Genomic DNA, 72089 nt, shown 5'->3' with positions numbered 1-72089 from the left:
ATATATGTACTGTATAACTTTACAGTGTTTGTTTAAGCCAAATTGTCCAGTACTCTATTTTCTTGTTTTGGGTTGTACTCAGCGTTTAAGGTTAGTTGGAGATAAAAAATTCTAAACTAGAATAAGCTACAAGTTATATTGATCTCTTAAAAATTTAATTATAACAGAATATGCTGAGAAACTCTTAAGATACTGACTACCTGATATAAAACTTCGATATGAATGCAATGTAATATGAAGAGCAGAGCTTTGCAAGTGTGTCACAATGTTCACGGGGATTGCGTGGCTACGCAGGCAAATAAGTAAACGCAATGTAGGGTTACTGTTCAGATTCATCATAATCATCTTAACTCATTTTCTATCATGCCAAAAATAAAGAAATGAAAATCCAATCTACATTCGTTGTAGATGAGCGTTGCTGTTGATTTACCAGTTGGAAGAGTGACAGATTTAATTCGGCAGAAATCTATTTATGAAACGCGGTACAAGATTTGAAATAATGGTACTCTACTCTGAGTTCTTCATTATTTCCAAGATGTTATTGAAATTTGTCACATTTGAACGATGCGTTTTCACCATCTCTCTCTCTTATTTTGAACGACTGCTTTGCATTATTGTTCCATGCACCCTCACCTGTGCACATGAAAAGGAACCCCAAAAACGCTTGATTCAAACCGTTCGACCAAGGGAAGAATCGACAAATAGAAGCACAAGATAAAAGATACCAGATAGTGTCAATCAGGCAAGTTGGTTAATATTATATTAGCAAGTCATTCAATCAATTATAAGCGATTTTTAACATATTTTCAACTCGAGACCTGTACTTCAAAACGCAGTACAATTGTGGCCATCCTTTTCGGGACAGCCAAAGAAGGCGAACAGTTTTTCAGAATACCAATGGCACGATTTGGTGACCGTGGGGTAAGCAACAAAGTGGCAATACAAACGATACATTTCTTATGGATTAATGGAATTGTGATGCTTGTAGATTTACGCAGTGAATTTGATAAATGTATATAACTTGGTCACAGAGGGAGATCCTTACTAAAGATATGCAAAGTTTAACCAATTCAATGGGATTTTGAAAGCACCATTACGGCGGTGAATGTGGGTAATATGTGGGAATAGAGCTGTATTACTTTTTGGTGCCGTTTAATTAGTGTTCCATAACTTTCGTTCCTGAGTTTGTACAATTAGTTTAGTCTCAACTGACAAGCAAATTGTGTCGTAATGGAGCTCATTTTACTTCATGGCTCTAATTTATTACGAAACCACAGAGCAGCGGTGCATTCTGCCATGATGAAGTTTTTCCTTCTGTGGTAGCTGCAGTTGGGTAGCCACTATTTCCGGATATTCCCTCATGAAGAAGTCTATATTTTCATTTAGAACTGCAAGCAAGATACATTAGCACGCTTTCCTCTGTTGTGCTTACTTATTATTAACTTTCTCGCTAGTTGAACCTTGCGATAAAGTAGAGTCAACCAACAACAACCTGAACGATTCTTTATTTCAATAACATTTATTTTGGGTTCAGCTAAAATAATCAATTTAAAAATGTGTGCTAATAAAAGAGTTAAACGCCACCAACTAAAGTACAAAACAAGTGAGGATTAAAAAGTTGTTTTTGCCTCATCGGTGTTGCCCCGGTCGCTTGCTGTTCGGATTAAGGCAGCAGTTTTCCCAAGTCTCAACTGAAGTCGAGGGAACCGAGATGCGCTTTGGGCACCTAGCCGTCGGTTTGTTTCTCTAACCTGGTCCCTACATACCATCAACTACCGACCACAAAGCCGTCGCCATATTCGTCGCAATCGTCGTCACCACCTTCTTCGCTACTGGCGGGCGCGGGACGAAAAGTTGAGTTTGCCTTGGCGCGTAGTTTGTTTTCCGTTTCCGGTTGGCGTCGAGGTGCGGGTTGGCTTTATGGGTTGATTTTATTTAATTTTAATTAGTTCTTGAATTTAACTTTCCAATTTCGAAGTTGCTGGAAATTAAAATTAACAGCGAAACTATGGAATTATGTTTTAATCAGAGAAGGAAGACCCAGCAAGCACGTTTCTAGCATTTAATGGCAAATATGCTTCCCATATACTTCAAAAAGATATCTTTAAGAACACAATATTTGTAAATCTAGTAGAATTGCAAACCAAAATCCACTCTCGATTATTTTTAAAAGTTAAAAAAACAGTATCACTGTAGACATACATTTTTTTTCAAATATTGCCTAAAAAATGGGATAATAATACAGGGCAAAAGATACAATGAAGGCGGATCTAAGCACTTTTCAACAATGATTCATATATAACAGTTGATAACTTTTAAGTTTCGCTTACCGTGAGAGTGAATTAGACTTAGTGACTGTATTTTACTGTAAACAAGTTTCTATACAGCTAGTAGCAAACACCTTCCTGCATAACTGCAGTATCGAATAGTTTTTCGTGAAATGTTTCTACTTTTGAGAAACCTGCTTTAGATCTCTTTTGCCATACAGTTTTTTGGCGGTTAATTTATGCTACCTATTTGCGCTTATACGTTAACGCCGGGATGCTAACAGCGCCAGCGGCGGGAAGGCAACCAGCCAGACTACCTCAAAATTTCTTAAGGGACTTTCTCCAGATGATGCTTATGAACTACCCTTAGAAATCGCAACGAAAATTCGAAACTCCTCCAGGAGTTCCACGGAAACTCCTCATGAAATTGCTTCGAAAATTAATTTCGAAATTCATCACAGAATTCTTCCCGACATTCATTCAAAAATTCCTCCCAAAATTCATTCGAAAATTTCTCCAGATGTTGCTTATGAACTTTCCTCAGGAATTGCCTATTCCTACAACGGTTCCTTCGGAAATTGCGTCAAAAATCCTTCCAGAAATTCCATATAAAATTCTTCCCGAAATTCGTTTGAAAATTCCCCCAAAAATTTCATTGAAATTTCGTCCCGAAATTTCTTCGGAAATTTCTCCAAAAATTCGTTTTGAAATTCTTAAAGGAATCCTTTCAGGAATTGTTTTCGTTAGTAAAGGAAAAAAGGAAATTCCTTTCAAAATGTCTAATAGAATTCCTCACGAAATTCCTCCATGCTGTCTTTTCTAAATTCTTCCTGGAATATCCTTTGGACATTCCGGTAGGCATTTCTTCGGAAATAGATACATAAGTTATCAGAGCAAATGCGACACCGCCAGCACAGTGGGAATGGCATCGTAAAAACCAACATGGAACATCTATGCTTGGCGTGACAGTCCAGCCACTCCATGGGAAATTCCTTCAGGAATTTTTAGAGAATTCCCCTAGATCAGCGTTTCTCAACCTGGGGTACCTATAACAGAAATGCGTAATGGCGGATGTTTTGTTGCCCGTTGACTGGTTGGGTGCAATGAATTATTCTGTTCAATAGATCAGATCTGGTTTATTCACTTTAATGGTCTATATTTTTCAACATTTTTTATGGAGGACATCAAAACCAAGGATTATTTTACCATAAGAATCAAGGAGGCTTCCGAGCCTCTTGGAAGGAGGCTTCCGAGCCTCTTGCAAGGAGGCTTCCGAGCCTCTTGCAAGGAGGCTTCCGAGCCTCTTGCAAGGAGGCTTCCGAGCCTCTTGCAAGGAGGCTTCCGAGCCTCTTGGAAGGAGGCTTCCGAGCCTCTTGGAAGGAGGCTTCCGAGCCTCTTGGAAGGAGGCTTCCGAGCCTCTTGGAAGGAGGCTTCCGAGCCTCTTGGAAGGAGGCTTCCGAGCCTCTTGGAAGGAAGCTTCCGAGCCTCTTGAAAGGAGGCTTCCGAGCCTCTTGAAAGGAGGCTTCCGAGCCTCTTGGAAGGAGGCTTCCGAGCCTCTTGAAAGGAGGCTTCCGAGCCTCTTGAAAGGAGGCTTTCGAGCCTCTTGAAAGGAGGCTTCCGAGCCTCTTGAAAGGAGGCTTCCGAGCCTCTTGAAAGGAGGCTTCCGAGCCTCTTGAAAGGAGGCTTCCTTATCTCTTGAAAGGAGGCTTCCAGCTCTTGAAAGGAGGCTTGAGCCTCTTGAAAGGAGGCTTCTGGCCTCTTGAAAGGAGGCTTCCAGGCCTCTTGAAAGGAGGCTTGGGCCTCTTGAAAGGAGGCTTCCAGGCCTCTTGAAAGGAGGCTTCTGAGCCTCTTGAAAGGAGGCTTCCTGAGCCTCTTGGAAGGAGGCTTCCGAGCCTCTTGGAGGAGGCTCTGAGCCTCTTGGAAGGAGGCTTCTGAGCCTCTTGGAAGGAGGCTTCCGGCTCTTGGAAGGAGGCTCTGAGCCTCTTGGAAGGAGGCTTCCGAGCCTCTTGGAAGGAGGCTTCCAGGCCTCTTGGAAGGAGGCTCTGAGCCTCTTGGAAGGAGGCTTCGAGCCTCTTGGAAGGAGGCCTGAGCCTCTTGAAGGAGTCTTCCGAGCCTCTTGGAAGGAGGCTTCCGGGCCTCTTGGAGGAGGCTTCCAGGCCTCTTGAAAGGAGGCTTCCGAGCCTCTTGAAAGGAGGCCTGAGCCTCTTGGAAGGAGGCTTCCGAGCCTCTTGAAGGAGGCTTCCAAGCCTCTTGGAAGGAGGCTTCCAGGCCCTCTTGGAGGAGGCTTCCTGAGCCTCTTGAAGGAGGCTGAGGCCTCTTGGAAGGAGGCTCTGAGCCTCTTGGAAGGAGGCTTGCCTCTTGGAAGGAGGCTTCCAGCCTCTTGGAAGGAGGCTCTGAGCCTCTTGGAGGAGGCTTCCGAGGCCTCTTGGAAGGAGGCTTCCCTGGAGCCTCTTGGAAGGAGGCCTGAGCCTCTTGGAGGAGGCTTCTGAGCCTCTTGGAAGGAGGCTTCCAGGCCTCTTGGAGGAGGCTTCCGGGCCTCTTGGAAGGAGGCTCTGAGCCTCTTGGAAGGAGGCTTCCAGGCCTCTTGGAAGGAGGCTTCCTGAGCCTCTTGGAAGGAGGCTTCCAGGCCTCTTGAAGGAGGCTTCCGAGCCTCTTGGAAGGAGGCTTCCGAGCCTCTTGGAAGGAGGCCTGAGCCTCTTGGAAGGAGGCTTGAGCCTCTTGGAAGGAGGCCTGAGCCTCTTGGAAGGGAGGCTTCTGAGCCTCTTGGAAGGAGGCTTCTGAGCCTCTTGGAAGGAGGCTTCCGGGCCTCTTGGAAGGAGGCTTCTGAGCCTCTTGGAAGGAGGCTTCTGAGCCTCTTGGAAGGAGGCCTGAGCCTCTTGGAAGGAGGCCTGAGCTCTTGGAAGGAGGCTTCCAGGCCTCTTGGAAGGAGGCTTCCAGGCCTCTTGGAGGAGGCTGAGCCTCTTGGAAGGAGGCTTCCTGAGCCTCTTGGAAGGAGGCCTTCCGAGCCTCTTGGAAGGAGGCTTCCTGAGCCTCTTGGAAGGAGGCTTCCGAGCTCTTGGAGGAGGCTTCCAGCCTCTTGGAGGAGGCTTGAGCCTCTTGGAAGGAGGCTTCCGGGCCTCTTGGAAGGAGGCTTCCAGAGCCTCTTGGAGGAGGCTTCCTGAGCCTCTTGGAAGGAGGCTTCCTGGCCTCTTGGAGGAGGCTTCCAGGCCTCTTGGAAGGAGGCTTCCGAGGCCTCTTGGAAGGAGGCCTGAGCCTCTTGGAGGAGGCTTCCGAGCCTCTTGGAGGAGGCTTCGAGCTTCTTGGAAGGAGGCTTCCGAGCCTCTTGGAAGGAGGCTTCCAGCTCTTGGAGGAGGCTCCTGAGCCTCTGCAAGGAGGCCTGAGCCTCTTGGAAGGAGGTTTCCAGGCGTCTTGCAAGGAGGCTTCCGAGCCTCTTGGAAGGAGGCTTCCAGGCCTCTTGGAAGGAGGCTTCCTGAGGCCTCCTGGAAGGAGGCTTGAGCCTCTTGGAAGGAGGCTTCTGAGCATCTTGGAAGGAGGCTTGAGCCTCTTGGAAGGAAGCTTCCAGGCCTCTTGAAAGGAGGGCTTCCAGGCCTCTTGAAAGGAGGCTTCGAGCCTCTTGGAAGGAGGCTTCCGAGCCTCTTGAAGGGAGGCTTGGAGCCTCTTGAAAGGAGGCTTCCGAGGCCTCTTGAAAGGAGGCTCTGAGCCTCTTGAAAGGAGGCTCTGAGCCTCTTGGAAGGAGGCTTCCTGGCCTCTTGAAAGGAGGCTTCCGAGCCTCTTGAAAGGAGGCTTCCAGAGCCTCTTGAAGGAGGCTCTGAGCTCTTGAAAGGAGGAGGCTTCCGAGCCTCTTGAAAGGAGGCTTCCTGAGCCTCTTGAAAGGAGGCTTCCGAGCCTCTTGGAAGGAGGCTCTGAGCTCTCTTGGAAGGAGGCTTCCAGGCCTCTTGGAAGGAGGCTCTGAGCCTCTTGGAAGGAGGCTTCCAGGCCTCTTGGAGGAGGCTTCCTGAGCCTCTTGGAAGGCTTCCTGAGCCTCTTGGAAGGAGGCTTCCTGGCCTCTTGGAAGGAGGCTCTGAGCCTCTTGAAAGGAGGCTTCCTGAGCCTCTTGGAAGGAGGCTTCTGAGCTCTTGAAGGAGGCTCTGAGCCTCTTGGAAGGAGGCTTCTGAGCCTCTTGGAAGGAGGCTTCCAGCCCTCTTGGAAGGAGGCTTCTGAGCCTCTTGAAGGAGGCTTCCGAGCCTCTTGAAGGAGGCTTCCTGAGCCTCTTGGAAGGGAGGCTGAGCCTCTTGGAAGGAGGCTTCCGGGCCTCTTGGAAGGAGGCTCTGAGGCCTCTTGGAAGGAGGCTTCTGAGCCTCTTGGAAGGAGGCTTCCAGAGCCTCTTGGAAGGAGGCCTGAGCCTCTTGGAAGGAGGCTTGAGCCTCTTGGAGGAGGCTTCCTGAGCCTCTTGGAAGGAGGCTTCCGAGCCTCTTGGAAGGAGGCTTCCTGAGCCTCTTGGAAGGAGGCTTCCTGAGCCTCTTGGAAGGGGCTTCCGAGGCCTCTTGGAAGGAGGCTTCCTGAGCCTCTTGGAAGGAGGCTTCCTGAGCCTCTTGGAGGAGGCTTCCAGCCTCTTGGAAGGAGGCCTGAGCCTCTTGGAAGGAGGCTTCCGAGCCTCTTGGAAGGAGGCCTGGGCCCTCTGGAAGGCGGCCTCCGGGCCTCTTGGAAGGAGGCTTCCGAGCCTCTTGGAAGGAGGCTTCCTGAGGCCTCTTGGAGGAGGCTTCCGAGCTCTTGGAAGGAGGCTTCCAGCCTCTTGGAGGAGGCTGAGCCTCTTGGAAGGAGGCTTCCTGAGCCTCTTGGAAGGAGGCTTCCGAGCCTCTTGGAAGGAGGCTTCCGAGGCCTCTTGGAAGGAGGCCTGAGGCCTCTTGGAAGGAGGCTTGAGCCTCTTGGAGGAGGCTTCTGAGGCCTCTTGGAAGGAGGCTCTGAGCCTCTTGGAAGGAGGGCTGAGCCTCTTGGAGGAGGCTCTGAGCCTCTTGGAAGGAGGCTTCTGGGCCTCTTGGAAGGAGGCCTGAGCCTCTTGGAAGGGAGGCTTCCAGGCCTCTTGGAGGAGGCTTCCTGAGCCTCTTGGAAGGGGAGGCTTCCAGAGCCTCTTGGAAGAGGCTTGAGCCTCTTGAAGGAGGCTTCCGAGCCTCTTGGATGAGGCTTCCGAGCCTCTTGGAGGAGGCTTCCTGAGCCTCTTGGAAGGAGGCTTCTGAGCCTCTTGGAGGAGGCTTTGAGCCTCTTGGAAGGAGGCTTCCAGAGCCTCTTGGAGGAGGCTCCGAGCCTCTTGGAAGGAGGCTTCCGAGCCCTCTTGGAAGGAGGCTTCTGAGCCTCTTGAAGGAGGCCTGAGCCTCTTGGAAGGAGGCTTCCGAGCCTCTTGGAAGGAGGCTTCCGAGCCTCTTGGAAGGAGGCTTGAGCCTCTTGAAGGAGGCTCTGAGCCTCTTGGAAGGAGGCTCTGAGCCTCTTGAAGGAGGCTTCTGAGCCTCTTGGAGGAGGCTTCCGAGCCTCTTGGAAGGAGGCTTGAGGCCTCTTGGAGGAGGCTCTGAGCCTCTTGGAAGGAGGCCTGAGCCTCTTGGAAGGAGGCCTGAGCCTCTTGGAAGGAGGCCTGAGCCTCTTGGAAGGAGGCTTCCGGGCCTCTTGGAGGCTTCAGCCTCTTGGAAGGAGGCTTCCTGAGCCTCTTGGAAGGAGGCTCTGAGCCTCTTGGAAGGAGGGCTTCCAGGAGCTCTTGGAAGGAGGCTTCCAGGCCTCTTGGAGGAGGCCTGAGCCTCTTGGAAGGAGGCTTCCGAGCCTCTTGGAAGGAGGCTTCCTGAGCCTCTTGGAAGGAGGCTTCCTGAGCTCTTGGAAGGAGGCTTCCGGAGCCTCTTGGAAGGAGGCTCTGAGCCTCTTGGAAGGAGGCTTCCAGAGCCTCTTGGAAGGAGGCTTCCTGAGCCTCTTGGAAGGAGGCTTCTGAGCCTCTTGAAGGAGGCTTCTGAGCCTCTTGGAAGGAGGCTTCTGAGCCTCTTGGAAGGAGGCTTCTGAGCCTCTTGAAGGAGGCTTCCAGGCCTCTTGGAAGGAGGCTTCCAGGCCTCTTGGAAGGAGGCTTCCGAGGCCTCTTGAAGGAGGCTTCCGAGCCTCTTGGAAGGGAGGCTTCCGGGCCTCTTGGAAGGAGGCTCTGAGGCCTCTTGGAAGGAGGCTTCCGAGCCTCTTGAAGGAGGCCTGAGCCTCTTGGAAGGGAGGCCTGAGCCTCTTGGAAGGAGGCTTCCCGGGCCTCTTGGAAGGAGGCTTCCGAGCCTCTTGGAAGGAGGCTTCCAGGCCTCTTGGAGGAGGCTTGGCCTGAGCCTCTTGGAAGGAGGCTTCCAGCTCTTGGAAGGAGGCTTGAGCCTCTTGGAGGAGGCTTCTGAGCCTCTTGGAAGGAGGCTTCCAGGCCTCTTGGAAGGGAGGCTTCCGAGCCTCTTGGAAGGGAGCTTCCGAGGCCTCTTGGAAGGAGGCTTCCTGAGGCCTCTTGGAAGGAGGCTTCTGAGCCTCTTGGAGGAGGCTGAGCCTCTTGGAAGGAGGCTGAGCCTCTTGGAGGAGGCTTCCGGGCCTCTTGGAAGGAGGCTTCCTGAGCCTCTTGGAAGGAGGCTTCTGAGCCTCTTGGAAGGAGGCTTCCAGGCCTCTTGGAAGGAGGCTTCCTGAGCCTTGGAAGGAGGCTGAGGCCTCTTGGAAGGAGGCTTCTGAGCTCTTGGAGGAGGCTTCCAGAGCCTCTTGGAGGAGGCTTCCAGCCTCTTGGAGGAGGCTTCTGAGCCTCTTGGAAGGAGGCTCTGAGCCTCTTGGAAGGAGGCTTCTGAGCCTCTTGGAGGAGGCTTCTGAGCCTCTTGGAAGGAGGCCTGAGCCTCTTGGAAGGAGGCTTGAGCCTCTTGAAGGAGGCTTCTGAGCCTCTGGAAGGAGGCTGAGCCTCTTGGAAGGAGGCTTCCTGAGCCTCTTGGAAGGAGGCTGAGCCTCTTGGAAGGAGGCTTGAGCCTCTTGGAAGGAGGCTCTGAGCCCTCTTGGAAGGAGGCTTCCTGAGCCTCTTGGAAGGAGGCTCTGAGCCTCTTGGAAGGAGGCTTCTGAGCCTCTTGGAAGGAGGCTTGAGCCTCTTGGAAGGAGGCTTCTGAGCCTCTTGGAAGGAGGCTTCCGAGGCCTCTTGGAAGGAGGCCTGAGCCTCTTGGAAGGAGGCTTCGAGGCCTCTTGGAAGGAGGCTTCCAGGCCTCTTGGAAGGAGGCTTCCGAGCCTCTTGGAGGAGGCTGGGCCTCTTGGAGGGCTTCCTGAGCCTCTTGGAAGGAGGCTCTGAGCCTCTTGGAAGGAGGCTTCTGAGCCTCTTGGAAGGAGGCTTCCAGGCCTCTTGGAAGGAGGCTTCCTGAGCCTCTTGGAAGGAGGCCTGAGCCTCTTGGAAGGAGGCTTCCTGAGCCTCTTGGAAGGAGGCTCTGAGCCTCTTGGAAGGAGGCTTCTGAGCCTCTTGGAGGAGGCCTGAGCCTCTTGGAAGGAGGCTTCCGAGCCTCTTGGAAGGAGGCTTCCTGAGCCTCTTGGAAGGAGGCTTCCAGGCCTCTTGGAAGGAGGCTTCTGAGCCTCTTGGAAGGGAGGCTTCCGAGCCTCTTGGAAGGAGGCCTGAGCCTCTTGGAAGGAGGCCTGAGCCTCTTGGAAGGAGGCTTCCTGAGCCTCTTGGAAGGAGGCTTCCGAGGCCTGAGCCTCTCAAAGGAGGCCTGAGCCTCTTGCAAGGCCTGGAGGCTTCCGAGCCCTTTGGAAGGAGGCTTGAGGCCTCTTGCAAGGAGGCTTCCGAGCCTCTTGCAAGGAGGCTTCGAGCCTCTTGCAAGGAGGCTTCCTGAGCCTCTTGCAAGGAGGCTTCCGAGCCTCTTGCAAGGAGGCCTGAGCCTCTTGCAAGGAGGCTTCCGGGCCTCTTGCAAGGAGGCTCTGAGCCTCTCCTGCAAGGAGGCTTCCAGGCCTCTTGCAAGGAGGCTTCCGGGCCTCTTGCAAGGAGGCTTTGAGCCTCTTGCAAGGAGGCTTCCTGAGCCTCTTGCAAGGAGGCTTCCGGGCCTCTTGCAAGGAGGCTTCCGAGCCTCTTGCAAGGAGGCCTTCCGAGCCTCTTGCAAGGAGGCTTCCTGAGCCTCTTGCAAGGAGGCTTCCGGGCCTCTTGCAAGGAGGCTTGAGCCTCTTGCAAGGAGGCTTCCAGAGCCTCTTGCAGGAGGCCTGAGCCTCTTGCAAGGAGGCTTCCTGAGCCTCTGCAAGGAGGCTTCCGAGCCTCTTGGAGGAGGCTTCCAGGCCTCTTGGCAAGGAGGCTTCCGAGCCCTCTTGGAGGAGGGAGGCCTCTGAGCCTCTTGGAGGAGGCCTGAGCCTCTTGCAAGGAGGCTCTGAGCCTCTTGGAAGGAGGCCTGAGCCTCTTGGAAGGAGGCTTCAGGCCTCTTGGAAGGAGGCTTCTGAGCCTCTTGGAAGGAGGCTTCTGAGCCTCTTGGAAGGAGGCTTGAGGCCTCTTGGAGGAGGCTTCCTGAGCCTCTTGGAGGAGGCCTGAGCCTCTTGGAAGGAGGCTTCCTGAGCCTCTTGGAAGGAGGCTTCTGAGCCTCTTGGAGGAGGCTTCCTGAGCCTCTTGGAAGGAGGCTTCTGAGCCTCTTGGAAGGAGGCTTCTGAGCCTCTTGGAAGGAGGCCTGAGCCTCTTGGAAGGAGGCTTCCGAGCCTCTTGGAAGGAGGCTTCCAGCCTCTTGGAAGGAGGCCTGAGCCTCTTGGAGGAGGCTTCTGAGCCTCTTGGAAGGAGGCTTCCTGGCCTCTTGGAAGGAGGCTTCCGAGCCTCTTGGAAGGAGGCTTCCTGAGCCTCTTGGAAGGAGGCTCTGAGCCTCTTGGAAGGAGGCCTGAGCCCTCTTGGAAGGAGGCTTCCTGAGCCTCTTGGAAGGAGGCTTCCGAGCCTCTTGGAAGGAGGCTTCCAGGCCTCTTGGAAGGAGGCTTCCAGGCCTCTTGGAAGGAGGCTTCCAGAGCCTCTTGGAAGGAGGCTTCTGAGCCTCTTGGAAGGAGGCTGAGCCTCTTGGAAGGAGGCTTCCTGAGCCTCTTGGAAGGAGGCTTCCGGGCCTCTTGGAAGGAGGCTTCCAGGCCTCTTGGAAGGAGGCTTCCGAGCCTCTTGGAAGGAGGCTTCCGAGCCTCTTGGAAGGAGGCTGAGGCCTCTTGGAAGGAGGCTTCCGAGCATCTTGGAAGGAGGCTTCCAGGCCTCTTGGAAGGAGGCTTCCGAGCCTCTTGGAAGGAGGCTTCCGAGCCTCTTGGAAGGAGGCTTGGGGCCTCTTGGGAGGAGGCTTCCGAGCCTCTTGGAAGGAGGCTTCCGAGCCTCTTGGAAGGAGGCTTCCGAGCCTCTTGGAAGGAGGCTTCCGAGCCTCTTGGAAGGAGGCTTCCGAGCCTCTTGGAAGGAGGCTTCCGAGCCTCTTGGAAGGAGGCTTCCGGGCCTCTTGGAAGGAGGCCTCCGAGCCTCTTGGAAGGAGGCTTCCGAGCCTCTTGGAAGGAGGCTTCCGAGCCTCTTGGAAGGACGCCTGAGCCTCTTGGAAGGAAGCTTCCTGAGCCTCTTGGAAGGAGGCTTCCAGGCCTCTTGGAAGGAGGCTTCCAGGCCTCTTGGAAGGAGGCTTTCCTGAGCCTCTTGGAAGGAGGCTCTGAGCCTCTTGGAAGGAGGCTCTGAGCCTCTTGGAAGGAGGCTTCTGAGCCTCTTGGAAGGAGGCTTCCAGGCCTCTTGGAAGGAGGCTTCCGAGCCTCTTGGAAGGAGGCTTCCGAGCTCTTGGAAGGAGGCTTCCAGGCCTCTTGGAAGGAGGCTTCCGAGCCTCTTGGAAGGAGGCCTGAGCCTCTTGGAAGGAGGCTTCCTGAGCCTCTTGGAAGGAGGCTTCCTGAGCCTCTTGGAAGGAGGCTTCCTGAGCCTCTTGGAAGGAGGCTTCCTGAGCCTCTTGGAAGGAGGCTTCTGAGCCTCTTGGAAGGAGGCCTGAGCCTCTTGGAAGGAGGCTTCCTGAGCCTCTCGGAAGGAGGCTTCCAGCCTCTTGGAAGGAGGCTTCCAGCCCTCTTGGAAGGAGGCTTCTGAGCCTCTTGGAAGGAGGCTTCCGGGCCTCTTGAAGGAGGCTTCCGAGGCCTCTTGGAAGGAGGCTCTGAGCCTCTTGGAGGAGGCTTCCAGATTTCTTGGAAGGAGGCTTCCAGGCCTCTTGGAAGGAGGCTTCCTGAGGCCTCTTGGAAGGAGGCTTCTGAGCCTCTTGGAAGGAGGCTTCCAGGCCTCTTAGAAGGAGGCTTCCAGGCCTCTTGGAAGGAGGCTTCTGAGCCTCTTGGAAGGAGGCTTCCAGCCTCTTGGAAGGAGGCTTCCAGGCCTCTTGGAAGGAGGCTTCCTGAGCCTCTTGGAAGGAGGCTTCCGAGCCTCTTGGAAGGAGGCTTGAGCCTCTTGGAAGGAGGCTTCTGAGCCTCTTGGAAGGAGGCTTGAGCCTCTTAGAAGGAGGCTTGAGCCTCTTGGAAGGAGGCTTGAGCCTCTTGGAAGGAGGCTTCCGAGCCTCTTAGAAGGAGGCTTCCAGCCTCTTGAAGGAGGCTTCCTGAGTCTCTTGAAAGGAGGCTTCCTGAGCCTCTTGAAGGAGGCTTCGAGCCTCTTGAATGAGGCTTGAGCCTCTTGGAAGGAGGCTTGAGCTCTTAGAAGGAGGCTTCTGAGCCTCTTAGAAGGAGGCTTCCAGGCCTCTTAGAAGGAGGCTTCTGAGCCTCTTGGAAGGAGGCTTTGAGGCCTCTTGAGAAGGAGGCTTGAGCCTCTTGGAAGGAGGCTTCCAGGCCTCTTGAAGGAGGCTTTGAGCCTCTTGAAAGGAGGCTTCCGAGGCCTCTTGAAAGGAGGCTTCCGAGCCTCTTGAAAGGAGGCTTCCAGGCCTCTTGAAAGGAGGCTCTGAGCTCTCTTGAAAGGAGGCTTCCGAGCCTCTTGAAAGGAGGCTTCCGAGCCTCTTGAAAGGAGGCTTCCGAGCCTCTTGAAAGGAGGCTTCCGAGCCTCTTGAAAGGAGGCGTCCGAGCCTCTTGAAAGGCGGCTCCCGAGCCCCCTGAAAGGAGGCTTCCGAGCCTCATGAAGGAGGCCTGAGCTCTTGAAAGGAGGCTTCCTGAGCCTCTTGAAAGGAGGCTTCCTGAGCCTCTTGAAAGGAGGCTTCCAGGCCTCTTGAAAGGAGGCTTCCGAGCCTCTTGAAAGGAGGCTTCCGAGCCTCTTGAAAGGAGGCTTCCGAGCCTCTTGAAAGGAGGCTTCCGAGCCTCTTGAAAGGAGGCTTCCGAGCCTCTTGAAAGCAGGCTTCTGAACCTCTTGAAAGGAGCAGCCTATAACCATAGAGCACCTAAACGACTTCGAATTGGCTGATGACGTTGCACTCCTCGCGCAACGGCGCACTGATATGCAGAGTAAGCTCAACGACCTTGCCGAGCGCTCCTCCTCGGTAGGTTTAGTCATCAACGTCAACAAAACCAAATCGTTGGATGTAAACACGGTGACTACTTCTAAGTTCACAGTAGCTGGGCAACCAGTGGAGAACGTTGAAAGCTTCAAATATCTTGGTAGCCAAATGGCGTCAGACGGCGGTACCAAGATCGACATAGGCGCACAGATCAAGAAAGCAAGCGCTGCCTTTGCGAGTTTAAGAAATATCTGGAAAAACAGGCAGATAAGTGAACGCACCAAAATACGAATTTTCAACTCTAACGTGAAATCTGTGCTGTTATACGCTAACGAAACATGGTGTGTATCATTGGAGAACACTTAACGGCTGCAGGTGTTCATTAGCAGATGCCTGCGGTATATAATTCGGGCCTGGTGGCCTCACAACTGGATCTCAAACAACGAGCTCCATCGTCGTTGTCACCAGAGGCCGATAGCAACAGAAATTCGGGATCGGAAGTGGGGCAGGGTCGGCCACACTCTACGTAGGGGCGGAAACGAAATCTGTAAACAAGCATTAGACTGGAACCCAGCGGGACATCGCAGCAGAGGCAGACCCAGAGGCTCATGGCGGCGAAGCCTCAATAAAGAAATAAAATAAGTCGAACGAAATCTAACCCGGCAACCGGTTAAAGCGATAGCCGGGAAACGCTCAGGATGGAGATCTTTCAAGTCGGCCCTTTGCACCACAGGAGGTGTATAGGATCCATAAGTAAGTAGGGTTACCACATATACAGATTATTCTGTATTTTACAGATATTTGGGGTAGAGCGGTGACCAAGAATCTGTATATACAGATATACATATTTTTAAGAAAATTACAGATTTTACAGATTTCTTGAAGAGTACAGTACTGAAAATTACAATGAAAATAATATAAATAGTTTAATAAGTAAATACATGTTTTCAATAAGATTTGAGGCTTATAAAATTATATTCTTCACCAAACTAATCTTACTAAAGGACATTTTCAAATTAGCAAAATCTTAATTTGAAAAGACAGAACATGTTGGCTCTGGCAAATTTTACTTTTTATAAAAGTTTATGCAAATCAACGATTTTGAAACCTGATTATGTTAAGTTCAGACTCTATTTAAATACAGGGGTCTCAGAAAAATCTCAAGTAATAATAGAAGAGAATCAGATCTATCCTTTTTTCCAGAAACAAATAATCAATAGTTCTGTTTAGTGGGTTTAGTGTGACTGAGCAATGTGGTTGGTTCACTGAAGTTGTTGAGTACATGGCTACAATAGAGCTAAATCAAATCAAAGTTTGTTCAAAAACCATTTTGATTGGGTTTAGATGGATACAGATTTTCAATACAGATTCTTTGACTTGAGTTATAGATATGAAGATTTCCTGAAGAAAAAATACAGATTTAAATGTGGCAACCCTGTAAGTAAGTAAATAAATTGGATAGGGGAATTTCCGAAACATTTTTTATCGAAATTTTTCTATCGAAATTCATCCAAAAGTTTTTTCACAAATTCCTACTTCTTCTTATTCAATGACTCTACATTCCAAATGAAACTTGGCCTGCTATCCAACTTAGTATTCTATTAGCTTTTCCTCAGTTATTAATTAAAAGCTTTTCCAAGCTCGTCATTGCATGAGTACGGATCTTGTGTGCAGTGTTAATAAAAACTCAAATTCTCAAATCTCATCCATGTTTCAAGCGTGAGGCAAACCTCACCCGACTCATGGGCCAGATAATTCGACTCGCGATTGGCATCATTGCGTGATTTTTGCATTAAATTTAATTCATTAAATTCATCGGAATAATTTTCTTTGCTCGAAACAATGGATAACAAATCCATACTTAAACCTAAATTGACACTTTTGGGAGCGAAATCAATTTTCGGCTAATAAGCTAAACGATGCGATTCTACGTGAAAAACTCATGCGCGATGTTCTCCATTCAGAATCGCAAGCGAGTCAGCTCGTTCATGAGGCTTCGGTGAGTGAGATTTGAGCATGATTTTACCAACACTGCTTGTGTGGCAAGTACAATGGATACACTATGCCCGCCCAGGGAGTCGAGAATGTTTCCCATCCGAAAACATCCTAGTCTGGACCAAGAAGCAAACTCGCCATCTTCGGATTGGAAATCTGACGCTTTTGTTCGCAAGGCTTTTGGAGACCCCTGGACTTGTTTAATTCTACTAGGAATACCTTTAGAAATTCAGCAAGGAATTCCTCCAAGAAACCTTCTGAATAAGTTCTCAACATTTCTAGAATTTGGCATAAGAAATTGGAATTGGAGTAAGAAAATTGTAGCATGCGGTGAAAATTGAGTTGCAACAATGATTTCATACATCAAGTAATTTCCAAGTGAATTTTTCCAATCCTTTTTTCAGAAACTGGAAAATTATTCCTCCGGTTTTCCGAAGCATCTGCACATCTTTCCATTCTTAGGACCTAACAGAAAAACACCTTTGTCGTAGCTATTTCAACATGGACTGGTCTCTAATGAAGACACCAGAAGGAAAATTACCGAACTCCGATACCAATCTCAATTAAGCACGCACGTGTGTTCCATTGTAAGTGACCTGCTCCCCTCACCACTACCCGAACTATGTAACAGAAAACGTTTATTCGCAGCCGGACCATCATCGTCGTATCACTATCGCCATGTAACCAAATCTACCGTACAGTTTGTTTTTGGTTCGCGAACCAACAACGTCAGCTATATGGCAGGTACCTACTTACTACAGCAGCATCAGCTGAAAGTAATGAAGGCAAGCGATACAGCAGGACAGAGTTTATTATCGAGAGCAAACTTTTTTTTTCCACTTACTACTCGTTGCAAGAATGGGCCTATTTATCCAGTCGGTCCAACGACGAACTGATCCTACCAGGAGGAAGTAGGCATAGGCGAACCACCTACATGAAATGTTTCTATGTTTGAGTTCCATTTTCATTTTTCTTTCAAATTTATGTGATCTTAGGTTCTATTATTTGCAATTAGTAAAATAGGATTATTATGTGCTTATCAGGAGAGCTTATTATCACAATTCATGAACTTTAAAGAATTTTTGTGTAGAAAATGTATGTGTTTGCAAATTGAATCAGAATGGAACATATTTTACACTTTAAGTGATCTACATACGTTAGATTTGCGATCTTTTTTACATTGTTATCGGTTCAAAAAAATGTCCCTATCTTGCAAGAAGGTATATATTTTTTGTACAATATCAAACAAAATTTTTCTTATCGCCCGATGGTCATTGTATTTTAATGCTCATCAATTTCATGCATAGTATTTTTTCCCGCAGTGTCCATCTTACCAACTTTCCCCAATGCTTTATGAAACAGGAGATTCTTACAACATGATAGCCCAATGATAGCGCTATGATTAGGAGAAATGAAAACAAACAAAATTTCTTTCTCCACGTACAGTTTCTATCTATATAGGCAACCAATAATTACATGATTACTGTTTTCTATCTTTATTACATTGTTATGAGCAACGCATTACAACATCATACTTCGAATTGCAGAGATTAGATGAAATCTGTACAATATGTCTAACCCATTTTACGATAGGGATTATTGTCACAAGTCGGAAAATTTCCCAGTGAAATCGATTTGAGGGATCAAAAATCGATGCATTTAAATATTGTTCACATCGGTGTCGATTTCAGCGCATTTGTGTAAATGCCCATATAAAATGTCGTAAGATGGATAAACCTCTATTACGCATCATATGGGAAATCGATATCCTTCCCCGAAGCGAGAACACGAAAAAACAGCACCGAAAAATGACTTTTCACTTCGACGTTTAACCTCCGCAGGAAGAAAGCTTTCCCCACATCATCGGTTAACTTGCTGGCTGCCGTTTTGTGTGCCGTCAGTCCTCCGCAGCGTAACGCCAAGGGGGGAACATGATATCGTAACATATTCGATTACAACTCAATATACGATCTACATATTTGACACAGATTACGACCTCCTTCGCGTTCTGCTTCCTGCAATCCGTCGTCGCCGTCTCAACCAGCGCGCGCTGGTAGAAGCTTCCTCTCGATTGTCTTACACTTCCTGACACAGAGAGCACATGTTTGGCTCGGTACACATGCTAAATCATCCTATGTGTACACATACGCGGTTCGTCGTCTTCGGGGGAACGTAAAACGATATTGCTATTAAATTCACTCGCACGAATTACGTCCGCTTAGGGTCTGTGTGGCGGTGCGGCGGCGGTTCTTGACGATCGAAGACGTAGAAGTTTATTGTTTTAATATCAAATAGGAATTCCTGTTTGAACGGGTATGTACACAGTAGCCAAATGAACATTGGCAACGTTACATGATAATGCGGTCATTGTTTAGCTGTAAAAATGGATATAATATTATACTTTTTTGCGACTTTTATCCTAAAGCCAGATAATATCCGCGCCAATATATTATACTGCATCTTGGAAAAAAATATGTTCCCCGAATTGGGAACATAGTTCATGATTCCAGGAATTCAGGCCGTCCTTGCTTGTTGAGAACGGATCAATCTAATTGTAGCTGGTTATATATTGTTAACAACGCGTAGTTCCCACTGTACTTAAACTTAACAAGCTAATGAATACTAGTATGGTAAGAGTGATTAATTTAAACTTAAATATGAGAGAACTCTATGAAGCAACAAAAGTTGGACTGGTGCGGTGGTGAATGTGTCGAAGACAAAGTACATGCATGTGGGTGGAACCGAGTGCAACAGGGCCTGGGAAGCAGTGTTACGATAGACGGGGATACCTTCGAGGTGGTTGAGGAATTCGTCTACCTTGAATCCTTGCTAACGGCTGATAACAATGTTAGTCGTGAAATACGAAGGCATACCATCTGTGGAAGTCGGGCCTACTACGGGCTCCAGAAGCAACTGCGGTCAAAAAAGATTAACCACCGCACTAAATGTGTCACACACAAGACGCTGTTAAGACCGGTGGACAATACTCGAGGAGGACTTGCAAGCCCTCGGAGTATTCGAGAGACGGGTGCTTAGGACCATCTTTTGCGGTGTGCAAGCAGACGGTGTGTGGCGACGATGAATGAACCACGAGATCGCCCAGATCTATGGCGAACCCAGCATCCAGTCGGAAGGGTACGATGGGCAGGGCATGTTGCAATAATGCCGAACATCAACCCTGCAAAGATGGTGTTCGCTTCCGATCCGTCAGGTACGAGACGACGTGGAGCGCAGTGAGCGAGCAGGGCAGACCAGGTATGAAACGACTGGGTGAGCGTGGGGCGCATTCGAGGATGGAGAGCTGCGGTCTCGAACTGTTTATTGTGGCGTCAAATTGTTGTTTCAGTGTTATCTGTTTAGATGTTAACTAAATAAATGAAAAAATGAATGAGATAACTCTTACTTAATACTAAACTCAGTTTCCGATTCAGTGCGACATCATAACTAGGGTGGTCTAACCGATAGTATCGAAACCGGTATTACCGGCCAATTTTGAGTACCGAAAAACCGGTATTAGAAACGACAAAAAACCGGTATTTTCGGTATTTCAAATCTTGCTGTCATTATAACAAATTTCGAATAGTTTTCACCTACATATATCAGCTAAGACTCACCATGCAGCAACAACTTACAACATTTGAATGAACTTTTGCACAAGTAAGCATCATTGACGAGATTCAGCAAAAAATAATCATCATCGTAATTAATCATACGTTGCTTCATTCTCTTAGCAATCTGTCAGATTGCAATAACTTTTTCCTTCAATGAACTTTCCAACAAACATAAGAAACGAGTAAAGCGCTTGTACAACTGAAAATAGTCTTCTTCAGCCGGAAAACTATCTTATTCGGCTTAAATTGTTTGTTGGGATTCACTCTATATGAAGCCGACGTGGCGTTCCAATGTATTTTGGAGCAATTATCAAATCAAGACACAAGAATTGTCGCCAACTTATTCGATGCTCACAAAGAACGAATCCAAGAGAGACATATTAGTCCCATATGAAAAAAACATAACTTTTATTTATTGAACGGCTACTGAGTCTTGCAATTATTACAGCGAGTTTCTTATTTACCCGACGTTTCGACACGGGGATTGTGTCTTTTTTAGCTAGAAAAAATGAAAATTGATAACAGTTTTTCCAAAGCCATGTACGGACAATTAGACAAACAGTCGGTGCAAGTACGGCGACAAACAACAAAAATATTTTCCCCTTGAAAAAGGCACAATCCCCGTGTCGAAACGTCGGGTAAATAAAAAAGATCGTTGTAATAATTGCAAGACTGATTATGAACGGCTAAAATTAAATCGTACAGTCGATCCATAATCAGTAAAAACCCAACTTAATTCACCGAGTGGTGATACTGCCTTTCTCGCAGTTAGCCAAGACACCAACTTTATATAGAGAAAATAATGTTTGATGTACCATTTTCTTAATAACTGTTTAACGCAATGGTCGATCGTTATCAAATTCAATAGAGATCAACTAGGATTTGCCCTCTGTCGAATGTAACTTGTTGCGAGAAAATCGGTTAAAGATTGCTATATGAAAAGTTGTCTAATGTTTTACTAAGTTTTTGTGCACACACATACATACACATACATACACATATACACACACACATACAAATGGACAGACAGACATATGCTCAGCTCGTCGAGCTGAGTCGATTGGTTTATAACACTATGGGTCCTCGGGACTTATATAAAAAGTTCGTTTTCGGAGTGAAATGATAGCCTTTCGGTACAACTTTGTTGTACGAGAAAGGCAAAACATCAAATGGAGAAAATGAGGAACAAACATCAAGCTTACTTGTCCCACCTTGAAAATGACCGCATATGAGTCTCATTATCAAGGAAAAATATGCATTACGGCAGTACTGATAGCAGATCTACTACAAGGACGACTCGACTGCCCTTCTCTTCTGGAACAAATCAACTACCACCAACTACCAAAGACTATTCAACAGAGTTGCTTTTTTTTTTATTTTAACTTGTACCGTCAACATATGGATAATCTTGAGAAGTTTTTAACGAAATTCATCGAAATTTAATGTTGTGTAGGGCACAGTTCTATGGAAAAACGCAAACTTCATCCAATCCAGTAAGATCAAGGATTTTCTGAATCGTTTTGGGAACTGTGCAAAATATGGGCCCGATTGGTGGCGTCATCTCTTCCGCATCGTGTTTAAATTTAAACGGAGATTAGTATGGGAAAACGTACTTTTTTACATTTTTGTTCAATTTATCATCTCCACACGACTCAATACGTTAAATATAGTCTGAAAGATGCCGAAAAACTTTGCCGTAGAAGGTACGTTGCTGGAAGGTCTATTCAAAATGTGATTACGCTTCGAAATTTGAATGTTCAAACCATACGCAAGATATCAATGTTTCTGCCAGCACTACCGAACAACCTATGGTTGTCAAAGGGCAAAACACCTCTTCCTTCTTGTCAGAGTTTTTACTTACTCCCATTAGCTTCAAAGCCCTGAAGGATCATTTTTGTTCAATAACACTTGGTTAAATTAGGTCGTTACAAATATTTAATTTAAATTATATCTTACTGGTCTACGAGATGTCAAGGGGGGAGGGGATAATAGAAAATAAACAATAAAAAATAAAATAAAAAAATAAACTCCTCGGATTTGTTAAAAAAAAACGTTTTGAAAATCCTAAAACAATATCCGATTTTTTTTGTTGCCCCCTCCAAATACTAGTTTTTGGCAAAAAATCCGTAGGGCGGGGGAGACATAACTGTTTTTATATATTTGTATCGGCCGTATTGGTCCACGTAGTTCGGCAGTGCTTGCAGAATAAACGATTTTTTGCATATGGTTTGAACAATCAGGCTTCGAAGCGTTATAACTCTTTTTGTGGACGTTTCATCCATACAAACTTCAAACGCGATGCGGAAAGCAAGGAGCAACCAATCGGGCAGAAACTCTGCACAGTTGTTTGGGACCCAGAATGGGTTCGAAAAATCTTTGATTTGAAAAAATACCATGACACCCCACTCTAGTATATACATATTTTGTATTGATAATGGTGTCAGCTTCAGTAGCACAGGCTAACGGATGTGCGTGGTGTTGACATGCTACCAGCGTTGTTCGTTTGTTGCAGAGAGGCGACACAGCTTCCTTACATATGTTTTGATACTTTCAATTTTGGTACACACTTTAACTCAATTCGCGCTTCTCACTTTTTACAGTGAGAAGTGAAAAATGAGTAGTGAGACGTCTCACTTCTCACTCCTCATTTCTTACTTCTCATTGTAAAAAGTGAAAAATGAGAGTTGCGACGTTTCACTACTCACTTCGCGCTTCTAACTTTTCACAGCCAGAAGGCAGAAGTGAGACGTCTCACTTCTCACTCCTCATTTACACTTCCTACCGTCTCATTATTCACTTGTCACTTCTCACTTTTTCCAGTGAGCAGTGATAAATGAGAAGTGAGTAGTGAGTAGAGGTGTACGACGCCGCGCCACACCGCCGCCACTGACAGTTTTTGGCACGCCGCCGTTTATAATTTGTCAGACCGCTGATCTATAATTTTCCACGCCAATTCAAATTTGAAGAAGCCCGAAGATTTGTCAGTGAAAATTCCGAAGATTCATAGTCCCTACAACATCATGGTCATTTGACCGAAGACCACAAGGTTGAAAGTTGTTTGGCCGAATATATCGTTATATCGAATAGACCACTTGTCATAAGACGAGTTTGTACCATCCCATTTAATTCCACCACTTGATTGTACCTTGACAGATACGTATTTCGACCTGAACAGTAAGTTGTTGAGGTCGAAATACGTATCTGTCAAGGTACAATCAAGTGGTGGAATTAAATGGGATGGTACAAACTCGTCTTATGACAATTGAAGACATTCCACTAAAAAGCTCAAAATAATTTTCTTAACGAATAGACCATTCTGTAGAAGACTATGTAGTCTGAAGTTATTTGGCCGAATATGTCACTTAGTCAAACAGTTCATTAGCTTGAAAATAACGATTGGCCGACTAGCTCAATTGCCCGAAAAAGCCCTTTGGCTGAAATGGTCGTTTGGCAGAAAGCGCATAAATGGACATTCATTGGATTGTGTCGTTCATTTGAATAGGTCATTTTAGGTCATTACCAAGTGGAGCTCTTTGGATTTCCCAAGAAAAATTGTTTGGCCACAGAAGTCATTAGGCAAAACATACTTTTGCATATAAACAATAAAGATGGAGCCATAAAAAAATTAAAAACGATCCATAAACAACATTTTAATGTTCCATAAAATGCTTCCATGAATCCATAAAATAGTTCAGGAGATTCCATAAAGAATAATTTTTCGATCCATAACTAAGCTAAAATTTAGCAATTAATAGGGAAATATGTTCCATTAACATGGTCAAGAAAAACAATACAATTCTTGGTTTTTTCCCATGAACGTATGACAAATGATTCATAAGTCTCCATAAAACTTCAAATTTTTGCATGTTTTATCGTGATGATTACCCATAATTTCATATGATCCATAAATTTTGCTAAATGATCCAAAGATTTTGAAAATGTTAGAATCAATTAATATAGTTTCTTTGGCCTTCTTTCCAAGCATTATGGATCCTATTATCAAAATTTTGGATCATATAAACAAAATTATGGATCATATAACCAGAATTATGGACAGGGATTGAATCCTAAAGAGAAAGAGCAAGTCTCTCACTTATCATCTTTGTATACATATACGACATGTAGCATACCGCGAGAGACTTTTTTCGCAAAGTGTCATGATGGAGAACTGTTTCGGGAGGCTATACCCCATGATAATTTTTTTTAGAAAGCTCCAAATGCGGGGAGCACTGGCTCTGATGATGCATTTCAACTTGGGATATTTATTTGAATTCATCACGATTTGACAGTTGTAGGGAGACTTGAATAAATTTTAAGTTTTTCCCATACAAATTTCCATATAAACATAAATTGACTTCGCGCCACCTCTAAATGGCCACCGAATTGCCTGTCTCCTATATTATCAAAATGATGCTAATAGACATATGGGAGTTGGAATTTTCGAACATTTTTGAAATTTGAACTGCCCTAGTGGAGATTTATGACCGTATTATCCATATAGTAATTGACATATTTGCCATATGAACCGTTGGGCCAAACAACATTTTCGGCCAAATGACCCATTCTGTCATGCGACGATCTGTTAGGGAAAACGACTTTTCTGGTAAAACTATCAGTTCGGCCGTATTTTGCTTAGTATTTCTTAAGGACTATCCAATTTTATTTGTAAAATGATCTCAGAAACACGTCAAATAGACAGAATTAAAATTGAATAGTTTGATAACTGCGAAACTGCCCAGTCAACACAGAATCGTATATGATGCAACATAAGATGCGAAAGTAGAGGCTATATGGGGATTACCTATATGGTCTTCACTTTAGCATCTTATGTGATATCATATACGATCTTGTGTTGACTGGGTGATGAAACGATCAAATTGAAAATTTCGAGCGATTTTCCGTTGAAATCTACATTTTGAAAACCTGCGGGGTAAATTTTCTAAAGATTTTTTGGAAAATTCCGTAGAAAATTTCCGTGAAAATTCCAGAGAATTTCCCTTGAAAACTACGGATATTCCGAGAAATTTTCTGTTTTAACGATGGACATGGCAAACTAGCTGTCTAAATTATTAAAGACTGAGCAAGCCAAAGTTAAAACTTTCATTCTACAGCCGCACTGTTCTACAAATTGTGGACTACAATTATGAAGAATTTTCTGTGTGAATTTAAAAAAAAACATTCAACAGAAACTCAACAAATTTCCGTGGATATTCCAAAAAGTTTCTTGGAGAAATTTGGAACAATTTCTCATGTAAATTCCGAATAATCTCCTGCTGGAATTCCAAATAATTTTCTTTGGGATTTTCATAGAGCTTCACGGAGAAAAAAGTGTCGTAGCATCAATCAGATTCTGCTTCAAATCAACAATATTGTTGCATTGATTTAAAATAACAATATTACTTGTTGATACAATTACAAATAGGGTTGAATAAACCATAGAGTAGAGTGGGGCAAGAGTGCGCGTGGGATAAGAAAACGTTTTCGATTTTTTGAAGTAATAAAAATAGGTAAACTAGCAGCGCTGCATCAGTTTGACAGGTTTTCTGGCCAACTATTATCATGTGTAATTGTGAACGATTTGAATAAACAACAAGAGAGATATGGAGTTAGATCATTTTTTGGTCACTTTGCTAAAAATAATTATGTTTTCCCAACTAGTATTTCATTACGATATATAAGTTCCATCAGGTGAACATTATACCATTTCGATAACCTATTATATAGAGCACTTTATGGTGCCGAACACCAATCCGGTTGGTTTTCCAAGAAGTCAAAACCATTACTTGTTACATTTTTGGGACTGTGGGGTAAAGTACACAGGGACGGTGGGGCAAGAGTAGGCATGTGAATCTTCAAGTTCTGATGTCAAATCCGTATCTTTGGCCGAAATAAGACTACTTCCGAAGTGTAAAGTTCCACAACTAAGACATAAGGGACAGATTCCAAAATTATTACAAGTTTTGAGGATAAGATGAAGTAATTTAGTGTTAGAAAGGACTTAGCGAACAAAGCACTGAAAGCGAATTTATGAAATTGTATTAGGACTTGTTGTACACCTAAAAATAGTACGAAAACACAATTTCATCTAAATGATAGTTTCATTTAATCAATCGAAACATTCATAAATTACGCAAGGTTTAGCTGGGAGAGGTTGCGAGATGTATGACGATCCATATAATTTTTAGAGGATTCATACAAAAAGTGTAAGATAGGGGGAGGGGTGATGAAATGGCCAAATTTTACGTTACGTAATTGGTGGACTTTCTTTAAAGAAAATTCCTTTGTTTACGCCACGCGAAACCTGATATGTTTTACCTCTGTAGTTTTTGCCTTTCTCGTATACTAAGTATACAGTAAAGGCTATATGATCGCTCCAAAAACAAACTTTTAATAGAAGGCCCGGAGACCCATAGTGTTATATACCAATCGACTCAGTTCGAGGTGATGTCTGTGTGTGTGTGTGTGTGTGTGTGTGTGTGTGTGTGTGTGTGTGTGTGTGTGTGCGTGTGTACGTGTGTGTGTGTGTGTGTGTGTTTGTGTGCGCAAACTACTCAAAAAATTTCACACATTTTTCGGGCACTTATCCTCAACCGATTTGCTCGCAACAAGTTGCATTCGACGCAGAATTCTGTCCCATTGTTCCCTATTTGAAATTGGCCAGATCGAACTATGGGATCGAGAGTTATGGCCAAAATACAAATTCATACGAAAAAATCGCGTAAAAAATGTCACTCATTTTTCGGGCACATATCCTTTATCGATTTGCTCACAACAAGTTGCATTCGACGTAGAATCCTGTCCCATTGTTTCCTATTGAAAATTGGCCAGATCGGACTATGGGATCGAAAGTTATGGCCAAAATACAAATTCATACGAAAAAATTGCGTAAAAAATGTCACTCATTTTTCGGGCACTTATCTTCAACCGATTTGCTCGCAACAAGCTGCATTCGACGCAGAGTCCTGTTTCATTGTTTCCTATTTGAAATTGGCCAGATCGAACTATGGGATCGAGAGTTATGGCCAAAATACAAATTCATACAAAAAATCACGTAAAAAATGTTACTCATTTTTCGGGCAGTTATCCTCAACCGATTTGCTTGCAACAAGTTGCATTCGAAGTAGAATCCTGTCCCACTGTTTCCTATTGAAAATTGGCCATATCGGACTATGGGATCGAAAATTATACCATTTTTGCCTTTCTCGTATACTAAGTATACGGTAAAGGCTATATGATCGCTCCAAAAACAAACTTTAGCGTCCATGGTTCAACAAATTGAATATGGGACGAGACTTCATTCGAACCATGTGTCGTCTAATGTCCAATCACTACACTCTAAATGCACATCTTTTCAGAGTGGGGCTCTCGGAAGGAAATCTCTGTGTTTGCGGTGAAGATTATCAGGACATCGATCATGTCGTGTGGGCGTGCGAGGAGCATCGTGGCCCCAGATCTGCGCTAACTGAACATCTCCGGGTCCGAGGAAAACAACCAAAGCCTATTAGGGAAGTGTTGTCGGGCCTTGATCTCGAGTACATGTCCCTGGTCCACCAATTTTTGAAAGTTGCTGATGTAAAACTGTAATCATTGTCTGCCCATTCCCTTGTCTGTCGTACCCCATATCGAATGTCTTCCTCTTGTTGTACATTTCCATGTCTGTCGTTAATCCCTTCCGTATGTCCTCCTCTTGTCGTTGTCTCCCAAAAAAAGTTTGTTTGTCCCGTTACAGATGTAAAAATGCGAGGAATGTCAACTTTGTGAACATCAGCATAGTAATTACTTAAGCACTCTAAAATCCTTTCCTTTCCTACTGTATTATTGTATTCCCTAACCTCGACTAAACCGCGAGTTTTTCGGTTCCCCAAAACTAACACTATGTATAAGAATCAAGAAATGTATTGTTAAACTTGATTTCGGCTCCGTAACGCTTCACGGCAAATGAGCCTTCCAAATAAACAAAAGATAAAAAAAAACCCAGATTTATCCACCTAGCGGTGATGGTGCCTTTCTCGTTCGTTCAAAAGGTTTGGAAAAATCTAAAATAACACCAATATGTGTTAAGAAAATTATTTTGAGCTTTTTAGTGGAATGTCTTCACTTGTCAAAAGACTAGTTTGTACAATCCCATTTAATTCCACCATTGGGATTGTACAAACTCGTCTTATGACAAGTGACCAATATGTGGTTTGGTCTTATTTTTCATATTTCAAGACAAAATTTTCAAAACGACTTATCTGCTCTTGTAAACAAAGATTCAAACGACGATTTTACGAATCTGATAGCTCTCCCACGCAAACCAACACCATCAACAGGTAGCGGAAACCTTCGCCTACCTATTGGTGGTGTTGTTTTGCGTGGGAGAGCTATCAGATTCGTAAAATCGTCGTTTGAATCTTTGTTTACAAAAGCAGATAAGTCGTTTTGAAAATTTTGTCTTGATTTGTTTATAGGCATAACAAAATTTCTCGCCAAACGCAACTTGTTGCAAATAAAACGAATGAGCATAAGTGCAAAAAATGGCATTTAATTTTGTAGTTTTAAAATTAGTATTTTCGCCATAACTTCTGACCCAATTGTATGATCCAGCCAAGTTAAGTTTCTATAGGAAACAATGGGACAAGATTCTGCGTCGAATGCAATCTGTTGCGAGCGACATGAGAAGCACACATATTGCACATCAATCACAGTAACTTATATATGACCGGATTCATTCACAATATGGTTACTGCAACCAGATTTGTTGAACTTGTGTTGCTTGGGGAATAGATGAAGTCTAAGTGCTAAAATAGCGAGCTAGACTTTTTTACACTCTTTTTCACAATAAATAGTAATTTGACCATAACTTCTAAGCCCATAGTCCGATCTGTTTAATTTTCAATAGGAAAAAATGAGACATTCTGCGTCGAATGTAATTTAATGCGAGCAAATCGGTTGAGGAAAAGTGCCTGAGAAATAATAGCGATTTTTCCATAAAATACTTTGTATACGAGAAATTGGCCATGGATTTGGATTTGGCCAATTTCAAATAGGAAACAATGGAACAGGATTCTGCGTCGAATGCAACTTGTTGCGAGCAAATCGGATAAGGATAAGTGCCCAAAAAATGAGTGACATTTTTTACGCGATTTTTTCGTATGAATTTGTATTTTGGCCATCACTTTCGATCCCATAGTCCGATCTGGCCAATTTTGAATAGAAAACAATGGGACAGGATTCTGCGTCGAATGCAACTTGTTGCAAGTGAATCGGTTGAGGATAAGTGCCCGAAAAATGAGTGACATTTTTTACGCGATTTTTTCGTATGAATTTGTATTTTGGCCATAACTTTCGATCCCATAGTCCGATCTGGCCAATTTCAAATAGGAAACAATGGGACAGGATTCTGCGTCGAATGCAACTTATTGCGAGCAAATCGGTTGAAGATAAGTGCTCGAAAATGAGTGACATTTTGAGTAGTTTTGCACACACACACACACACATACACCCACATACTTATACACATACTCAAACACACGCACACACCACTCAGATATCACCTCAATTCGTCGAACTGAATCGATTGGTATATAACACTATGGGTCTCCGGGCCTTCTATAAAAAGTTTGTTTTTGGAGCGATCATATAGCCTTTACCGTATACTTCAAGACAAAATTTTCAAAACGACTTATCTGCTTTTGTAAACAAAGATTCAAACGACGATTTGACGAATCTGATAGCTCTCCCACGCAAACCAACATCATCAATAGGTAGGCGAAGGACTCCCCTACTTGTTGATGGTGTTGGTTTGCGTGGGGGAGCTATCAGATTCGTCAAATCGTCGTTTGAATCTTTGTTTACAAAAGCAGATAAGTCGTTTTGAAAATTTTGTCTTGACTTAGTATACGAGAAAGGCAAAACAAACTTTTTATAGAAGGCCCGGAGACCCATAGTGTTATATACCAATCGACTCAGTTCGACGAATCGAGGTGATGTCTGTGTGTGTGTGTGTACGTATGTGTGTGTGTGCGTGTGTGCGTATGTGTGTGCGTTAAACTACTCAAAAAATGTCACACATTTTTCGGGCACTTATCCTCAACCGATTTTCTCGCAACAAGTAACATTCGACGCAGAATCCTGTCCCATTGTTTCCTATTTGAAATTGGTCAGATCGGACTATGGGATCATAAAGTTATGGCCAAAATACAAATTCATACGAAAAATCAGGTAAAAATGTAACTCATTTTTCGGGCAATTACCCTCTACCGTTTTGCTCGCAACAAGTTGCATCCGATGCAGAATACTGTCCCATTGTTTCCTATTTGAAATTGGTCAGAAAGGACTATGGGCTCAGAAGTTATGACCAAAATACAAATTCATACGAAAAAATCGCGTAAAAATGTCACTCATTTTCCGGGCACTTATCCTCAATCGATTTGCTTTCACAAACAAGTTGCATTCGACGTAAATTCCTGTCCCGTTGTTTCCTATTGAAAATTGGCCATATCGGACTATGGGATCGAAAATTTTCCATTTTTTATGGCAAAATCGCTAAAAAATGTTACTCATTTTTCAGGCACTTTTCCTCAACCCATTTGCTCGCATTAAATTGCATTCGACGCAGAATGTCTCATTGTTTGTTATTGAAAATTGGCCAGATCGGACTATGGGCTTAGAAGTTATGGTAAAATTACTATTTATTGTGAAAAAGAGTTCAAAAAAGTCTAGCTTTATTTAGTTTACATCTAAACAGATAACACTGAATCAACAATTTGACGCCACAATACACGGTTCGAGGCCGCATCTCTCCATCCTCGGATGCGCCCCACGCTCGCCAAGTCGTTTTGCACCTGGTCTGCCCATCTCGCTCGCTGAGCTCCACGCCGTCTCGTACCTGCCGGATCGGAAGCGAACACCATCTTTGCAGGGTTGCTGTCCGGCATTCTTGCAACATGTCCTGCCCATCGTACCCTTCCGGCTTTAACTACCTTCTGGATACTGGGTTCGCCGTAGAGTTGGGCGAGCTCAAGGTTCATTCTTCGCCACCACACACCGTCTTCTTGCACACCGCCAAAGATGATCCTAAGCACCCGTCTCTCGAATACTCCGAGTGCTTGCAAGTCCTCCTCGAGCATTGTCCATGTTTCATGTCCGTAGAGGACAACCGGTCTTATAAGCGTCTTGTACATGACACATTTGGTGCGGTTGCGAATATTTTTCGACCGCAGTTTCTTCTGGAGCCCGTAGTAAGCCCGACTTCCACAGATGATGCGCCTTCGTATTTCACGACTAACGTTGTTGTCAGCCGTTAGCAAGGATCCGAGGTAGACGAGTTCCTCGACCACCTCGAAGGTATCCCCGTCTATCGTAACACTGCTTCCCAGGCGGGCCCTGTCGCGCTCGGTTCCGCCCACAAGCATGTACTTTGTCTTTGACGCATTCACCACCAGTCCAACTTTTGTTGCCTCACGTTTCAGGCGGGTGTACAGTTCTGCCACCTTTGCAAATGTTCGGCTGACAATGTCCATGTCATCCGCGAAACAAATAAATTGACTGGATCTGTTGAAAATCGTACCCCGGCTGTTACACCCGGCTCTCCGCATGACACCTTCTAGCGCAATGTTGAACAACAGGCACGAAAGTCCATCACCTTGTCTTAGTCCCCGGCGTGATTCGAACGAACTGTAGTGTTCGCCATCCACCGTCCACCATCCATTGTTGCTTTGATCAGTCTGGTAAGCTTCCCAGGGAAGCTGTTCTCGTTCATTATTTTCCATAGCTCTACGCGGTCTATACTGTAGTATGCCGCCTTGAAATCAACGAACAGATGGAGCGTTGGGACCTGGTATTCACGGCATTTTTGAAGGATATGCCGTACAGTAAAGATCTGGTCCGTTGTCGAGCGGCCGTCAACGAAGCCGGCTTTATAACTTCCCACGAACTCGTTCACTAATGGTGACAGACGACGGAAGATGATCTGGGATATCACTTTGTAGGCGGCATTAAGGATGGTGATCGCTCGAAAGTTCTCACACTCCAGTTTGTCGCCTTTCTTGTAGATGGGGCATATAACCCCTTCCTTCCACTCCTCCGGTAGCTGTTCGGTCTCCCAGATTCTGACTATCAGTTTGTGCAGGCAAGTGGGCCATCCGGGCCATCTTGATGAGCTCAGCTCCGATACCATCCTTACCAGCTGCTTTATTGGTCTTTAGCTGTTGAATGGCATCCTTAATTTCCCTTAAGGTGGGGGCTGCGGCTGGTTGGCTTCCATCGTCCGCTGAACTGACGTAGTCATCTCCTCCGCTGCCTTGACTTTCACTGCCTGTACTCTCAGCACCATTCAGATGTTCCTCGTAGTGCAGTAACCATATTGTAACTGAATCCGGTCATATATAAGTTACTGTGATAGATGTGCAATATGTGTGCTTCTCATGTCGCTCGCAACAGATTGCATTCGACGCAGAAACTTGTCTAATTGTTTCCTATAGAAACTTGGCCGCATCGTACAATTGGATCAAAAGTTATGGCGAAAATACTAATTTTAAAACTACAAAATAAAATGCCATTTTTTGCTCTTATGCTCATCCGATTTGTTTGCAACAAATTGCGTTTGGCGAGAATTTTTTTTATGCATAGGGTAAATCACTACTTGGGCCTATGGACCCGGTTCCCGGCTCACTACACAGAAAACTAATGATTTATACTGTTTGGAAGCCGTAGGTTTATGATTGATAATTTTTAAAAAGTCTCCCATTTATTTTTCACAATATTCAATATCTTTCAATCACTTGTTTTACTCCTAATTGATCGAATTGTAGAAAATAAAAATGTAGATTTCAAAATCTCACTCTCCGATGCCGCACCACTGAGCCGGAGTGATTCTTTCCACTTTTACAAAACGGTATCATCAAATAAACACCTACCTGAAAATCGTCCTAGCGCTCGTTACAATCATTGCTTCAAGCTTTTAATCACCACACCATAATGCTCCTCACACGCACTTCAATCTAATCACTAGAACGTATCACTAGAGTTTATATAATCATAATTAGAATACATTTAAAAATGTATTCTCAAACCGAACAAAAAATCACCTCGGCCCAAAAACTTCTAGCCGCACCGTGCTGCCAAAAGGCCAGGAGAATGAAAATGATCTTTCATCGTTGATAGGAAAACTGTTTAATATGTTGACGCTATCATGTTATTTATAATTTTCTCGATTTCAAAAGGTGAAAAAATATTGTTTTAAGTATTTGGAAAAAATTGGATGAGTAAATATATCTTCTCAACCAAATAAAAATGATTATGAATGATATCATCTGGCATCTTGTTGTCGTGGAACGTGCGTATTTTTGTTTACGTCGCATTTTCTACCGTCCCGAGAGAGAATGAGAGAGAAATGTTGAGAGATTGAGTGAAATTTTGCTTAGGCCGGGAACTGGTTTTTGTGATATGCCGAATGGAAATCGCTATGACTGAAATGAGTGCTGCACCTCGTTAATTTAAATCAAATAAAAGCTTTCTTGAACGATATTTAGCACGAATAGCTATTTTTTAAGCAGAAGTGAACCCCAATGCAGTATTATACAGCCCACAAAATTCAGGAAAAGTTGCTTCCTGTCATAAATATCAATTGAATAATGCAGTCGTACGCATGTTAGGCCGGGAATGGGGTGAGAAACCCTATAAACAAATATGAAAAATGATACCAATCCACATATTAGTGTTATTTTAGATTTTTCCAAACCTTTTGACGAACGAGAAAGGCACCATCACCGCTAGGAGGATTAATCTGAGTTTTGTGTATAAAAAAACAATGGTATTTAGTATGAAAGTTCACATTTCTTGGACCCCCTCCCCCTTAAGAGTTACGTAATATTTAAACATTCCCTAATATATGTTCATTAAATATCAATTAAATGTTATTAACTCTTGTTTGTGTTAATATATACTTAAAGCACCTGATTGGATAAATGCGTACTCTTACCCCACCCGATGCGCACTCGTACCCCACCGGTGCGGGGTAAGAGTGCGTTTTTCACGTGTCTTGCAATAAGGGTTCTACTAAAACGAATCACAATAATTTCAATATTTTTTTCCACTGGATAACATAGGGGAAGGGTATACGAATCGTCGACATTGATTTGAAATGCAGAAGCTTGATTCATAAGGGCCACATGATCGATTAAAAACTAAGTGCGTACTCTTGCCCACTCTACTCTACGCGATAGTTGTTGCTTTCCAGCTGTCACTGTCAAATACTGTCAAATAATGCACCAGAAAACAACAATATTCATGTTTGTTTTTACTTTCGAAAATGCTGCGAAACTACTTTATACTACTACTAAATGAATATTTTGGAAACAAAACTTAAAATTTTTTTTTTAAGAAGTTCGTTTGATTTTTTAGGTGAAATTCGAAAGATTCTTCCGTAAATATCTTGAAAATATTCCTTAAAAAAGCAGAAGAAAAATCTCGAAGAAACACAGTAAAGAGTACGCCGCCGCCGCAGACCGATATTCTGACCAACGCCGACGCAGCCGAATATCGGACCGGCGCACACCTCTAGTAGTGAGACGTCTCACTTCTCACTCCTCATTTCCCACTTTTCAAATGTCCTATTCGGCCAAATGTCATAGTCGACCAAATAATGGTTTGTTCGGCCTCTTGGCATTCGGTCAAATTGCTTTCGGTCGAATGGAATTGGGCCAAACGACCCTTCCCCGTTTTCAAAAAGTTCAAAAAGAAAAAATAGAAAAGCGTATTGTTTTATTTTTGTTAATAATTTTGGATTTTTTATTGCATATGCATATTAATCCGCTACTCACGAAATACTCCATTACTTACTAATGCAACGCAATAATTTTACTTTTTGCATATCAATTTTGACATTAGAAAGCAAAGCTCTGGTTTGGTTTAGAATATTTCAAAATCTCTTTGTGGTTTATTAATTGACATCTACAGAATTTTTGATAGAAAATTTCTATAATGTTCTATGATGATGTGTCCAGTGAATTTGGCGGAGTGCACTAGAAAACGATTTTCTAGAACATGTTGTCCTTTGCGTCTTGCACCAGACAAGGCCAGTTAATTGAAATTTCATTGAGATGTTTTTTTTCTATTGCTTTTTATTCAATCCTTCTGCTTCCATTGAGCTATAAATTGGCTCCGGTTGAAAGATGTTGTGTCTTTCCAACGAATGACCGAATGCCAGACAGCTACAGGTAGGGAAAAATAGGGAAGCCCGCAGGGCGTCCTTGAACTTTGAATAGCTAAGCTGCATTTTCTCTTTCCGCAGTTCTCGATCCTTTTGATTTATTTCAGTGTCCTTTGGAATCAAACGTTGTGAACAACAATTTTTGACTTCAACCTCTGCATCAAACGAGATAGACATCACTGGAAATGATTTCTCTGATCCAAAACGACGAAACACAAACCATTTATAGCTTTTTAATCACCTTAATGTAAATACATTGCTGAGTAGGGTGCCTACCTACTTTCCTATGAAATACTATCCTTTGATGGCAGCCTGACGGTGAGTTGGTATCGTTTTGTGGTTGATGTTGTTTTTATTGATTGTAGACGCTGAGATCTTGTGATCACCGAAAACATCGATAATATAATAAAGTGTTTCCTAACTAGCTTCATCAGAACCACCGATTTATTGCCGTCGTGACTGAGCTGATTTTATGTCGACAGAAAGCAATTTCAATAGGCGGGTTTGAGAAAATCCAGGATCAAATTCATACGGCAATAAACCTTTCCATGTAAATAAATACCCTCTTATTATCCTTTATCAATTAGCATCATGCCGGCAAACGATTCCGAAACTCTGTTCGGCCATAAATTTTATCTTCCGTCCTACAACATAACATCGGCTCATGCTAGCTCACAACTTGATCTACGAAGATATTAACTTCTCCCAACTGCCAGAAACAGTACTTTCGAAGCCTTCTCAACCTTATCAGTAGAGCAGGCCATGTGCTGTTCGGATGGGAACAGCAGAGCAACCCCCTTCCCGTCGGGGCGGGGGTCTGGTGGAAAATTCAATTTAATTCTGCATCAAGTTCCGCTACATAAAATATAATGTCTCCTGAATTAACTCTCACTTTTCATTGCCAGAGTGCTGTCAAGCCTGCCGCAGTCTAAGGGTTGCGACTTTTGTAATGAATGCCGATTTCTGTGCAAAGAGAAGGCAAATCGTGGGTTTCTTTTCCCGTCTAATTTGTCTACGTAGGGTTTTGGTGTGGGTTAAAGGGTTAAGACATTGCCACCCTTTTATTGGCATGGCTTAGAATACATGCTTGGGTGGAAAATAATATGATAAAACTGAGAACGAATGGGCTTCGTGGTCAATGATTGAGCCAGCCCATATATCCAACTAGTATATTCTTATTCAAGGTGGTAAGTATCGGTTTATCTATAAATCCTCAAAGTAAAACGGATTGTGACAGGAACACGCCACGTCATTCATATTTACATTTATCAAAGTAATTGTTATAGATCATCTTTATTTACTAAAATGAGGAATTATCAGCACAATTTTTGATAAATTCAAACAGAGCTAAAATGCAAAAAAAAAATCAGAAGGGTTGTGTACAAGACACGACCGCTCGACGTAAACTACGTAAAACCTCTTAGTGCAATGAGAATCGTAATATCATATGAACATTAGGTTGAATACATGACACAATAGTGAATTTCAACCAAAAATTATTTTAAACTGTTTTCAGAATAAACATTTTCTCAATCACCACCGACGACCATACAGATGTTAGTTGGACCGCTACCGGCGCAGCCATCGTCTCAAGTCCCACGCGCGCGTTTGCGGTTTTGCTTGAAATCATCGTGCGGTTGTCATCAGCATCGGCAGCGTTCAATAGAATTTGTTTAAATTTTTTAGTAGAACAGGTTTGTCGACAGCGAGTTAAAATGAGGAGAAAATTGCATTTACACAATTCTGCTGTCACCGATGACAGCCACTTAATGATTTTCCGATTATTTGCTACATACGTCATCTTTGTGAATAATTTTCTGCAACAACTACCCGTCGACGGGTAGACAAGACACGTCGACGACAAGACACGACTATGCACAAGAAAAATGAAGCGGTGGGCCAAAAGGTGCGTGCGTTACAGCAATCTGATGTTCGTGTTGGGGATGCATGAACGGAGTTGGTTAGCTCTGAATCTTTTACCAGACGTGAAAGAACTAAAATTTTCAATAGTTTTTCGTTGACAATCAATAGTTTTAAAACAATTAACGAATTGGTGGAACGTTTCCGAAACTATTCATAATAAACTCTCGAAAACTTATCGAAAGATATAGTCGCTATTAACTTTTGAAATCTTACATGATTTCGTGACGGTCCCCAATTTGGAAATTTTCATTTGGCACCCTGTATCCGAGGCTTCCCCTTAGACGTAGTTTACGTCAAAATGCTGGCAAATTAATTATTTTGTGTGAAATGGTGATTCTGAAAATCATAATCTTGAGAGAAAATTTCACTTGGCAACAACTTATTTATTTATTTATTTATTGTCGTCAATCATAATTGTAGACCTATTTACATTTGTATTCTTAGCTATTCTAAATAACATTAAATAATGTTGATACTGTTTAAACTTATTGTAAAGTGTCATTAGCTTATAATACGAGAGAAGATCTGTTTCAGCTGTGTTTTGGACATCGATAAGTCAATAGTGTCACAATGTTTATTATAAGTGATCATCATTTGATTCATTGGGCCATTTTTGCATAGTTTGTTCGATGATAATTTACGGAGAATATTTGACGATGTCGTAAAGATCGTAATGGAACATAAAAATTAAGTTTTGATAATAGCTCCGTTGAGTCAATTCTGTTTGAAACAATATTGTTTATAAAAGTTACCATTGCTAAATCTCGACGCACTTTCAGTGAATGAATATTGATGAGCTTACAACGAGCTACATATGGTGGCAATGGAAATTCGGTCCACCCTAACTTTCGTAATGCATATAATAAAAATTGTTTTTGAACTGACTCAATTCTGTTGGCATGAATAGCTGAAAATGGGGACCAAACTATGCTGCAATATTCTAAGATTGGCCTTACATAAGCTGTATATAGTGTTTTTATTGTGTATGGGTCCTGGAAATTGTAACAGAATCGTTTTATAAAACCTAACATGTTGTTGGATTTGCTTACAATTATGACGCCATCCATACGAATACATATTTGCAGCACATACGATGCGCGCCCGTAATTGTACTGCTGGAATAACAAAACCGAATAAGAATTTCACTGTCACTGAAGCCATCTCCCTCCTACGCGCTCGTGATTCTAGTACGGACGGCAGGCAACTTTATGGCGTCGCCAAGCGGTTAATTTTCACTTTGAATAAAATTCGCCTCGCCTCAATCTTCCTTTGTGTAGAATGGTGGCCCTGAGAAGAACCGATTAATTCCAAATATGTCGACGACGACCACACGATCCACGACACGGGCTGGAATTCGCTCGGCAACTCTGCCGATGATGGAACCGCTCTCACGACATTTCAAATGAAATGACTCGCGCGCAGGAAAGCAGTTTTCTTATAATCAATAAAGATGGCTCACTAGTCCCGCCTCTTTGTTGTCCGGTATGAATGCAAATATTGTTTAACCGTCACACACTCACCAAAGGGGCGTGGCTAGAGGTTCAACTTTATTAATTACAAGAAAGCAGCTCTTTCGCGCGCCCGAGCCATTTCGTTTGAGATGTCGCGAAGAGCAGACCGTGATACCACCTTTGGCATCGGCGGAGCACCTACCGGAAATTTTATTCCCAGCGATGGTTTGGGTCGCGTGGTCGTCATTAACATTAGCAGCGCTCAGTTTAAATTTTCTTGTATGAAGTAGGGGGAATGACGGCTTTGGCAGGTTTTGTTCTATTGTCAGGGGGTTTTTGTTTGCCAAATTTTATGAAATTTGGCCTCAATATTTTTTGATATGCAAAGAATGTTTCGGCCAAATTTGAGCACAATTAGTTACAGAAAACCCCCTGACAATTATAGAACAAAATCTGCCAAAGCAGTAATTTCCCCTATTAACGATTGGTCTCCATAAATGAAAGTACAGTGACCTGCATAATAAAAAGCCCACTTGCCGTTTTTCATACAAAATGGTCAACTTTGGAGATTTAGATCATGATTGCGTGTGAACCAATTTTGCTGAAAATTTGACCAGAACTCAGATATAACTTGAATTTTACCACACCTGAGTTTCGACCATATTGATTCATAGGGTAAAAAATTATTGCGGTAATACCAAAACGATTTTTTTGGCAAAAAATTGATTTTTTAATATCTTGAAAACTCCAACTCTTGGCGTACAAGTATATTCCGCAAACTTTTTTGTATTGTCAAAATACGCATTTTTGCTGAATAAGTCATCAGTTTACAACCTACAGAATTCAAGATATTTAAAAAATAAATTTTTGCCAAAAAATTCATTCTGGTATTACCGCAATATTTTTTCATCCTATGAATCAATATGGTCGAAACTCAGGTGTGGTAAAATTCAAGATATATCTGAGCTCTGGTCAAATTTTCAGCAAAATTGGTTCACACGCAATCGAGATCTAGATCTCCAAAGTTGACCTTTTTTTTATGAAAAACGGCGAGTGGGCTTTTTATTATGCCGGTCACTGTAGCTCTTATGTCACAACTTGAGGCGAGATGAATTTTGATCAAAGTAAAACTTAATTGCTTGTGATGGCAGATTGTTTTCCGTCGGTAGTAGAATCACGAGAGCACGATTCAGAGAAAGACTTATAATTTTGGTAGATAGTCATCCATGCGAAAACATTTTTGCAGCTTCTCCGTTTGACGCGCGCTCGTGATTCTACATACATACAGAAAACATACGATGATTCAACTCATCCATGAGTTTTGGTGCTGAAATGCCACGCAGTTTTCTTATAATCAATAAAGATGACTCATTATTCCCGCCTCTTTGTTGCCGGTATGGCTGCAAATATTGTGTAATTCTGTCACACACCCCCAAAGGGGCGTGGCTACAGGTTCAACTTTATTAATTACAAGAAAGCAGCTCTTCCGCGCGCGCGAGCCATTTCGTTCGAAATGTCGCGGAGAGCAGAGCGATGGTACCACCTTCGGCATCGGCGGAGCTCCTACCGGAAATTTTATTCCCGGCGATGGTGTGGGTCGCGCGGTCGTCGTCATTAACATTAGCAGCGCTCAGTTTAAATTTTCTTGTATGATGTAGGAGGAATGACGGCTTTGGCAGGTTTTGTTCTATTATTCTCAGGGTTTTGTTGACCAAATTTTATGAAATTTGGCCACAATATTCTTTGATATGCTATGATATGATATTTGATATGAAGTACTAACGATCGGCTACCATCAATGAAAGTGGCTCTTGGGAGCGTCCACAAATTACGTAGCGCTTAGAGGGGGGAGGGGGGTTGAGCGAAGTGTGACGACCCATACATAATTTTTAGATGCTTCATACCAAGGATGTTAACGATCATTCAGTAATTTGCGTTCGATCATTTAGTAGTTTGTCAATAACTCTTTCCGAAGCTAAATTTCAAAATATGTTGTATGGTGGACTTCTAGTGCGAAGGTTTTTCTACAACTCTGCCTTATGGTTCGTTGTTTGAATTTCACTAGTAACGGAGTTATAGCTATAGTTTCAGTAACTTAGACTAAATGATAACAAAATTCCAATCATTTAGTTTGAGTTACTGCAACTAGCGCTCTAACTCCGTTATTAGTTGAATTCTAATAACGAACCAATAGGCAAAGTTGTAAAAAAACCTTCGCACTAGAAGTCCACCATACAACATATTTTGAAATTCAGCTTCTGGAATGTGTTATTGACAAACTACTAAATGATCGAACGCAAATTACTGAATGATCGTTAACATCCTTGCTTCATACAAATAGTGTGACATAGGGGGAGGGGGGGTTGAAAATGCTCAATTGTTGCGTTACGTAATTAAAGGATCTTCTCTTAAGGTGACTCGGGGAGGCACTACACACCGTGTTATTTTTCCTATCTTTTGTCTCTTTCTAACATTGTCACCTCGTAATTTTGGAGTGGCGTATTTCGGTTTTCAGTTGTTTGATGTAACTGTAAATGTATCAGCATGTAGATTGCGAGTAAGCACGCGCCGGTGATACTTTTTCAAAATCATATTTGTTGTAGAAAAAAAAAAATTAAGCATTAATGATAATCAATAGTATCAATAGAATTGGCAAATTGCGGAAGGGTTTCCGAATCGATTTTTTTTTATTTCGTGATTAACTTCTAATTACATTTTACAAATTTTTACTATAACTAGTCCTATCAACCTACATATTTTAGCATACATTTAACATTTTTCCAAATTGATATTCGAACATTTTTCTGTTATTCCATCGAATTTCCCTAATTGACTTTTTGAAACAATACAATTTTTTTGATGTCGTGTTATTTAAACAATATGCAATTGTATGACATGCAATCCACAAAGCAGCACACTGCTGTTGATTTGAAACTTCAATGTCCCATTGGAGTATGTCTTCCAAATTACTGTACAATACTTTTAATCGATCCCTCATTATGTTTTTCGTCCAGTTCATTATATCTGTTGTTTTGTTACAACTGCGTAGCCTATGTTCGTTATTATCAGTAACTCCACACTCGTCACATTCATCGTTGTTCAAATTACCGATTCGATATGCTATTAACTTCTCCTTGTTTGGTATTGTATCATTCACTAAGCGGTATATCAAATCTTTATCATAGGAAGCTAGAAAATTGTAACTCAAGTTTCTCCAAATAATCGTCCAATCGATTTGAGGGTAACGTTCAGTAACCCCAACTAAAATGTTCTTACTGGTTAAAAAGTGAGAATATAGTAATCGTGTTGTACATAAATTAAAATTTCGCTGTAGTAATTTTGCTTCTTGAAGCCATTCGCTTCCGTTTCTTGTAAGTAAACTGGATTTAGCGTAATCAAGCAAATATTTTTCACATTCGTTTTCTGCTCCATTTCTGTCATATATAGCACATTCCGAATAAATAAAGCTTTGCATTTAGATTCCGGATCAACAAGTTTTAAACCTCCCTTATCATTGTCAAGATACATTTGCTCTCTTGCTACTCTGAAGATATCACCATTCCATAAAAACCTCCCAACCATACTTTTTATTTGTGCTAAATGCTTATTTCGTGGTGGAATGATTTGTGCAATATAGTACATTTTGGACAACACAAACATATTTAACAGCCATGTTTTTTCCAGTAAGTTGAGGTTTCTGGTTTGATTAATTTTCAAACTATACTTCATGTCATTAATCAATTTTTCATAATTATCATCGATCATTTTCGCCCACGTGTTGTGAATTGTTAATCCTAGAATTTTCACTTTGTTAAACTCACTAACCAATTGTGGCCCGCCCGGCACGTTATTCAGCCTAACAAAACATGATTTTCTTAAGTTGATCCGTATGTTTGCATACAACGAGTACGAGAATATGATTTTCATTATCAAATCAAACTCCTGTTGATTTTTGATGAATATGGTTACATCATCTGCAAACGCTATCACCTTCAGAAATTTACCATAAACAAGGACACCTGAGCTACTCGTATGTATGGCCCTGATTAGCGGTTCGATATAAAGCGTAAACAGGATCATGCTTAGTGGGCACCCTTGTCTTACCGATGACTTAATTTCAATATCCGGTGTAAAAAAGCCTTTATATTGAACTCGCGATGAAGCTATGGAATAAAGATTTTTTAAACAAAATATCATTTGTTCAGGAAAACCGAATTTTTCCAAAATTTTCCACAAGTAGGCATGATTGACATTATCAAACGCCTTTTCCAGATCAATGCTGAGCAGAAACCCTTTGAAACTTTTACGTTCCATTGATCTTGTTATGATTCGACGGATATCCTTGAGATTATCAGTACAACTAAGATTACTTAAACCAGCTGTTTGCCCAGGACCCAACAAATTACTTAGAATAGTAGACATCCTGTTCGCTATCAATTTAGTAAAAACTCGATTGATAAGCAAATGTCGAAAATAAGATAAAGACGCTATTAGCGTTTGAAATCTATCCTAATTTTTGTGACAGTCTCGAATTTGGAAATTTTCGTTTTAAACCATGTATCTGAGTCTTCCCCTTAGACGTAGTTTACGTAAAAAAATCTGTAGCAAACATCAATACTGACGCCATACAATTTTCTTCAGTCATAATTCGAATCAATTGTTTGCATGGTCTCCTTCCGATACTTGCTTTGAGTAAAGTTCATCTCGGACAGTGACGGGAAATGTCAAAAAAAAAGTCATGGCATTGCTGTTACTAATTTCGTAATAACTTTTTCCAAAATTCATTTACAGTTCGGATTTTTTGATTAACATGTAGTACTTAAAGGATCCTAGAACCTTGTCGGACAGATCATTGTTCTAAATACAAAGTGTGAGCCATGAGAACGAGATTAAAAAAATGTCACGAAATGTCATGACATTAATGTCATCTGACACTAATTCGGCTATCACGCCGCCAATATCATGTTTAGAGAAATTACCTGTTGGAAAAGGTTTTCGGGTCATTTGAGGGCTACATGTTTATATGCAGGACATAATTGTAAATGACTTGTGAGAAAAGTTATTAGCAAGTTGGTCCCATGACATCGAAATGACATTTCCGTCACTGATCTCGGAACCGATTTCTTTTCAATCATCAACAGGAAAAATACAAAATTAGAGTCTCGCGGAAAATTTCATGTTGTGCCGACAACATCCAAATCGTTGCAAACGCCACATTAGTGAATAAATTGCTGTAGCAATCTTCCGATGACAGCCTATGCCCGGACCGGCACTAATGCTATGATTCCGCTACCGATGCCAAACAGTTATGCGTTGTTCTATGAAGAAAGTTCGTCTAATATCAACATTCTCAATCACTAAAATCATACAACTCCGAATTACGCTGGAAAATTTCACCGAAGAATTTTCCAGTTCCTAACGGTTGCACTTTAGGAAAATTATTTCAACTAAACCTTCCTCCCAAATATAATGATGGTCCTGAAAAGAACCGATTAATTGCCACTTATGTGCCTTATTAACAGCAGCCACTGGGCTGCGCAACCGCCATCCGATGATTCGGCTCAACGAACGCCGTCGATTGCCAGATCCGCCGAAGATGGGACACGGATGAAAATGATGTGCTGCTGCTTCCACGACCGCCACCACTACCGACCGAAAAAATTTCATCCGCACCACCACACCGCTGAGACAGCCGTTATTACTGGGACCGCTTCTGGACGCCCTGGTCCGCTCGCCGTGATATCCAGACTGAAAATGACGCGCGCACGCGAAACACGGGGCTTTTTATACACAGGGAAAACGAAGCAGTGGATCAAAAGGCCCGTACCTTACTGCAATCTGATGTCCGTGTTGGGGATTTATGAACGGAATTGAATTTTTCACCCGGTTTGGAAAGAAACAACATTTTCAATAGTTTAACGTTGATAATCAATAGAATCAATAAAATTGGCAAATTGCTGGAGAGTTTCTGAATCGATTGATAAGCAAATGTCAAAAATCCATCGAAAGATAAAGACGCTATTAGCGTTTGAAATCTATCCTAATTTCGTGACGGTCTCGAATTTGGAAATTTCGGTTTTACACCCTGTATCTGAGTCTTCCCCTTAGACGTAGTTTACGTCAAAAAACAAAGTGAAGTAGATGATTATTTCTAATAAAATTTAAGCCAGGACACATTTTTTTACATGGTCTAGGTACTGGCTGAGTGAATTATTGTGCAAGCTAATTACATTCAAGATAATTTCTCATCGTTCATTTAATAATTCTAGAAACCGAAGCATACATCGAACTGAAGATCCGTAATCAAGTTTGCCAGCCTTATTAAATGTATATCAACTATTCGGCCATCAAATTAGGGATGATGTGAATTTGATACGCTCACCATAGTAACGAACTGCTGCAACCTCCCTACCAGTTATCACACTATTGCTCTCGGGCCAACCCTCTGCCTCTGCATTCTGTGCCGAATCACGTTGAAGCCTTTGGTCCCAACGGCCAATAAGGTGTTGTCTGCAGCAGCATCTTTGCCGAAGCGACACACTCGGTCAATCGATATCGATTTTCGACGAAGTGGCGGTGCGTCCCCCATTATTGTATCTTGTTTTTCCTTCAACGTCCAGCACACATCCAGCGAGTCAAATCTCGGAGGCCCATTCGTCTTGCTTTAAGGAAAATCGTATTTATTAAGATATATTTTCATTATGAGTCGGGACTCGTATGGCTGGCTGGATGCAGGGAAATTGAACAAGCAACAACGGGGGGATGCAGTTTGGCTTCGCCCGAACAATGTTGAGCGAAAAATTGGTACCCTGCCAGTCGAGACGGTCGGTGGACGCTAAATGGAGACTAAACTGTAATACCACTGCTGCACGGTGAAGACCGGGAACCGAAAGGAAGGGTCCAGTCTAGTCAGTGCCAGTGTTGAGATAAAAAGGGGAGGTTTGTTTGTATTTACGGCTGATAATAATTTATTTGATTAAAGCGGCGTATCGTATCGATGACCTTTTGGCCGCAGCTAAATGACGGTACATTAGCGACGAGATTGCCAGCCGAATGGGGCGTGTTCCAATAAAATAAATCAAATCAGACTTCAAGGAGGATCCGGTGTGCAATTTGTGGTCTTTACGGTGATTAACATTGTTTGCGAAGGTTCGCAGAGGCATTTAGATTATCAGGTGACTGTGGATGAAAACGGAATTTCGAAGACGACTAAGAGTTAAAGCTCATTTATGATCAAAATTGCTATTACTGTAGAAAAACATTCAATAAGAAACTTGTAGCTTTTGTTTGTCTTATATACCTAATACACAATTCAAATGCGTAATATTGATTAGTGCTCAGTGATGGATTACGCTATAATTAGATATATCGCAACGATCTTTATGAAATTTTCTTCGAGGCTCTGTAGCTCGAATATTTAATGAAATGCTTCCCCGCTTTCCAATGAAAACAATCGACTCAAGGAAAATCATTTTTGAATCAGTTTTTAACCAGGCCGTCAAAAATAAAAATAAATCATATTACACTTTCAAATTAGAGGGAAGATGGAAACATTTTCAAATCACTACCAACAAATGTTTTTCCTTCAAATTCATTTACGAGTCGTTTGGGGGGAAATGACAATGTAGTTATTTATTCTGATTACGAAATAATTACTACTGTAATCCTCCGCGTCGAATGAGTGGTCTGACTAACCAACATACAGTCAGCTAAGCAATTGTAACCAATCAATGCACGAATCAACGGAAATCAAATTATATTAACGTACAAAATAACGAAGTTAAACCTGACGTTAATTATTTGTCCGTTCTCGATTGTGAATTTCTGTGGTGGCGGCCAGTGCGAACTTATGTCGTAGTCCTTTTCGAGTAAGGACATCCTTGTGAACGCAAGGTGGCTGCAACAGAAAAAAAAATCAACAAAGTGATTAAAAGAAAAAAGGAAAATCTATCGGTCAATAGATTAACGGTGTAGAGAGTGGCAATAACAAACCAACTTCCATATATTATGCTCCGTGATAAAAATAATTAAATTTGCCCTTGGAACTAATGAAGTAGCGAAGGGGAGAAGGACTCTATTTAAGGTCGAAAAGTCGAATAAAATCTATGACAAAAAGTCGAAAGACAAAAAGTCGACAGGGACCAAAAGGTAAAACAAGAAAAAAGAAGGAAAGAAGAAAGAAATAAAAAGGGAGAAAGGAGTATTAAAGTTCCTCCGGTAGTTTCTCCGGAAGCTTCTCAGGAAGTTCCTTCGGAAGTTTCTCCGGAATTCCCACGGGAATTCCTCCGGAAGTTCCTCCGGAAGTTCCTCCAAGAACTCCTCCGGTAATTCTTCCGGAAGTTCCACCGGGAATTCCTCCGGAAGTTCCTCCGGGAATTCCTCCGGAAGTTCCTCCGGGAATTCCTCCGAGAATTCCTCCGGAAGTTCCTCCGGGAATTCCTCCGGAAGTTCCTCCGGGAATTCCTCCGGAAGTTCCGCCGAGGATTCCTCCGGAAGTTCCTCCGGGAATTCCTCCGGAAGTTCCTCCGGGAATTCCTCCGGAAGTTCCTCCGGGAATTCCTCCGGAAGTTCCACCGGGAATTCCTCCGGAAGTTCCTCCGGGAATTCCTCCGGAAGTTCCTCCGGGAATTCCTCCGAGAATTCCTCCGGAAGTTCCTCCGGGAATTCCTCCGGAAGTTCCTCCGAATTCCTCCGAAGTTCCTCCGGGTATTCCTCCGGAAGTTCCTCCGGGAATTCCTCCGGAAATTCCTCGGGAATTCCTCCGGAAGTTCCTCCGGGAATTCCTCCGGAAGTTCCTCCGGGAATTCCTCCGGAAGTTCCTCCGAATTCCTCCGGAAGTTCCTCCGGAAATTCCTCCGGAAGTTCCTCCGGAAATTCCTCCGAAGTTCCTCCGGGAATTCCTCCGGAAGTTCCTCCGAATTCCTCCGGAAGTTCCTCCAGGAATTCCTCCGAATTCCTCCGGGAATTCCTCCGGAAGTTCCTCCGGAATTCCTCCAGGAAGTTCCTCCGAATTCTCCGGAAGTTCCTCGGGAATTCCTCCGGAAGTTCCTCCGGAATTCCTCGGAAGTTCCTCCGGGAATTCCTCCGAAGTTCCTCCAGGAATTCCTCCGGAAGTTCCTCCGAATTCCTCCGGAAGTTCCTCCGGGAGTTCCTCCGAAGTTCCTCCGAATTCCTCCGGAAGTTCCTCCGGGAATTCCTCCGGAAGTTCCTCCGGGAATTCCTCCGGAAGTTCCTCCGGGAATTCCTCCGGAAGTTCCTCCGGAACTTCCTCCGAATTCCTCCGAGAATTCCTCCGGAAGTTCCTCCAGGAATTCCTCCGGAAGTTCCTCAAGGAATTCCTCCGGAAGTTCCCCCAGGAATGCCTCCGGACGTTCCGCCCGGAATTCCTCCGGAAGTTCCTCCGGGAATTCCTCCGGAAGTTCCTCCGGGAATTCCTCCGGAAGTTCCTCCGGGAATTCCTCCGGAAGTTCCTCAGGAATTCCTCCGGAAGTTCCTCCGGGAATTCCTCCGGAAGTTCCTCCGGAATTCCTCCGGAAGTTCCTCCGGGAATTCCTCCGGAAGTTCCTCCGGGAATTCCTCCGGAAGTTCCTCCGGGAATTCCTCCGGAAGTTCCTCCGAAGTTCCTCCGAATTCCTCCGAAGTTCCTCCGGGAATTCCTCCGGAAGTTCCTCCGGGAATTCCTCCGGAAGTTCCTCCGGGAATTCCTCCGGAAGTTCCTCCGGGAATTCCTCCGGAAGTTCCTCCGGGAATTCCTCCGGAAGTTCCTCCGAATTCCTCCGGAAGTTCCTCCGAATTCCTCCGGAAGTTCCTCCGGAATTCCTCCGGAAGTTCCTCCGAATTCCTCCGGAAGTTCCTCCGAATTCCTCCGAAGTTCCTCCGGGAATTCCTCCGGAAGTTCCTCAGGAATTCCTCCGGAAGTTCCTCGGGAATTCCTCGGAAGTTCCTCCGAATTCCTCCGGAAGTTCCTCCGGGAATTCCTCCGGAAGTTCCTCCGAATTCCTCCGGAAGTTCCTCCGGGAATTCCTCCGAAGTTCCTCCGGGAATTCCTCCGGAAGTTCCTCCGGGAATTCCTCGGAAGTTCCTCCGGGAATTCCTCCGGAAGTTCCTCCGGGAATTCCTCCGGAAGTTCCTCCGAATTCCTCCGGAAGTTCCTCCTGAATTCCTCCGGAAGTTCCTCCGGGAATTCCTCCGAAGTTCCTCCGGGAATTCCTCCGGAAGTTCCTCCGGGAATTCCTCCGGAAGTTCCTCCGGGAATTCCTCCGAAGTTCCTCCGGGAATTCCTCCGAAGTCGCTCCACGAATTCCTCCGGAAATTCCTTCACGAATTCCTCCGGAAGTTCCTGCACGAATTCCTCCGGAAGTTCCTCCGGAAGTTCCTCCGGAAGTTCCTCCGGAAGTTCCTCCGGAAGTTCCTCCGGAAGTTCCTCCGTAAGTTCCTCCGGAAGTTCCTCCGGAAGTTCCTCCGGAAGTTCCTCCGGAAGTTCCTCCGGAAGTTCCTCCGGAAGTTCCTCCGGAAGTTCCTCCGGAAGTTCCTCCGGAAGTTCCTCCGGAAGTTCCTCCGGAAGTTCCTCCGGAAGTTCCTCCGGAAGTTCCTCCGGAAGTTCCTCCGGAAGTTCCTCCGGAAGTTCCTCCGGAAGTTCCTCCGGAAGTTCCTCCGGAAGTTCCTCCGAAGTTCCTCCGGAAGTTCCTCCGGAAGTTCCTCCGGAAGTTCCTCCGGAAGTTCCTCCGGAAGTTCCTCCGGAAGTTCCTCCGGAAGTTCCTTCAGGAAGTTCCTCCGGAAGTTCCTCCGGAAGTTCCTTCCGGAAGTTCCTCCGGAAGTTCCTTCCGGAAGTTCCTCCGGAAGTTCCTTCCGGAAGTTCCTCCGGAAGTTCCTTCCGGAAGTTCCTCCGGAAGTTCCTTCCGGAAGTTCCTCCGGAAGTTCCTTCCGGAAGTTCCTCCGGAAGTTCCTCCGGAAGTTCCTCCGGGAATTCCTCCGGAAGTTCCTCCGGAAGTTCCTCCGGAAGTTCCTCCGGAAGTTCCTCCGGAAGTCCCTCCGGAAGTTCCTCCGAAGTTCCTCCGGAAGTTCCTCCGGAAGTTCCTCCGGAAGTTCCTCCGGAAGTTCCTCGGAAGTTCCTCGGAAGTTCCTCCGAAGTTCCTCCAGGAATTCCTCCGGAAGTTCCTCCCGGAATTCCTCCGGAAGTACCCCCGGAAGTTCCCCAGGAAGTTCCTCCGGAAGTTCCCCCGGAAGTTCCCCCGGAAGTTCCTCCGGAAGTTCCCCCGGAAGTTCCCCCGGAAGTTCCTCCGGAAGTTCCCCCGGAAGTTCCTCCGGAAGTTCCCCCGGAAGTTCCTCCGGAAGTTCCCCCGGAAGTTCCTCCGGAAGTTCCTCCGGAAGTTCCCCCGGAAGTTCCTCCGGAAGTTCCCCCGGAAGTTCCTCCGGAAGTTCCCCCGGAAGTTCCTCCGGAAGTTCCTCTGGAAGTTCCTCCGGAAGTTCCTCCGGAAGTTCCTCCGGAAGTTCCTCCGGAAGTTCCTCCGGAAGTTCCTCCGGAAGTTCCTCCGGAAGTTCCTCCGGAAGTTCCTCCGGAAGTTCCCCCGGAAGTTCCTCCGGAAGTTCCTCCGGAAGTTCCTCCGGAAGTTCCTCCGGAAGTTCCTCCGGAAGTTCCTCCGGAAGTTCCTCCGGAAGTTCCTCCGGAAGTTCCTCCGCAGTTCCTCCGGAAGTTCCTCCAGTTCCTCCGGAAGTTCCTCCGGAAGTTCCTCCGGAAGTTCCTCCGGAAGTTCCTCCGGAAGTTCCTCCGGAAGTTCCTCCGGAAGTTCCTCCGGAAGTTCCTCCGAAGTTCCTCCGGAAGTTCCTCCGGAAGTTCCTCCGGAGTTCCTCCGGAAGTTCCTCCGGAAGTTCCTCCGGAAGTTCCTCCGGAAGTTCCTCCGGAAGTTCCTCCGAAGTTCCTCCGGAAGTTCCTCCGGAAGTTCCTCCGGAAGTTCCTCCGGAAGTTCCTCGGAAGTTCCTCGGAAGTTCCTCCGAAGTTCCTCCGGAAGTTCCTCCGGAAGTTCCTCCGGAAGTTCCTCCGGAAGTTCCTCCGGAAGTTCCTCCGGAAGTTCCTCGGAAGTTCCTCCGAAGTTCCTCCGGAAGTTCCTCAGGAAGTTCCCCCGGAAGTTCCTCCGAAAGTTCTTTCGGAAGATCTCCCGGAAGTTCCCTCGGAAGTTGCTCCGGAAGTTCCCCCGGAAGTTCCTCGGGAAGTTCCTCCGGAAGTTCCTCCAGAAGTTCCTCCGGAAGTTCCTCCGGAAGTTCCTCCGGAAGTTCCTCCAGAAGTTCCTCCGGAAGTTCCCCCGGAAGTTCCCCCGGAAGTTCCTCCGGAAGTTCCTCCGGAAGTTCCCTCGGAAGTTCCTCGGGAAGTTCCTCCGGAAGTTCCTCCGAAAGTTCTTTCGGAAGTTCCTCCGGAAGTTCTTTCGGAAGTTCCCCCGGAAGTTCCTTCGGAAATTCCGCCGGAAGTTCTCCGGAAGTTCCGCCGGAAGTTCCTCGGAAGTTCCTCCGGAAGTTCCTCCGAAGTTCCTCCGGAAGTTCCTCGGAAGTTCCTCCGGAAGTTCCTCCGAAGTTCCTCCGAAGTTCCTCCGGAAGTTCCTCCGGAAGTTCCTCCGGAAGTTCCTCCGGAAGTTCCTCCGGAAGTTCCTCCGGAAGTTCCTCCGGAAGTTCCTCCGGAAGTTCCTCCGGAAGTTCCTCCGGAAGTTCCTCCGGAAGTTGCTCCGGAAGTTGCTCCGGAAGTTCCTCCGGAAGTTCCTCCGGAAGTTCCTCCGGAAGTTCCTCCGGAAGTTCCTCCGGAAGTTCCTCCGGAAGTTCCTCCGGAAGTTCCTCCGGAAGTTCCTCCGGAAGTTCCTCCGGAAGTTCCTCCGGAAGTTCCTCCGGAAGTTCCTCCAGAAGTTCCTCCGCTTTGAAGGAAATTGTATAAGAATAGTTGGAAAGCAGGCTAAGTTCCAGTTGAAATGTAAAGCCATTAAAGAAGAATTGTCTTATAAATACTTTAAAACACTCAAGTTTGCAGTGTTGACATCATGCTAAATGTTATTCCACTTAACAAAAATTTCAGTAAGCATGTTTTCGGCATCCTTTATCTTGATTGGTCCCAGTGCTAAATTACAACCAATACTGAAGGGATCCACTTCAAAATATTTCCCATAACATAGGTTATCTATATCTGAGATAAATGAACATAATTGTTCAGAGAACTAATAATGGCAGCCAAAAACAAATGAATGCCCACGTGGGAAACAATGCCAACCAAATTTGCACCAGAACTCAAATAAAACAGCCCGATAAAAATGCACCTTCACCGTTGTTGTCCAAAGTCAAAAACTTTCTTGTTCAGTTTCACATGCCTTAACCCACCACAACCGATTATTACGTAATTAATTGCGGCAAATTTATCATCCTCCCTAGAAGGACTTTTCTCCCCAGTGAGACAAAACTAACAATGGCTCGCGTGAACCCTGCTTTTCAGTCGATTCGGGAACTTACCCCAGTCGAGTCGAGAGCAGATAAATGATGAAAACAAACAGAATGTTTTCTGTGTATAGACACCAGTATGGGACGGGCGAGCTGGCACAGGCAGGCGGCAAAAAGGTATATCAACGAATGAACGCCACAAGCCAGGAAGAGGGTTCCACTTAATGAACTTTCCCAAAGCGCCACCGACCTCCGGTTGGTTAGTAGATAAAACCGATTGTGTTTGATTTATGCGAGGAAGTACCGTCTTCCGGTGGGGATGCCCCCTGACGACCAAGTAGGACACTTTCCAGCAAAATATGCATTCTGATAGTGGCCATGTAGTGAACTACTGAATACGTCTGAATCAGATAAATTTATGGGAAATTTGTTTGTGCGTTATAACTTGGCAAACGGTTAACTTCTTCCCTCGGAGAATACTAACGATTTGAATGATAGTTGGAATTATTTTATTCTGCTATTCGTTCTTTACAAGTTCTATATCGAACCTTTTATCAGTCTTATTTGAAAATTTTAGTCCTTCTGTCCTTCTGCAAATGATAGGAGAATAAATATAAAAGCAAAGTATGATAGGAATTAAACACCTTCTCAGAAACCTAAAAATAACTGATGCTTATTTGTTCGCACGAACGAACAACGCAAGTATCAATTTCCTTCCGCTATCGATATAAAATCTAATTAGAAACTTCCAGGACATCACGTTGCTGTATACATAATAAATAGTTTCTGCCGTGGCTATCGGCACCGCTACACTTTCCAGCAACAAAGGATCATTCGCGTGTATTACCCACAAGAAAGGCCAACTGCCAATGGCTTCAATCAGCAGTTTTCCCCACAGACCGAAGCTTCCACTAAACTTGCGTACACGCGTCTTCAAATTCCAATATCTGACGTTCAGCGATATCCTGCCAGGCGGGTTAAAGCCATCCTGAAGGTAAAAGGGAAACATTCTTCCGTTTATTAGAACTGTAACGCGGTGTGGATTTTTTGGAATAATTTTATTGGATTTGCTTAAAGCTTCAGACGTTTTTATCTTTTTAAGCAAAATCATTTGTAAATATATTATGAAATTAGATTATTATTTTTAATTAATAAATAGCTTTGACGTTTTTATCCTTTTAAGTAAAATATCATTGAAATGAGTTGAAGCTTAATTATTAGTAATAAATTATTTTTTGCTTTATTTTTTGTTGTTGTAATTATTAGATTATTTGAATTTAATTAGCTTTGGACGTTTTTCTCTTTTTAAGCAAAATAATGCTTGAATTCGTCAAGTCGGCTTGACGATTCACTGTCCAAAGCGAGACCATAATATTATCAGTATTTGCCCGACTATTTGACTGTCTTGGGTGAGGAAATATTTCGAGCGGTTTGCGTCTCGGCTAAGCAAAGTGGTATACTGTTTCAGTGAGTGCAGTAATGGCTCCTGAAACTAGATAGCTCTTTTTCAACCATTTGCTTGATCCTGGGAAGGCGCCAAATTGATATCGCCATTTGAATCTGTGTACATAACCAGTAATTGTCCTTCAAGGTTTCTTGAAGGTAGAAATCCTTAAGCTCGTTCATTTTCGCTCGCACTAGAGGAAGAGAAGTATCGCGGTTTCCAAGTTCCGAACAATTTAAGTTTTCTACAAAGTGAAACGTGTACCTTCAAAGTTTGCAGAAGGTAATAATTGAGAACAGTGGTGTAAAGTGAAGTGCTTGAAACAAAATCTTTTGGTGTCTTCCAGATAGCTGCTTATTTCGGTCAGTGCGTCTGACACTTTCGCGATTCTCTCCATTTGTCGGAGTAGATATTGAGACAGAAAAAGGTAATTCTAATTTATGACTTTAATTTTGCACACGACTAACGTTTGCCATTCGCGTTGGACTTCCAGCGCGTAGGCGCTTTTTTTGTACGGGCTGGAATTGTGTAACGACCAGCGGAGTCGAATTGGGGTTCCGTCCTTTTTTGCTGTGGGTCGCGGTGCGACCAAATTGAGCTTAATGTGTCCGCTAAGGCCCGCCTTCCGAGGTAGTCAAACGGAGGGGAGTGAAGTTCGTTGAGTTAGTCGAGCGAAACTCACCCGACAGTCGCCTAAAACTGTCGATAAGACCACCATTTCGCTACAACCCCCCTGGTGGTCAGGTGTCGAGAGCGCGGTTTCCGTACGTCACCAATTATCGTACGTTGAACCGAACCTGAACCGAGAGTTAGTAGCTTTCTTTTAGTCCTCGCCCAGTGAATCGGAATGGTACGTGAAGCCGGGTCGTAAGGGAAAGTGGGCTACTAGTTTGAGGGAACGGTCATTCCGGACGCTCTCGACGGTTTCAAATCGGAAGCCTTCCGTCCAGCCGCCACTCCCTCCGCACCTTTAGTTCGGCCATTTTGACACAAGCTCAAGCCGCCATCGTGTGGAGCTTCGAACGCCCACTGGCCAGCCGCCGGTACCACGACGCCATCGCGACAACTGCGTCACCAGCACGGTAGGAAGAACCTTCGTCTTCGGCACACCGCCGGAAGAGCCTTCGTCTTCGGCACACGGCCGGAAGAACCTTCGTCTTCGGCACGCCGCCGGAAGAACCTTCGTCTTCGGCACACCGCCGGAAAAACCCTTCGTCTCCGGCGTCCCGCCGGAAAACATCGTCTTCGGCGTCCCGCCGGAAAACATCGTCTTCGGCACTCTGCCGGAAAGCCCTCCGTCTTCGGCACCCGCCAGTACCCGTCATCGCTACCAAAATCCTGCGCAGGTACGTGGAAACTTGAATAATCATGGCCATGAATTAGTTTCCCCCTAGCTAGTACTTAAATCCCGTCCAACCCGAATGAAGTCGTGATAATAAATTTGTTGAATTTGAAGCTCTGAGAGTCAATTGATTTTGTTTCGGCAGTTCCGTGAGAACCTGCTGTTCTCTTTACGTTTCCGTTATTTCGTTGGTAGATTGCATCTCAGACTTCGATTCCTCTTTTGATTTTGCGTTTATTGTTGAGCGAGCTTAAGTGATTACAAGGGTAATCAGGGCAAGGGATTTTAGGTGGTTTTCCAGGTAACAGCGGGTGATTTTGAAAATTCAGCCAGCAACCGTTCGAGGATTTCCCTGAGGAATTGTCTCAAAATAGTCAGGCAAGTCAACAGACTGGTGGTCTCTCGTACGCGAGAGTGGCGCTAAAGCCACCAAAGTTTAAATAATTCCCTAAGACGATTAGCGAACGGTTACATTGGCGCCCAACGTCAAAATTTTCCAGAAAATTTGTTTCTACAGTTGAATCAATTATTTTGAAGTTTTTTTTTACAGTATCTTGAATTTGAAATTAGTTGTAAGTTGATTGGAATTTGATAGGTTTATTTTAGATTTATAGTGAATTGAATTTCTACGATTAACAGTTGAATTACGAGGATTGAAAGTAAGTTTTTCAATTTAGATTAGTTGAATTTTTTTGTAGTTTAAGTTGAATTTGGATAAAACTCACTATGAGTGGTCCGTATATTTTACCCGAGGCAGAGCATTTGCTTGGGGAGGAAGTTGATTTTGATCTAAAGCTGAGAGGTCAGATTGTCGATCGCAGAGAGACTTTAGAAGATCGACAAAGATTCCTTCGTAGGCTATTGATGGAGGAGAAAAAGGCTAAAACGGAGCGGAAAGGGAAACATCTTTTTAAAGATGAAATCGATCTTATTAGGGAAAAAGTAGAAGCGATCTCAGCCAGTTTAAGTAAACGGTTAGATCGAGTGTTAGTCTCGAGATTACGTCATTATCTTATTCGGGCACATAGTGCCGTTGTTCAAGATGAAGCTGAGAAACAGGACAAACGAGAAATTTGCCAGCAGATAGAGGAGATATTGAAGAGTTTCGAACTTAAAGTGTATATGGGTTCAGAGGAACCATTGAAGGAGGATAGGAAAGATCAGAAGATTTCAAAAACTAAAGTAGGTGAAGAGAGAGGCACAAAAAGTGCGGAAGAAGAGAAGAGTGGAAATAGGAAAGAGGGAAATAACGAAGAGAAATCAGAAAGCGAAATTGATGAAAAAGCGGCTGAGAAGCAGAGAGAATTAGAGGAAGAGTGGAAGGAATTCATACTATGGAAACAAGATAAGATTTTTAATGATGCAAAGAAAAAGAGTGAGAATGATAAAGCCAAAATGTTAGAAGCAGACAAGGAGAGGCAACGGAAACAGAACGTTGATGAGAGGCCACCGGAGAGTACTAAGAGCCGGAAATCTCGTTCTGACTATAGACAGGAAGACGAAGATAGTAAAAGTGAGACTGAAGAAAGCAGTGACGGAAGGTCGCCGGAGCGCAATAAGAGCCGGAAGTCACGAAACGAGAAAGAAAGGAAGAAAGACAGTCATAGGGTTGACCGACGGCCGCCGAAGAGCGAGAAGAGCCGGAAGTCACATAGAGAACTTGAGCGGACAGAGAAGTACGATAGACGGCCGCCGGAGAGCAGTAAGAGCCGGAAGTCGCGAAGAAGTGTTAGCAGGGAAATGAAAAGAAGAAACAAAAGATACAGTTCAGATAGCAGTTTAGAAAGAAGTGAGAATGAGAAATCTAAAAGGAGGTCAAGTAAATTTAATCAGAGTGAGTCAACAGATGAATGGGAAACAGAGAAAAATCACAGATCAGGAAGGTCGAAAGATCGAATGCGAAACACCGGGCGAAGACATCGTGGAAGATCACTGTCATCTTCAAGTTCGGAGTACAGTAGAAAACATTATAGGAAATCACGAGTAGAAAATTGGGATTTGAATTTTTCAGGAGACGGCAGGTCGATTCAGGTAGAAGATTTTTTGAATAGAATTCAAAAGTTAGCACGACATGAGGGAGTTTCCAAAGATGAACTTCTGATGAATATTCATCGTAGGTTAAAGGGTGAAGCGTATGATTGGTGGTTCACTAGGGAAGCGCACCTCACAAGCTGGAAAAGGTTTGAAAACGAAATCCGTTTCAGATATGGTAATCCAAACAGAGATCGAGGAATCAGGGCTCAAATTAGAGAATTGAAGCAAAGGAAGGGCGAAACTTTCATTGCTTATGTAACAGTGGTGGAAAGTTAAACCAGTGTATGGACCGTCCGTTTTCGTCAAGAACGTTATTCGTGCTGATTTGGGAAAATATTCGCCCTCATTACCGCTCAAAATTATCTTTTCTAGATATAGATTGGAGGATCTAATTGAAATCAATTACAAGATTGATGCCAATGATCCAGGATTTTACAGACCGAATCAGGGAAACAGGAATGATCTGCATTACCTCGAGGTCGAGAGTGATTATTCGAGTCATGAAGAGGCCGTGAACGCGTTGAAGCCCAACCAACGGGATGATAAACAAGTCACATCAATGCCTCAAGGTCCACAGCGGCAAAAACCAGCAAAATCCGAGCATCGTTTCCAAAGGCAACAAGAGCGGCTGCCGAATGCAAGCTCTACAGTAGTTTGCTGGAATTGCAGAAGGACGGGTCACATCTTCAGAGACTGTAAAGGCCCAAAACAAATATTCTGCTATGCATGTGGAAACATGGGAAAAACTACCAGAAATTGTAATAATAATCACACATTTCCAATTCGACGGGTAAATAATCCGTCAACAAACTGATTGCGGGGTGTTTGAATGGGAATCCAAGCACTTCGCAAGTTAAAGGAATTCCCGTAGGTAATAATTTAGGACAATTTAAAAACTCTATTCTTCAGATTAAAGTTGATCCAAGTGCGTGTCCGCACATTAAGGTCGATATACTAGGGACAGAGGTCGTAGCACTACTAGATTCTGGCGCAGGACTCAGTGTCATGAGCACTCTTAACATTATAGAGTCTCATGGGCTTAAGATTTTGAAATCTAATGTTAGGATCTGTACCGCCGACGATACAGAACATGTATGTTTAGGTTACGTGAATGTACCTTACAGGCTTGGTTGTGAAACCAGAGTGGTTCCAACACTAATAGTTCCAGGAATTAAAAAACCTCTAATTTTGGGCATGAATTTTTGGAAAGCCTTCCAAATTCGGCCTATGATAACTTCCCAGAATCGCATTGAAGAGCTAGAGTTGACATGGACGTCTGATTTGACAGAGAAATCCGTGATCAATTACCTGAGGATCGAGGATGGGTTGATCGAAGAAAATAAAGTCATTAATCTCTATGTACATTTAATGGATACTTTAGAAACACCTCAAATTTTGTATGGTCAACCAGAAGTAGATGAATCATTGGACATTCCTACTTTGGATTTGCCCAGTAATCCAGGGGAAGCTATTGACAATATTGAGACGGAGCATGAGCTGTCTCCAGCCCAGAGAGACCAACTACAGGAGGTTCTCCGTGGGTTTGATTGTACCAGTCAAGGACGTCTTGGCAGAACGACTTTGATAGAACATGAAATTGAAGTAATTGAAGGAACTAAGATGAGGGAACTACCTATGTACCGTTATTCTCCCCATATCTGGGAGAAAATCGAGAAGGAACTAGAGAGATGGAAGGAATTGGACGTAATAGAGGAATGTGTGACAGAATTTTCTAGTCCCTTGGTTCCTGTGAAAAAGGCCAATGGGAAGATACGGGTGTGCCTCGACTCTAGAAGGGTAAACACCATTACCAAGAAAGACGCATACCCGATGCGCAACATGAGTGAAATCTTTCACCGGCTTAAAAAGGCCAAATATTTTAGCGTCGTTGATTTGAAAGACGCGTATTTTCAAATACCACTAAAGGAAAATTCGCGCAATTATACTGCATTTCGTACCCCCAAAGGACTATTCAGGTTCAAGGTGGTACCATTTGGCCTCAAAAATGCACCTTTTACTATGACAAGGTTGATGAACCTCGCCATCGGTTTTGATTTAGAACCCAAGGTTTTTATATATCTAGACGATATAATAATTATCAGTGAGACGTTTGAAGAACATTTGCTTCTCCTAAAAGAAGTGGCCGCTAGGCTAAGAAATGCGGGTCTCACAATCTCGGTTGAAAAAAGCCGGTTCTGTCGGAAACAGGTGCGCTATTTGGGCTATTTGCTTACCGAAAATGGTCTAAGCATTGAAAGTTGTAAGCTAGAACCAATACTGAATTATCCTAGGCCAAAGACCACAAGGGAGGTCAGGAGATTGATGGGACTTATGGGATTTTACCAGAAGTTCATACCACGTTATAGCCACCTGACAGCACCAATCACTGATTTATTAAAGAAATCAAAAAAATTTAAATGGTCTGAAGAAGCAGAAGAGGCTCTGTCACAATTGAAGGCAGTCCTCACTTCAGCACCAGTGTTGGGTAATCCAGATTATACTAGACCATTCATTATTGAAACGGATGCCTCACAATTAGCAGTGGGTGCTGCTTTGCTACAAGAATTTGACGAAGGTAAACGGATTATAGGATATTTTAGTAAAAAACTTTCGAGCACCCAACGCAAGTATTCAGCAACTGAGAGAGAATGTTTAGGAGTTCTACTCGCTGTAGAAAATTTCCGTCACTACATTGAAGGTTCTACCTTCACAGTAATAACGGACGCTAAGAGTATTACGTGGTTATTTTCTTTATCAGCTGCCAACGCAAATTCGAGACTATTACGTTGGGCACTAAAATTGCAATCGTACGATTTTACACTTCAATACCGTAAAGGGAAAGATAATGTCTTAGCAGATTTCTTATCCAGAATCGAAATACTTACCGTTACAGACAAAGTTTATGAAGATCTCAAAAAACATATTTTAAACGATCCAAATAATTATAAACAATTCATGGTGAAAGGTAATAAAATTTATAAGTTCGTTGTCGACAACAAAAAATTCACGGATCGACGATATGAGTGGAAATATTATCCACCTGTACATGAGCAGGATGAAATTCTTCGTGCGATTCACGAACCAGCGCATCTTGGTTACGACAAGACGCTAAATGCGCTGAAAGAGAAATTTTATTGGCCTAATATGGCAAAAGATACAAGAACGTTTTGCAAGGCGTGTATGCCATGTAAAACATCCAAAACAACAAATTTCAATCCTACTCCACCCATGGGATCACAGAAAAAGTTTTGTGACCACCCCTGGCAATTAATTACACTGGACTATGTTGGACCATTTCCCCATCAGGCAAAGGTCGTAGTACCTGCCTTTTAGTTCTTACAGATGTTTTTACGAAATTTGTGCTGGTACAGCCATTTCGTCAAGCTACAGCGGAAACACTAGTGCAATTCCTGGAGCAAGCTGTGTTCCTATTATTTGGGGTACCGGAAATGATCCTGACTGACAACGGTACCCAATTCACTTCGAAACATTTCGCTAATTTATTACAGCAATACGGGGTCAAGCACTGGTTGACTCCATCATATCACCCACAGGTGAATAACACCGAAAGGGTCAATAGGGTAATAACAACCGCCATAAGGGCAACCCTAAAGGGAAGCCATAAGAATTGGTCGGACAATTTACAGCATATTGCTAACGCGATTCGAACTTCGGTTCATGAATCGACGAAATATTCACCCTATTTTCTTACGTTTGGCAGGAACCGTGTGTCAGATGGTAGGGAGTATGAAAGAATGAGGTCTGCTAATGCCAGCATTACAGACACCAATTTAACTGATCACGATAGGGACAAACTTTACCAAGAGGTGCGCCGTAACTTGGCCGAAGCATACGCTAAGCAGAGTAAATACTACAATTTGAGATCCAATAAGAAAGCACCAACTTATATTGTAGGGGAAAAAGTTATGAAGAAGAACACTGTACTTTCAGACAAATCAAAAGGCTACTGTGCTAAATTAGGAGCAAAATTTGTACCAGCAATCGTAACTAGAGTGCTAGGTGATAGCTACGAACTCGAGGATCTGAATGGTAATCCTCTGGGTATTTTTCATGCCAATTTTATGAAGAAATTTTGAATTAAACTACATTTTACATTCGGTAAAAACGGTTCTGACAGTTTTCTAAATTCTGCATGAGAAATCGTGAAAATTGTCTGACAGTTTTATAAATTCCGCATGAGAAATCGTGAAAACTGCTTGACAGTTTTCTAAATTCCGCATGAGAAATTGTAAAATTATTGGACAGTTTTGAAAATTATGCATGAAAATGAGAATTTCATAAAGCTATGACATTATCCAAATCGGAAATGTACAGAAAACAGTAGAAAATCATACAAAACCGCTTTAATAAAGGAAAAAAACAAGCTATAGCATAACCATATATAGAATGTTTAACGAAAGAGACAGTCTCAATCGCAAAAACACACAAAAAATGGAAATTAGCGTAAAGAACTATATACTAGGGTTAGTTGCTACATCTTAGACTATATTAATTTTAAAACTATGTTAATCGACAAGGAAAATTCACTCACGGTTCAAATCCCCCGCAGATTACGTTTCTCAAGAAATCGGTCATCATTTGATAAAGGCCTATGTGGACCTTCGCGCTGGGCCGTTGCGAATCGTTTCCCACTCGCCGAGCCGCCGTAAATTGATTCCTTCGCGTAGGAAGCGAGCCAATAACTGTCGGTGACCATGCGTCGAGTCCGTCGCCATGCAATACGTAGTCTCTAAAATAAAACATAATTATGCTACACGATCATATCAATTTATCAAAGTGTATTGACGATATGCAGAGTAAATGCCTTACGATACGGTGAGAAGAGTGTCTCCCAATAGGAATATTGTTTCGGTTCTCGCAACGCGTATAAACTAAAGACCAGAAAGGTACTGCGGGAGGCAGTTATCGCGACGTCGAACTGCTTGCCAACATATTCGTCCTAGGAATAGGTAAACAGGAACTTGTGGTTTGACGTGAAAGATATTCCGGGAAGAGTTGAGTGAGGCCTGTTGTTTTTATCGCCGTGCCAGCTAGCCATTTGGAATTGTAATATGCATCCAGGGTATTTAATTATGTATTCGCGTCGAGCCGTCGGGAGGGCAAGGTCAGACCATCGACCGCGTGGGAGATAGGTATAGGTTTGTTATTCCATATATATATATTTTTTTGCTGGAATCCGTTCAGTCGGAGAAGATTGTCCCTCGCTGGATACCTGAACAAAGAGAACAGAAAGCAAATTATTCTTTATAATAAAAAAAGGGTTATTAAATTAATACTCCCCCCGTTCATAGTTTTTTTTTCACCACCCGCGACGCGTGCACCACCGATCAAGACTAACTTTTCGCTTTACATTTTGTTTCGTTGTTTAGTTTCCGGTTCGTTATGTCAGTTCGCGTGCGATGTTTTTCAGAAAACGTCACGATGACAGTACGATGATTTTCAGTTGTTAGGGTTGGCAATGTTCATTGCATGCAATAAATTCATGCTGTCAGTTTGAATTTGATGGGAATAGAGCTGTTCGATATTTTTTTTTAGCAGATTCTTATTAAAGTCGAACAAGTTTGATAATAGGATTTGTATACGTTTACGTTAGAGAAGAATCAATGATTGAATTGGACTTAATGTTCTGATTATCATTGAGGATTCACATTAGGTAGCGCTTGACGGCCATAGGGTCAAACAAGATTTGATGATGCAGTCAACCGCAAATACAGTTAGGAATCAAGATTATTTATGTATCAGCGAGGAAGCTGATGAATCAATCGCGATTCATTACGTTAGAACATCGATTTGTAAGTGGTTTAACGATAGACAAGATCTATTGTGCTAATCGTGGTTCGAGATTGTGTTGGTTAATGCTCTATGAACATCATTGTAAAACGAACATAAATTTGCATTTTGATTCAACTGTGGAAGTATACTTTTGGATTAAGTGAAACAATTTAGGAGTTATGAAAATTTGATCAGAAAATCTGATCAAATTTTCATAAAACTCAATTAATGTGATGTAACGCGGTGTGGATTTTTTGGAATAATTTTATTGGATTTGCTTAAAGCATTAGACGTTTTTATCATTTTAAGCAAAATCATTTGTAAATATATTATGAAATTATTTTCAATTAATAAAAAGCTTTGACGTTTTTATCCTTTTAAGTAAAACATCATTGAAATGAGTTGAAGTATGATTATTAGTCATAAATTATTTTTGCTTTATTTATTTGTTGTAATTATTAGATTTTTTTAATTCAATTAGCTATGGACTTTTTTTTAAGCAAAATAATGCTTGAATTCGTTAAGTCGGCTTGACGATTCACAGTCCAAAGCGAGACCATAATATTATCAGTATTTGCCCGACTATTTGACTGTCTTGGGTGAGGAAATATTTCGAGCGGTTTGCGTCTCAGCTAAGCAAAGTGGTATACTGTTTCAGTCACTGCAGTAATGGCTTCTGAAACTAGTTGACTCTTTTCAACCATTTGCTTGAACCTGGGAAGGCGCCAAATTGATATCGCCATTTGAGTCTGAGTACATAAACAGCAATTGTACTTCAAGGTTTCTTGATGGGAAAAGTCCTTAAGCTCGTTCATTTCTGCTCTCACTAGAGGAAGAGAAGTATCGCGGTTTCCAAGTTCCGAACAATTTAAGTTTTCTACAAAGTGAAACGTGTACCTTCAAAGTTTGCAGAAGGTAATAATTGAGAACAGTGGTGTAAAGTGAAGTGCTTGAAACAAAATCTTTTGGTGTCTTCCAGATAGCTGCTTATTTCGGTCAGTGCGTCTGACACTTTCGCGATTCTCTCCATTTGTCGGAGTAGATATTGAGACAGAAAAAGGTAATTCTAATTTATGACTTTAATTTTGCACACGACTAACGTTTGCCATTCGCGTTGGACTTCCAGCGCGTAGGCGCTTTTTTTGTACGGGCTGGAATTGTGTAACGACCAGCGGAGTCGAATTGGGGTTCCGTCCTTTTTTGCTGTGGGTCGCGGTGCGACCAAATTGAGCTTAATGTGTCCGCTAAGGCCCGCCTTCCGAGGTAGTCAAACGGAGGGGAGTGAAGTTCGTTGAGTTAGTCGAGCGAAACTCACCCGACAGTCGCCTAAAACTGTCGATAAGACCACCATTTCGCTACAACCCCCCTGGTGGTCAGCTGTCGAGAGCGCGGTTTCCGTACGTCACCAATTATCGTACGCTGAACCGAACCCGAACCGAGAATTAGTAGCTTTCTTTTAGTCCTCGCCCGGTGAATCGGAAAGGTACGTGAAGCCGGGTCGTAAGGGAAAGTGGGCTACTAGTTTGAGGGAACGGTCATTCCGGACGCTCTCGACGGTTTCAAATCGGAAGCCTTCCGTCCAGCCGCCACTCCCTCCGCACCTTTAGTTCGGCCATTTTGACACAAGCTCAAGCCGCCATCGTGTGGAGCTTCGAACGCCCACTGGCCAGCCGCCGGTACCACGACGCCATCGCGACAACTGCGTCACCAGCACGGTAGGAAGAACCTTCGTCTTCGGCACACCGCCGGAAGAGCCTTTGTCTTCGGCACACGGCCGGAAGAACCTTCGTCTTCGGCACGCCGCCGGAAGAACCTTCGTCTTCGGCACACCGCCGGAAAAACCCTTCGTCTCCGGCGTCCCGCCGGAAAACATCGTCTTCGGCGTCCCGCCGGAAAACATCGTCTTCGGCACTCTGCCGGAAAGCCCTCCGTCTTCGGCACCCGCCAGTACCCGTCATCGCTACCAAAATCCTGCGCAGGTACGTGGAAACTTGAATAATCATGGCCATGAATTAGTTTCCCCTTAGCTAGTACTTAAATCCCGTCCAACCCGAATGAAGTCGTGATAATAAATTTGTTGAATTTGAAGATCTGAGAGTCAGTTGATTTTGTTTCGGCAGTTCCGTGAGAACCTGCTGTTCTCTTTTACGTTTCCGTTTTTCCGTTGGTAGATTGCACCTCAGACTTCTATTCCTCTCTTGATTTTGCGTTTATTGTTGAGCGAGCTTAAGTGATTACAAGGGTAATCAGGGCAAGGGATTTTAGAGTAGTTTCCAGGTAACAGCGAGTGATTTTGAAAATTCATCCAGCAATCGTTCGAGAATTTCCCCTGAGGAATTGTCTCAAAAATAGTCGGGCAAGTCAACAGACTGGTGGTCTCTCGTACGCGAGAGTGGCGCTAAAGCCACCAAAGTTTAAATAATTCCCTAAGACGATTAGCGAACGGTTACAGAACACGCACGATACTTTTTTTCGGCTGAGTTGTCGTTGCTGTCGTTTGTTCCTATTACAAAACTTTGCCGGAAGCTACAAAATAGACCTTTATCAAATATGGCAAACTTGTTCTTTTGCAGGAGAAAATGTAGGTATGGGGAACAGTACGATTAGTTTTTTCACAAGGATGGGGGATTTTATTTGTTCAAATAACTGTTTTTTTTGTGGTAGTTTGGGAATGGTTTTTCCTCAAGTCCGTTTTTTGAGGGAATTTAAATATTTAATAACGTTGGACAGATGACAAATATCAATTTTTTTCGGTTGCTTGAAAATAAATGCATGATAGACAGATCATTTTTGCAATTGTTCTAACTTTTGTTGTAGTCTGTGTAATGTTTAAATTTTGATATAAAACAGCAGAAATAAGAGAAGTGAAAAGATAAGCTCAATTATGATTTATGAACACAGCGAGAAGAAGCGCATACTACAGAAAGAAGATTACTTACTGTGATGCGAAAAGGGAAATCATCTGTTTCAGATACATCCTATTACAGATTTCAAAAATCTGTATGTCACTTAAAATGCAAACAAAAACATATGTATGATGAATATTCAGACACGTCATAACATCCAATCATAATAGCCAAGTTATGGCGAAACTATCAATAATGAATATAAGACAACTGATGTTTAAGCTTTTTCAACTCATGACGCCAAAGTGCCTAAACAATGTTTAGAAATCTGACGGAGGAGGCTTCCAGTAAGCTCGTAAATATTGTGCCCCCGATCATAAAAGCTAGGGTGCCATAAAAGGGCTGCTCCATTTTAATTTTTAAAAAGCATAAATTTTACTACTGAATCGCCACCACTTGCTTCCCCGTTTTCCATCCAGGAGCCCGAAATATTTACGACCATCTGATATAGTTTCTATATGCATCATCATTTTTCCATCACCATTGCGGGTTATAGGGTTCTGTCAGAGGGCTTGGCCCGGAATGCCGGAATAAGTTTTCTTCTAGTCCGGACGTCTCACCATGGCGGCGACAATCTCCGGGGACCACTTTGAAGCATGGTTAATAGAATTGTCGTATAAAAGTGATTCATGGAATGGTGCAGTATTGAAATTAAACTATCCGGGAAAATTCATTTGGCGATGAATATTTTATTGCTGCATGATGGATATCGGTGTGGCCTGAGGGGATTCAGCTTTCTCTTGGCTCTTTGTCATGATTAAAGTTATGTAAAATAGTCAATTTCGTTAGGTTTCATTCGAATTTAGAAGAATAGAAAATTTCAGAAATTGGAGGATAGATAAATGATTTTAGTAAATAGTATGATTTATTCAAGAAAGTTGTTCAAAACGACAAAAAACATGTTTGTCTGACAACTTTAATTTTTCTTAACACCTGTCAAAGTTATTGAGGAATCTTTAGAAAAAATAGTCAATTTTCACTTCAACATACCATGAAAAACTGCAAGAAGCGGCAAGCCAAACATCCACCATCTGAAAGATTAGGTTTTAAGCTGGCGAATGCACAATGTTTTGTTGTGTTCCGCCTTGTTCCACTATTAGTTTCAATTAATTTGAAATAATTCTTTAATGTACGTTTTTCAGTACAACTGCTCCGTAAACAATTAAAAAGTGGCTAAGTGCCTTTCTCGTACATTAGATATACTAAAAAAAATTGAGTGAGAATTTCTTAGCGTATTTTTTTGTATTTAAATCGTATTTTGGCCATAACTTTTGATCCCATAGTCCGACCTGGCCAATTTTCAGTAGGAAACAATGGGACAATTCCGTCGAATGCAACTTATTGCAAACAAATCGCATAAAAGATGAGTGAGTTTTATTTCGCGCTCATACATACACACACGCACACACATACACACAGACAGACATCATCTCAATTCGTCGTGCTGAGTCGATTGGTATATAACACTATGGGTCTCCGAACCTTCTAGTCTAGTCTAGTCTACACATACACAGTCAGTTCGTGAAAGAATCCTGGAAAGTGATAGATTCGACTGTATCTATCCCTTTTCTTGTCAATATTTATGTTCGAATTACATCATAAATGTAGTTCAAACAAAGAAGACGTGAAAAATTATTTTCGATATAATTCTGTCAAAATTTAATATAGAAAACTTACACATTTCAACAAAATTTCAAGTTGTACAAGCCAAGACTACAAAAATACAAGAATCAGTCAAGAGGCTATTCAAGTTTTTCATCAAGCAAGCAATGTTTAACTATCGGCCGGCCGCCCTGTATGGTATGGCACTGACGATGATTCTGGAAGAACGATCCTGATTTTTTGCTGACATCTTAACAACTGAGGAAATATTCAATTAGAAGTGCTGGATCAAGTGACAATGGATAAGATGCCGAAGCATCAGAAACAGGTAGTTTTGGCATTGAATTTAGGAGCACGAACCGGTCAGACATTCTCATTGACAGGATATGTTAAGCTGTTATGGTAAGTTTGAACTGGTAGGACGGCGATTAGTGCTACGGAATTGCAGGTGAGTATTTCCTATATTAATTTGTTTAATTTTATATGCCTATATTTTTTTCAATTTCGAATACTCTTAAGAAATCTGAAAAACTAGTATGATTTATTTTGGAAAATTCGCTTAACGTTTTGGTATGAATTTCACAAGTTCACAGTATCACTGTGAAGATGTTCACTTGCTTTATACTTATTTATTCAAAGCAACTTGACAGTCATTTTATTAAGTATAAATTTAGAAATTCCGGATAGTTTCAGCATCAAGGTTTGCTAATACGACCCTTCAAACATTGATTTATGCTTCAAATTCACAAATAATGTGTCAAATACTACCAAGTAACTATGATGGTACTAAATCTGAAAGTAAACATTGTATGCTCAAATTGAACGAATGGCTACTTATTGTTTTTTTACAACAGTCTAAGGTCGAAGTCCAACTTAAAAATTCTAATCAACCAGTGTTAAATTTACCTTTTTACTGATTTTAATCTATTATTTATTTGGAAGGCTCATTTGTCGTGAAGAGTAACGAGCCGGGATCATGTTTTTCAATACAGTTTTACATGATTATTAGGCACAAAACTTTCTATTATAAATTGTGTAATTATGTACAGTTTTTAAAAAAGGTTAATAAAATAGTATGTAGGAAACAGGAACCAGAATATATTATTCAGTAGCACCCTTAATTAGTGCAAATACATTTAAACAAATGCATATTTTTGTATATAATATATATATATAGTATATATATTATATCGTTTACATCTCTTATAAATTGTTCTGCACACTTTTTAATCTTGCTAATTAATTCAGTAAACAATTTTGTTTTCTTGTTTACATTGTCCATGTTGTTCGAATCGTTTCACGGTCATTTTACTCCTAATATACATTTAATTCGTAATATTCTTTGAAGTCAAATAAATCATCATCTTCGCAATATAGTGTTGACCCGGTTGTGTCTACCCTGATTTTATCACGTTTTCGACCCGATTTTACAACCCCATTTTTTTTGACGTAAACTACGTCTAAGGGGAAGACTCAGATACAGGGTGTAAAACCGAAATTTCCAAATTCGAGACCGTCACGAAATTAGGATAGATTTCAAACGCTAATAGCGTCTTTATCTTTCGATGGATTTTTGACATTTGCTTATCAATCGATTCAGAAACTCTCCAGCAATTTGCCAATTTTATTGATACTATTGATTATCAACGTTAAACTATTGAAAATGTTGTTTCTTTCCAAACCGGGTGAAAAAATCAATTCCGTTCATAAATCCCCAACACGGACATCAGATTGCAGTAAGGTACGGGCCTTTTGATCCACTGCTTCGTTTTCCTGTGTATAAAAGCCCCGTGTTTCGCGTGCGCGCGTCATTTTCAGTCTGGATATCACGGCGAGCGGACCAGGGCGTCCAGAAGCGGTCCCAGTAATAACGGCTGTCTCAGCGGTGTGGTGGTGCGGATGAAATTTTTTCGGTCGGTAGTGGTGGCGGTCGTGGAAGCAGCAGCACATCATTTTCATCCGTGTCCCATCTTCGGCGGATCTGGCAATCGACGGCGTTCGTTGAGCCGAATCATCGGATGACGGTTGCGCAGCCCAGTGGCTGCTGTTAATAAGGCACATAAGTGGCAATTAATCGGTTCTTTTCAGAACCATCATTATATTTGGGAGGAAGGTTTAGTTGAAATAATTTTCCTAAAGTGCAACCGTTAGGAACTGGAAAATTCTTCGGTGAAATTTTCCAGCGTAATTCGGAGTTGTATGATTTTAGTGATTGAGAATGTTGATATTAGACGAACTTTCTTCATAGAACAACGCATAACTGTTTGGCATCGGTAGCGGAATCATAGCATTAGTGCCGGTCCGGGCATAGGCTGTCATCGGAAGATTGCTACAGCAATTTATTCACTAATGTGGCGTTTGCAACGATTTGGATGTTGTCGGCACAACATGAAATTTTCCCGCGAGACTCTAATTTTGTATTTTTCCTGTTGATGATTGAAAAAGAAATCGGTTCCGAGATCAGTGACGGGAAATGTCATTTCGATGTCATGGGACCAACTTGCTAATAACTTTTCTCACAAGTCATTTACAATTATGTCCTGCATATAAACATGTAGCCCTCAAATGACCCGAAAACCTTTTCCAACAGGTAATTTCTCTAAACATGATATTGGCGGCGTGATAGCCGAATTAGTGTCAGATGACATTAATGTCATGACATTTCGTGACATTTTTTTAATCTCGCTCTCATGGCTCACACTTTGTATTCAGAACAATGATATGTCCGACAAGGTTCTAGGACCCTTTAAGTACTACATGTTAATCAAAAAATCCGAACTGTAAATTAATTTTGGAAAAAGTTATTACGAAATTAGTAACAGCAATGCCATGACATTTTTTTGACATTTCCCGTCACTGTCCGAGATGAACTTTACTCAAAGCAAGTATCGGAAGGAGACCATGCAAACAATTGATTCGAATTATGACTGAAGAAAATTGTATGGCGTCAGTATTGATGTTTGCTACAGATTTTTTTACGTAAACTACGTCTAAGGGGAAGACTCAGATAGATGGTTTAAAACGAAAATTTCCAAATTCGAGACTGTCACAAAAATTAGGATAGATTTCAAACGCTAATAGCGTCTTTATCTTATTTTCGACATTTGCTTATCAATCGAGTTTTTACTAAATTGATAGCGAACAGGATGTCTATTATTCTAAGTAATTTGTTGGGTCCTGGGTAAACAGCAGGTTTAAGTAATCTTAGTTGTATGATAATCTGAAGGATATCAGTCGAATCATAATAAGATCAATGGAGCGTAAAAGTTTCAAAGAGTTTCGGCTCAGCATTGATCTAGACAAGGCGTTTGATAATGTCAATCATGCCTACTTGTGGAAAATTTTGGAAAAAATCGGTTTTCCTGAACAAATGATATTCTGTTTTAAAAATTTTTTCATCGCGAGTTCAATATAAAGGCTTTTTTACAACGGAAATTGAAATTAGTCATCGGTGAGACAAGGGTGCCTGCTAAGCATGATCTTGTTTACGCTTTATATCGAACCGCTAATCAGGGTCATACATACGAGTAGCTCAGGTGTCCTTGTTTATGAGAAATTTCTGAAGGTGATAGCGTTTGCAGATGATGAAACCATAATCATCAAAAAACAACAGGAGTTTGAAATTGATAATGAAAATCATATTCTCGTACTCGTTGTATGCAAACATACGGATCAACTTAAGAAAATCATGTTTTGTTAGGCTGAATAACGTGCCGGGCGGGCCACAATTGGTTAGTGAGTTTAACTAAGTGAAAATTCTAGGATTAACAATTCACAACACGTGGGCGAAAATGATCGATGATAATTATGAAAAATTGATTAATGACATGAAGTATAGTTTGAAAATTAATCAAACCAGAAACCTCAACTTACTGGAAAAAACATGGCTGTTAAATATGTTTGTGTTGTCCAAAATGTACTATATTGCACAAATCATTCCACCACGAAATAAGCATTTAGCACAAATAAAAAGTATGGTTGGGAGGTTTTTATGGAATGGTGATATCTTCAGAGTAGCAAGAGAGCAAATGTATCTTGACAATGATAAGGGAGGTTTAAAACTTGTTGACCCGGAATCTAAATGCAAAGCTTTATTTATTCGGAATGTGCTATATATGACAGAAATGGAGCAGAAAACGAATGTGAAAAATATTTGCTTGATTACGCTAAATCCAGTTTACTTACAAGAAACGGAAGCGAATGGCTTCAAGAAGCAAAATTACTACAGCAAAATTTTAATTTATGTACAACACGATTACTATATTCTCACTTTTTAACCAGTAAGAACATTTTAGTTGGGGTTACTGAACGTTACCCTCAAATCGATTGGACGATTATTTGGAGAAACTTGAGTTACAATTTTCTAGCTTCCTATGATAAAGATTTGATCTACCGCTTAGTGAATGATACAATACCAAACAAGGAGAAGTTAATAGCATATCGAATCGGTAATTTGAACAACGATGAATGTGACGAGTGTGGAGTTACTGATAATAACGAACATAGGCTACGCAGTTGTAACAAAACAACAGATATAATGAACTGGACGAAAAACATAATGAGGGATCGATTAAAAGTATTGTACAGTAATTTGGAAGACATACTCCAATGGGACATTGAAGTTTCAAATCAACAGCAGTGTGCTGCTTTGTGGATTGCATGTCATACAATTGCATATTGTTTAAATAACACGACATCCAAAAAATTGTATTGTTTCAAAAAGTCAATTAGGGAAATTCGATGGAATAACAGAAAAATGTTCGAATATCAATTTGGAAAAATGTTAAATGTATGCTTAAATATGTAGGTTGATAGGACTAGTTATAGTTAAAATTTGTAAAATGTAATTAGAAGTTAATCACGAAATAAAAAAAAATCGATTCGGAAACCCTTCAGCAATTTGCCAATTCTATTGATACTATTGATTATCATTAATACTTAATTTTTTTTTCTACAACAAATATGATATTGAAAATGTATCACCGGCGCGTGCTTACTCGCAATCTACATGCTGATACATTTACAGTTACATTTAACAACTGAAAACCGAAATACGCCGCTCCAAAAATACGAGGTGACAATGTTAGAAAGAGACAAAAGATAGGAAAAATAACACGGTGTATAGCGCTTCCCCGAGTCACCTTAAGAGAAGATCCATTAATTACGTAACGCAACAATTGAGCATTTTCAGTCCTCCCCCTATGTCACACTATTTGTATGAAGCAAGGATGTTAACGATCATTCAGTAATTTGCGTTCGATCATTCAGTAGTTTGTCAATAACACATTCCAGAAGCTGAATTTCAAATATATTTGTATGGTGGACTAGTGCGAAGGTTTTTTACAACTTTGCCTATTGGTTCGTTATTAGAATTCAACTAATAACGGAGTTAGAGCGCTAGTTGCAGTAACTCAAACTAAATGATTGGAATTTTGTTATCATTTAGTCTAAGTTACTGAAACTATAGCTATAACTCCGTTACTAGTGAAATTCAAACAACGAACCATAAGGCAGAGTTGTAGAAAAACCTTCGCACTAGAAGTCCACCATACAACATATTTTGAAATTCAGCTTCTGGAATGAGTTATTGACAAACTACTAAATGATCGAACGCAAATTACTGAATGATCGTTAACATCCTTGGTATGAAGCATCTAAAAATTATGTATGGGTCGTCACACTTCGCTCAACCCCCCTCCCCCCTCTAAGCGCTACGTAATTTGTGGACGCTCCCAAGAGCCACTTTCATTGATGGTAGCCGATCGTTAGTACTTCA

At 43.0% G+C, this 72089-nt stretch overlaps 1 protein-coding gene across 1 annotated transcript; it reads left to right on the top strand.

Annotated features, from left to right (window-relative positions):
- Positions 1-54704: 54704 nt before the first annotated feature.
- LOC134202098 (splicing regulatory glutamine/lysine-rich protein 1-like) lies at positions 54705-63251 on the top strand. The gene is made up of 2 exons (XM_062677174.1): positions 54705-55680; positions 63055-63251. The coding sequence occupies exons 1-2, from the start codon at positions 54705-54707 to the stop codon at positions 63249-63251; spliced, it is 1173 nt and encodes a 390-aa protein (XP_062533158.1).
- The last annotated feature ends 8838 nt before the right edge of the window (positions 63252-72089 follow it).

Source organism: Armigeres subalbatus, unplaced genomic scaffold (genome assembly GCF_024139115.2).
Source record: "Armigeres subalbatus isolate Guangzhou_Male unplaced genomic scaffold, GZ_Asu_2 Contig1002, whole genome shotgun sequence".
Taxonomy (NCBI): domain Eukaryota; kingdom Metazoa; phylum Arthropoda; class Insecta; order Diptera; family Culicidae; genus Armigeres; species Armigeres subalbatus.
Note: the sequence above shows the minus strand (reverse complement) of the source record. Positions and strands in the feature narration are given on the sequence as shown.

Bases quoted from the DNA above. Each gene is read 5' to 3' on its own strand.
- LOC134202098 (XM_062677174.1), top strand. From the start codon at position 54,705: ATGAGTGGTCCGTATATTTTACCCGAGGCAGAGCATTTGCTTGGGGAG. The intron at 55,681-63,054 runs GTAAGAGCCGGA...GTGTCCGCTAAG, and splicing joins TAGACGGCCGCCGGAGAGCA to GCCCGCCTTCCGAGGTAGTC.